The sequence below is a fragment of the Gymnogyps californianus genome, chromosome 2, assembly GCF_018139145.2.
Source record: "Gymnogyps californianus isolate 813 chromosome 2, ASM1813914v2, whole genome shotgun sequence".
In the NCBI taxonomy this organism is placed as follows: domain Eukaryota; kingdom Metazoa; phylum Chordata; class Aves; order Accipitriformes; family Cathartidae; genus Gymnogyps; species Gymnogyps californianus.
The window spans coordinates 66171800-66243185 of NC_059472.1; the positions used below are offsets into that span (position 1 = coordinate 66171800).

The 71386-nt window shown below is 42.3% G+C and overlaps 3 protein-coding genes across 3 annotated transcripts; 1 reads left to right on the forward strand and 2 right to left on the reverse strand.

Moving 5' to 3' along the window:
- Positions 1–2162: 2162 nt before the first annotated feature.
- On the reverse strand, positions 2163–6254 carry LOC127013705 (interferon alpha-inducible protein 27-like protein 2B). The gene is made up of 3 exons (XM_050892692.1): positions 6107–6254; positions 3208–3354; positions 2163–2316 (listed from the first exon to the last, which is right to left on the reverse strand). Exons 1-3 carry the CDS (start codon positions 6252–6254, stop codon positions 2288–2290), a joined length of 324 nt encoding a protein of 107 aa, XP_050748649.1. The 3' UTR covers positions 2163–2287.
- Positions 6255–31343: 25089 nt separating this feature from the next.
- Positions 31344–33350, reverse strand: ALG2 (ALG2 alpha-1,3/1,6-mannosyltransferase). The gene is made up of 2 exons (XM_050891988.1): positions 33042–33350; positions 31344–32595 (listed from the first exon to the last, which is right to left on the reverse strand). Exons 1-2 carry the CDS (start codon positions 33108–33110, stop codon positions 31693–31695), a joined length of 972 nt encoding a protein of 323 aa, XP_050747945.1. The 5' UTR covers positions 33111–33350; the 3' UTR covers positions 31344–31692.
- A 404-nt stretch (positions 33351–33754) lies between these two features.
- Positions 33755–39133, forward strand: SEC61B (SEC61 translocon subunit beta). The gene is made up of 4 exons (XM_050891703.1): positions 33755–33817; positions 33918–34015; positions 34385–34486; positions 38557–39133. Exons 1-4 carry the CDS (start codon positions 33815–33817, stop codon positions 38642–38644), a joined length of 291 nt encoding a protein of 96 aa, XP_050747660.1. The 5' UTR covers positions 33755–33814; the 3' UTR covers positions 38645–39133.
- Positions 39134–71386: the final 32253 nt, after the last annotated feature.

The window sequence follows — 71386 nt, forward strand, 5'->3', positions numbered from 1 at the left end:
TCACCTAGACATGGTGTTCTTCATTCCTTGTCTTTATTTGTTACAGAATACAACAGCAATATTACAATTAGATATTTATGACAGTGGCAACAATTTAGCAGTAGATAGCCAGCATGCAGGCAATGAGCAGGGAAGCTTTCACATGCATGCGAGCCTGTAAACTACCATTCAAGTCAAATTAAAATGTGTCTGACCTTAAAAAACCACAAACGTGTGATTATGTTGCTGCATTTCCTTTGCAGTGAACAAAACAGTTCAGGATCCTTAACTACGAAAGCTAACATATAAATATAAGCTACTACTATTGTGCAAAGAAATCTCTAAATCTGTAATTGTACAGAAAGCATGAGGAGACAGAAAACATCCATTCCTGTTGACGTGACAGTGCATGATTTGCAAATGTCATGTCTGTTCTCAGCAGTGGCACTGGGACGCACTGAGCTCTGCAAAGGACGTTTCTAGTCCCATCTTCACCACTTTCATGCCTAGGTGCCAGTTCAGGAAAGCATATTTATTGGTGAACGTCTAAAGTGGAAAACTCTAAAATACATCGTTATTAAGTGTGTACTTAATGATCCATTGGAGTAAGCGCGACTTTGCAACAAAGGAAATTCTGTTTCAACATACGGAAAAAAATCTCAACTGTGAGAGTGGTAAAACTTTTGAACAGGTTGCCTAGAGAAGCTGTGACATCTGCCTCCTTGAAGGTTTTCAAAACCTGACTGGACACAGCCCTGAGCAAACAAGTCTAACATTAAAGTTAACCCTGCTTCAAGCAGAAGGTTGGACTAGAGAACTGCCCCCATTCTCCTCACACCAAGGTCTTTGAAACTAAATATTTCTGTGATTTTATGACTTCAACTCCTGGTTACATTTAAGCATTTGCCCAAGACAGTGCCTTGCTAGGAGAGCAGCTCCATCCCATGAAATGGAGACTTTGTTTTTCAATTGCCTTTTAATAGTTTGCGTAGCACAGCAAGTAGATACCTTTCTTCCCCTCTTCATCAGCCTCTCCTCCATGCTAGCACTCCTCCCCTCATCAAATAATTCAATTTAACTTTGCTGCAACTGGAGGCAAATGCTGACTTCTTACGTCCATTCAGGAAGGTGCCTAGCCAGGAGGGAGAAGACCGTATCTGAGAGCATGAGGTGCACGGGTACAAACATGTCTCCCAGCCATGAAGAGATGCAGCCGAGATGGGAATGCTCAAGCTGAGTGACAGAAGCCATTGGAGAAAATCACTGACTGCAGCACCACAAACCCAGCGCCTCTTAACTTCTGGCCTAAAGGTGTGAGGTTCCCTCCCTCTGTCTTGGGGTGGGGAAAGGGAAGGAGGAGCCGCACTGTATGGTTTTGTTAGAAATACAGAGGGAGGGAGGTGATAGGGGAGGGAAGATGATGAGCCAGAAAGACAGGAGGAAGATGGAAGCGTGGGGGAGTATGTATGTGGGAATTTGTATAGCGAATGGACAATGTTACATGTATTTGGGGAAACGTCATCGTATGAGTACATATGAAGGAAAGGAGTCAGGCGTGTGGGGAACAGCAAGAGGCCCCAATAGTGAGACCTATACCAGAGAAGATGGGCTCTTCCTTATCTGCTCTCAGGTATCATAAGAGGTTTACAGGAGTAGTTTTGGTCCAATTGTGACAAAGCTGACACCTCTCAATAAACAAACAGGGACCTGAAATTAATGTGAAAGGGACCTTAGAAACAGTAGAGGGATACAAATATCAGCTGCGCCTCTGAGGTATGAAATTTCTTGGGACCTGTTCTCATTTGCTTATGTGTATTTTTAATTAAGTAGAATTTAATTTAATAGCCCATTAGAAGTACATCCAAAGGGAACTGCTGGATGCCCCTTATCAAGTGTTTCTATGCTTCTCTCTCACAACAGGGTGACTTTTGCACTGTGATCACTTTTTGTAAAATAAACAAAGCAAGCTACCTGTAATTGGAGAGCCTAGTGTTGCTAAATCCAGGATTTTTGTACGACACCCTTGCAGTCCAAAGTACCTTAGCTTCTATTTATCAGCTTGCGTTCGTATGTGCCTCTGCTTCAGAGAATCTTTAATCAAGGAAGAAACTGTCCCTTATCCCCGTCCCCACTAATTTAATGCAAGAATCCATCACTTCTTTAACAGAAACTTTATTTGGCTATGTGAAAAAGGCTTTGCCTTTCATGTCAGTGACAGGGAGAGTAAAGAAGCAGAGTTGTAACATAACTGTTGGTAAAGGATGAACTGCTTGCAGAGCTTACTTCTGGACTGATGTTTTTCTTCTATTCAGCGTCTTCCTCCTTTGCCACCCATTGCTAAGCAAAGATACAAAAAGAAACGTGTGAGAACAACTTCAAGCAAAGTTGCAGTACAGGGAAACATACAGAATATCTGAGCATTGGTTACAAACGTTCCCAGGTCAGACACCAAAGGTCTGTGTTAGACTTTGAAAGACACTTTTTGAAATTAAGAACTTCAATCCTGTCTCCAATTCTCTTCCAAACCCTGTAGGATCCCACTGCCATAATTAGCATCCTTACTGATGCATTCAGGTATAGACTAGGCTTCCTCATACCTTGGTTTGATTTATCTAGGTGTGGGCTGCATTAACTTGGCAGGCTGATGAGGAAAACTTGTGTTGTTCTCTGCTTTGAGCTGGTAAGCGCAGGTAGATCCCTCTGCTTTTGACCCACTGAATTTCCTTTAAAGGAAAGAAAGCTAAGCTGTTCTAAAAGGCCACAAGAAGTGGACTAATGATTCCTGTCTGTCAGTCTGATAACTCCATTCTCGTGTTTCACTGTTTCCTCCCACTTAATCTGTTTTGTATGTTCAAATGTGAAGCTCTTGGTTTGGTCCCGAATTTGTGTTTGAAAAAAAATTAATGAACTTCCACTGTGGTGCGGATGAAAGCATAACCTAAACTTCCATTGGCCTTTTTTCTGTCACTATGTGTTTCAGATTTCTGTCTCTGCTATCCACCCATGTCTTTGCAACTTTGTGGCATAGTTATTTCCACTAATTCCCTAGTTTCAGCTTCCCACCAAGTATAAAGCAACAAACAGGAGAAACGTTGCTTCAAGTACAATGCAGCCACTTCTCTTATTTACAACCCTCATCTAGTAAATGTACGCTTGAGCTGAAATAATACTGCTGACTTCTCAGAAGTCATCTGTTAATTCATCTTTATCAGGAGGACTCTCACTTACAGATGGACTGGACAGTGGAAGTGGTACCGCCCCTGGGAGTTCCACCTCCGTGAGATCTGGCCTCCTGGGACATCATCTGGGAGGCCTGGGATCCTCTGGATATCCCGCTGCTGGTAAAACCTGTTGAATGGGTTGAGCCTCTGGCACCTAGAACAGTTACAAAGGAGGTGTTACTGACCAGAAGGAACTTTACGGGACAATTATAAACAACTACTGTGTTTTAAAAAATTGAAGGCTAGCAAATGTATCAAAAGACAAGGAGACTGGTGATTACTTGACTTGTTCCATCAGTATACTGCTTTTTAGCTGCCACCTTGGGGAAAGGACATTTGCAGTGTTCTGTGGATGTTCCCAGAACACAAAGAAAAATCTACGACTCTTGCACAGACTGTTTTTGATAAATTTGGATCTCCAAAACAGTTTCAGCACAGTTGGTGTCTGCTGAAATCGCAATTTTCTGAGGAGCTGCCTGAGGACCATGGAACGAATTCCTACAGGAACTAAGGATTGTTGCAGACCTCACCACTTACTGTTCCAGGTGACAGATATGTTCCTTTCACTACACTTTCCGTAGCATGAACCTATACATAATAGATACCTGTAAAATTCAAACACAGCAAGCTGTGGTAGCCAGTGGCCAATTTATATGTATACCTCCATCTCAGTATAAATAAGCCCCAAGCAAAGTATTCCATTGCAAACTCTTCTCCTGGGAAAGGAGTAAAGCATTAGTGATGACAAATGTTAGTGATAATGCTTAAAGCATTCCTGGAGGATGCTCAAATATTTTGGTGATGAGCTTGTTATAACATCTTCTGTAAAGTGATACTGAACAATACTCATGCCCTGCTGCAGAATCAGCCACTCCTTCAAGCGTGTTTGTTCTGGGGGGAGGAAGGGTTACAGTCTGAATGAAAAGGTTAAGAAGATGTGTTTGAAGAGCGAGAGATTTCAGTGAGCACCTGCGGAAATGAAATCAGGCCCTTTTAGCTCTCAATCAGGCAAAGAATGTGTGGCAAGCTCTCCTGCTGCAGGGAGCCAAAGCTCACACCTGTCTTGGCAACGTTACAGAGCTAGCATTTTTCACATGGATAAAAGCTCTTTTGGACTATCTCCTGTAGGCATGGCTAAGGTTTCCTTGAGTCATGCAGATTTTTCTTCACCAAAATAGTGGTTTTCATAAAAGTCCATAGTTGATACAGACATTGCAAGAATCAAACTAGGCGTTGTTAAATGCTTACTTTGCTCCTCTCTCTTCTAAAGATTCTCAGCACATGGAGGGATACAAGTCTTTTAGTTTAGAAACTGCAACTTCATGCTCTCTATAGGGCATCACCACTGAAGAGTTTGCCACTGGTTATGGGTGTGGTGAGTACTGCTGTACCACCCTTATCTGTAACAGAAGGCAAGCTTGTGCAGCTGACTCTGCTCCAGTGTACAATTAGATTAAGCAACTAACTGGCATCTCCTGTGTGCCAGAATTTCTGCTGCTAATGCAGTGTGGTGCCTGAGAGCAGCTCTTCCTGCTCTTCACTCTCTCAGGCCTTCTCCTCTCCTGACTCATTTTCTGTCCCTCTGCTGCTACCATCCCTTAAGCTCTTTGCTATTGAATATTCAATAAACTCTGTATTCAGTAACCTAAACTTACTGATCAAATCATACAGAGTAAAAATTAAAAAATGCCTCACAGGAGTCACATGCAGTATCTGTCTGAATGACCCTTATGTCGCTTATTCCCTCACTGTCTAGAGAGCCTCACACTGCATAATATTGGCAGCAATGTAAATCATATCTTAAAAAAATAACTTACTTCCTCTCAATCAAGCTTATTGCATTTTTTACTATTAAAAGATGCCCCAAATCTGGACCCTGGCCAGCTCACCTGGCCAACCACCCATTTTATGGCTGGAAGAGTCAGGTTCAGCTCCATCCTTCAGTAGACTTCTAGCTGCTTACTACAAAAGGAGTAGACCAGCGGTTGACCAATATGGCAGAGATCCCCACCTATGACCAGCCTGCTGGTTAGCATACTCCTGACACGTGGCAGATGTGGGTCCAAGACCCCTAAGGCAGAAAGGGTTTTGAAGCCTTTTTCCGAGGTCAGCGAGCTAACTACTGTGCTGCTGGGTAAAGCAGAATTATATGGGGCACTCTCTACCGTGGAGTTATGCCTGCTTAGAGGATACCTGCTGAATCAGGTCACACAGGCAGGACTGGCAGGGAGAATGCCTTGTGCATGAATCCCACAGGATCTGGGATTAAACAAGTGCCAAGCTGCTTAGAGTCGTCAGGTCAGAGATTGCTCTGTGCATGCAACAGAAAAGCAAGCCCCTGCAGGGTTAGCTCATGTGAAAGCCAGCTATGCCTAACGTTAGTACTTAGGTACATGCTGTCAAGGATGTGTATATATTCCCTTTGTGAATTCAGCTCTTGGTCTGCAGCTAATTTCCCTCTGCTATAGCGTCTGCATAAGGTTTTATGGGTTCTCCCTGTATGGTTGTGTGTGAGTAAAGAGCAAGGGAAATCTGATAATTTATATGAAATGTAGGTACACAGATCATGTTCTTGCATAAGTGTATTGTTGCTTATTGCTACCATGACTTTCCATATTATTGATGATTCCTAGCAGAATGGAGAGAGAGCACAAACTTCAAATAAACACTGTCCTGAATCTCATGAATACCACATATGTATGTGTACATTCATGCATATGTACATACACAGAAAACACTCTTAATAGCATCCCACTCATAACATGCAGTTAAATATAGGAACCTTTTGTCTTCAGTGCAATACAGGAATGTAGGAGAGAAAAGATTACTTGGCAAGCTTATTTTCAAGGAAAAAAAAATTGATTTGCCCTATGCACTAAACCACACACACACAAAATTGCTCATACCCATTTCTTGGAGAGTAGAAGTAGGGCCTCCAGAATGCACGCCTCCCCCAGACGCTCTTGCTTCCCGGGACATCATCCACGAAGCAAGTGATCCTCCTGCGATCCCGGAGGAAGTGAAGCCAGCATTGCGGACATTCTGGTCGGACATTTCTCTTTCTGATGGTGGGGAATCCACTGAAGCATTGCGAGGCTCAGCCAATCTTTTTATATACTGCCTATCTAACAGCAAAGAAATGAAACTGCTACCATGATCAGAGAGAAAAGAAACCAAAACTTATTCTCATCCAGAAAATGAAACTGAACTTTATGAACATGCCTTTTTATTGCTGTTATCAGGGTGAAGTTTAGCCAAACCAACTAATTTCCTCTTATGATACTAAAACACATTAGTAGTGTATGAATCATTGATTGGCAACTGACCTGGCTGAGAACTTTGCTTCTTCATTCTTTTGCATTGCACTCTACTGTACTGAATTGCAACTGTAGAAGATAGCCCCTTATTTTAAGAATTAATACAGCTCTGAGTAAAGACGATAGACAAAAAGGCAGCAAAGTGGTAGTCATGCGGAAACTGCAACTTGAGTTGGTTATAGCACCCAGAGTTCAGCTGTGGTACAGCTACCCCCGAAGAACTGGTTTACAGAGAGCTGGAAATTAGAACTCAATTAACAGCGGATGGTTGAAATTAATTTCTTTATGGAAGGAACTGTTAGGGGACCTTGCGTCATACAAGCAGATTGACACAGATGTTTTGTTCTTCCTCATGCAAATCCTGCTAAAGCAGAGCCTCCATCTTTAATGAACAGGCCTTTGCAAATGGCACACACTCCCTTATCACAGTTTTTCTTAGCCAGTAGTTTAAATAAGGCTGTTTAAAAATCCATGGGCCTCCTCCCTCAGGTAAAGAGGAATATCTGATTAGGTCATAATACCACAGGGACGGCTCTCAAAGTGGAAATATACAGAATAAAAATACAGCATTTTCACGGTTGTATATCTATGTCTTGTACACAGTGGGTTATAGAACAAAGGATACAAAGTCCATTCCTGTCTTCTTATATGTGCTACGTATCTGAGCAGTGGGATATCTGGCCCATGTAACCCTGAGCAGCACTGCTCTTTTAACTCTTTTTTTCATTCAATTTTTCTTTAATTCATATACGTTAGTTTTCTTTAATTCTAATGTTTGTTATTTTTATTTTCTACTCTACTTGCATTAGGGCTTCTGTAATTATGATGCATCTTTATCCCCATAATTTCTCAGGTCTCTCATTTATCATTTTTAATTACTTAACGTTATAAAATATCTAAAGTTGCAGCTTAAACGCAAGTAAAATTCCATGTAAGAATAGGACAATTAATCCTATACGCCCTCTTCAAAGTGACAATAAAACCAAAAATGTCACTTTCTTTGTACATATTGCTACAGATCCTTCCTTCAAGACTGCTAAAATCTTTTGGTGCTTTGTTAATATGATTTATTTAATATCCCAAACAACCCATCAGGAAATTATGATAAAGTTTGGCAAAGCCATGGGGAATGAAGGCTTCACAAAGTTACAGAGACTCTGTATGTAATGTCCTTTTACTCAATCCTAAAACACAATTCATAATGGATACACACAAAGTTGTTTAACTAAAAATAGTTAAAATTAGATAAAATAAAAGTTTTATTGCAAGCGAAGTGCCTCAAGGCAATTTGTGATTGGCAAAGACATCAGTGAATAAGCAGGGAAAGGAGAAATTAATAGTAGTCTCATAAAAACAAGGCAAAGAAACTCAATGTAATAAGGAGAGGGAAGCCACCAAAGGGATTCAAGGGAAGCCTCTGTTTACAAGTGTGCCATGGACCTAGTCAGCAAGGAGGTGACTCTAAAATCTGCTATGTGGTTGCGGTGAGTTGGATGAGGAACATGTCAGTAGGCACTGGTGACTGACCCTGGCTACCAGACCTGAACCTGATTTGTTGACTCATGTTTCTGGCTTGACCTTGGACTTGCCTCATCACTACAACCTTGCCTGATGATTTGGACTCTTGGTTCAACCTCCCTATCATCTCTGGGTCTGCTGAGCTCACCTTGCTTGGGGTGGTGTGACAGGGCCTCGCTGTGCCCTGGCAACATGTGACATGACTTAACATCACAGCCTCCAGTTCAAAAAGACCCAGTGTCACTGCTGAAGTGGGACTGGGAACAAGAACTCACTCCATGAGCCCACAGCTTCCAGAGGTTGTCTCCCTCCACTGATTCATCCAGACAGACATGCTTCTCCTCTCACTTGCTGGCTTTGTGTGAGACGTTTTCCTCAATGGTCCCCTATCTTTTTTTGCTTTGTTTTACTGGTATTTCTGGTTAGAAAGTGTAACTTCCAAGATGTAGTTGATGTCCAACTGAGTTTGCAGGGAGCCTGGCACAGAAGCACTAAGGCAGTTGTAAGTCTTTGTGGACTGTTCGCCAAAAATCCAAGCAGTGATAACAAGAGCCAAACTGATGCAACTTCTAGTTAAAGTATGGAAGGAAAGAGAAAATAAATCATTTGTATCACCGAGCCTGACATTATAACAGCAAATTGGATCTATCTGAGTAATTTCCCCGCTCCAGAAGCTAAAAATCTGAGGAGAAGAGATGGGTGGTGTGAGCTGACCTGAAAAGCACCTAGTGGCACTTCTAAGCCTCAGAGAACAGAGTCAAAGCCATGAATACCAAGAGTACGACTGCCTTTATTCTCAGTGTCACTACAATTTCAGTAGCCTTCGGTGCTGAAGCATTTATACATGTAGCTAAGATAGTTTGATGTTTAACTCTCTGAGTTTCAGGTTCAAATGAAATCCTTAAGTGTCAAAAGTCATGCGCTGTCTAGACTGTGTGCTCTTTGAAAATAATTGGAAAACCAGAGGCTTGATTGGAAGTACTCTGAAAATTTGAGCCATGGGCATCCTTCCCTTCTTCAGTTTAAAAAAAAAAAAAAAAAGGAAAAAAAGTATGCTAAGCTGAAAACACCAAACAAATCAACACAACCAGATGTGCATGCAACTCTTCTATATTTTGCTTGGGAATGACCTTACTCACTTGTGTCTGTGGATACAAACTGCTGTGTCTCTTCGATATGTTTTCCTTGAAGTCCTCACTGTTGTGCCACTTAGAGGTATTTTCCTCACAGTGAAGCTGGGCAACTGATCATAGATGTTAATCTCTGCATAGCCTGCTTTCGGTAGTCACCTTTTTCATTCCAATAACATGTTCATTGAAGTCACTTTTTCATAAACATTTTCCCATAAACCTCTGTTTCAAAAGAGATTATTCAAACAGCTTTTAAACAATTACTCTTTTGAAGGGTCTAATTGAAGGAAATAAACCTGTAGAGAATCTGACTGAACCAAAGATCTTCAGCATCCAAGATTATCTATCTGTCACCCTGTGACCTATTTCCTTCACACTACTTTTTAATTTTTGTAGCAATTATAGTGTATATGGATAATACCTATTAGCATATTTATGGTCATTGCTTCATATTTATTGTCTGCACAACTCATTAATCTTCATCTAGTGTGTGAGCCTGACAGCTCAATCTATTTTGCAATCTCTGGGCAGCAGCCATATCCAAAAAGCTTTTGTTTCCCTGTAAATAAACTGTGTTCAGGACCAGAGGACAATGGTACATCATGCAGTGATTGACACAAGCCATGGCTGCTAATCAAAAGTAGATTTTATTACCAGCTGAGTCAAGTGCATTATGGGGCCATTGTTCTAGTGCTGTCAGGGCAAGAGCATACGTAGTCAGTCACCTTCTCAAGATGGGTTGATTGTTCTCCAAGATTAGACAGAGTTGCCTTATTATCCACCCCAGACAACAAGGCATCTCACCCAAACAGACGCCTTTACAGAAACTGCCTGTACATTGAATTGATTTGAATTGCTAATGCATAATCTGTCCAGCACAGATGTGCAATGAATATTTGGATGTTGTTTTGCATGTCAGTTGAGAAGGCTGAATGATGAGGTGATGATCGTTCAGTGATGGGTACTGGACATTTGCCAACAATTGAGTTTGAGCACTTTCCCTGACAGTAATCAGATCAGCTTCCAAAACGTCTTTTCTTCAATTCACTGACAATTTATGTTAGAAGATAATGCAACTCTCTCACAGTTAACACAGTTGGCAGCAATTTGCATTTTTTTCATATAATTAAATTTTTCATTTCACCCAAGAAGAAATACATACAAGCCGCATATAACTGATACACATATTCCAAGACGCTTCCAAAGTAACTCCACTTGAATAAGAGGCCATCTAGATAAGTCAAAAATGTTGAAACTCTCCATAATACAGGTGGCACTAGTTTTATTAGTTATAAACCTACATTTGCCATGAAAAATTGTCATCAAGCTGTATTAGGTAAGCTCTCCAAAAAAAGCAATTAACGTAATAAGCATTTAACATATGACCATGGTCATGCTTAAAGTAGGTCAGCAAACACAATGTTCTGATTTAAAAATTTTCAGTCTCTGTCAGAATTGACATAGTATAAAATAGGAACAGAAATGAACCCCACAAGACTGATATTATGACATCAAGGGACTGATATGAGCTTACACAGTGACATCACATGATTCATGTGAATGTGAAAGAGATCTTTATGTAGTCATAATCGTAGAATCATGCAAAAATTTAGGTTGGAAGGAAGCTCTGGAGATCATCTGGTCCAGCCAGGGACTTACCCTGTTACTTGCTCAGAGACACACTTGGTTGAGTTCTAAGTATCTCCGAGGATGGAGATTCCACATCCTCTTTGAGCAACTTGCTCCAGTATTTGACCACCCTTATAGTGATTTTTTTCCCCTGTATATCTGGTCAGCATTCTGCAACTTATGTCTGTTGTCTGTTGTCCTTTCTCTGTGCACCTCTGAGGAGATTCTCCATCTTCTTTATATCCCTCATTATTTCAGCTCTAAAAAGCACAGTTAAAACCCTACCTTTAGGACATAAGTAGCTAAAGAGCTACTGATAGCTTAGAAAATCAGGGGCTCATGGGGACGTTTCTGATACCTAAAAAATTTTACCTTCTAACTTTATTTAGGTATGTGTCTAGTGTATCTCTAATCATATAGCAAAACACTTTCCCTCAGAAATAAATAATAATGCTTCTCAAGAACCTCTAGAACTCTTTTTAGAATATACATTAATTAATGCAGGTTTGTTATCTGTCTTTCTATGGTAAAGATGAGTACTCATGAGTGTGTGCTAGAGGGAAGAATCACTTCCTTTAACTTGCTGGTCTTCCTACTAGTGAAATTAACTATAGCTAGGAAAAGAGTGGGAAGTGATTGAGCCAGAAGTTTTACAACCAAGGCCAGAAAGGAGTTTACAGGTAAGTCTGATTTTTCCATATGTCAGCCTTGTTCAGCGTTAGGCTAAGTGGGTCTCATTTGGACTTTTATTATCATTTTCATCTGTCAAAAGCAAGACATCATTATCCCTGCATTACAGATGAAACAAATCACAGACTTGCACTGGTGGCTTTTTGGGGGAAGAAAATTCCAATTTTGGATGCTTTGTGTGCTATTAAAAAGAGAACTATAGACATGTGTAACATCTGTATGCACTGCATACTCATCAGCTGAAATTCCATGGATTTTCCAGCTAGAAATCCAGAAACAAAGCCTTTGAATAAGTGGCCTGAGAAGACTAAGTTTAGACCTCGAGTGGAGTTAGATGGCAAAATCTTACCAGTTGTCCACTTCACACATCTGAATTCCCGCCTGTACTCCTCAGAGCTCCCCCCGGCTGGATCCCACTCCACACTGGCACCTCTGCTTTTGACCTTAATATTATGTTGGTGAGCATAGTCAGTCTTGATGTTGTAGTTTATGCCAGGACTTTGCTCCATAATCCAAACATATCAGATCAGGCCCTGCTCAAAACAGACTCTGCAAAAGAGGGAGCAGTCTTGCCTTGAATGCTCAAGCTCAGTGGATTCACCCAGATCAGGACTCAGCCCTTTGAGAGTGGCACCATAGGAACGGGGAGTAGAAGCACCACTCAGCTGTGGAGTCATGTTCCTATTTGTTCTCTGTCGCCAAGGAAGTCTTCATTATTTCTTTGGGCTTCCCGCTGATCCTTTAATTTCCCATCCTGAGCTATCACATGCTTTTGAGACACTGAAATGGAATCCTGGGCATCATTCTCAAGGCTGTTAAGTTTCTGCTGCAAGGAGAGTGGTACTTGAAAGTTGTCATGGAATAGCCAGTGCTTAATGGTCTTAGTGAAGTAATTTTTTATCCCAAAGACATTTAACACAAGTCATTATTCCTGCACTGAAGGATCCTTTCCTTAGGGCTAAAAGTCTTATTTTCCAAAGCATGGAAAGTTACTTCAGCTGACAAATAAATGTCAGCAGTGTGGTCTTTTATTTTTTGAGCCTGAAAATAGACGTAAAGACAAATTGTTCCCTATATATTATTCTGTAAAAGAAACAAATAGATAAGTGGTAAAACTGTGTCATCTGCTGAGTAAAAGTTCCATTTGATCTTGAGGTTGCAGTCTTCCCATGTACGGTTCTATTAAGAAAACCTCAGAATACAAGAATACAGACTATTCTAGACTGTAGGAAGGGAAAGAGTATTAATCAGTTCATGCAGTCTTCAAGATGTATAGACGTGAGGGAAAACTGTAAGTCTTTCTGGAACCTAGGAAGCAGATTCATGAAGGCAATAGACCAAGTATATAAGCCACTAATTGGTTGTACCTCTCCTTTAAGAGAATATAAGATGCTTTTTTTCTGGAAGAAATGTGGTCAAAACAAAAACAGAATGTGAAGAAATAGAATTAATGGTCAAAGTGCTATTTTTAACAACACTGAGCTCCCACTGCTATTCAAATGTAATCACAATTGCTGGCTTAATAAAGCCATTTCAAAATACACCATCTACAAATATTAAGTAAACATATATACGCATAGGAACCTTTTCTAGTTCATGGGCGCCACATGGATAAGCCCATGGCACAGTGTGTGCTCCAGGGTAAGTGCTGAGCAGTTCAGAACGGCTCAGGTCCCTCAGGGCAGCTGCTCCCTCAGCCAGGGAACCCGATCCAGCAGATGCTCCTAGGGGAGGCCTGGTGGGTCCAGTTCTGCATAGAAGCAGCTGGCAGAAAAGGAGGCTGTCATGCCTACCATCTATAGTCCGAGACAGAGGACATCATGAGTTCAGTGGCAGTCTCTGCTGTGTGGGTTGTCAGCTCTCTTCCTCATCTGCCATACTGCAGCTTCTGAATCCAAGGAATGGACTCTAATCATGTGGGTCTGCGGTCAGCATTGCAGGGTCTAAGGGACTGAAACGAAGTCCTGTTTTCACAAGTGAGGGCAAGTCTTGTCTGAAGACAAAAGCTGAGCACAGAGAGCTTAAAACATATGGACCTCTCCTTGCCTATAAGTTGAAGGTAATATTATTTTCCTATTTCCAGGAGATTTCTGAGGCCACATATATTATGCTACTCAGGCATTATGGTAATAAGCATAGTATAAACATTCAATGTAGATAAAGAGGTTCCAAATGCTAATACAAGTGAGTATCTATGAAGGCATAAGTGTTGGAAGTGCTTTTATGGGTGCTTTGAAAAGCAATTAATGACAAAGTGGCCAATCCGTTACATGGGCAATGGGTCTGAAGACCACATGTCCTGACTTACTTCTCAGCTCCAGCTGCAAGATATGTGGATAGGTTTCAGGCCGTGCTTACAAAGGACTGAGAGGTTTCCTTGGAAGACCAGTAAGAGTGGCTGGTTCTTTTAGACTCTTCTAGGCCCTAACAGCCTGTTTCAAAGAGAAGAAACCTCTTATTTTATGTTTCTTGGTAAGTTTGTGGATCTGAAGGATGTTTGGATTTGGCGTTAGTCTTTTCTGTTTCGAGAACGCAGGCTACATGTTTATATGACTTACACTGTTATGCTGGAGGCTGAGTGCCGTCCGATTGAATCCGGTGAGTCTGCCTACTATCATTGTTACAAATCAATGTAATACAGCATCTGAGATATTGTAAAGGGTAGACAATTACAGCAGCACGAGTAAGGATGAAGTACAGTGAGAAAAGCACACGGTGAAAGCCCTCCCTGGAAAGATCATGGAGCATGTCCTCTTGGCATCCATACTTAAGCACGTGAAGGACGAGAAAGCAATCAGCAATACTCAACACGCATTTGCCAAGGGCATATTGCCTGTGGCCAATCTGACTGCCTTCTGTGTCAAAATGCCTGGTATCCCAAGTGCTGTGGAAGCTTTCGTAACAGCAAGAAAATAAAATTTCTCAAAAAGAGCTGTTTGTAAAGAAGTTTGCAACTGTAAACAAAAGAAACAACTTCATCATCTCTACAGTATTTAGGGAAACATGTCTGCCCATGAAGGCTGGACATGGATAGATGCCTTGAAGCAATAGTGCCTTCAGTAATTAGGTAACCTCCCTTGTAACAGAGGTGCCTGTAAGCTTCTGAACATCACCCATTTATGACAACATAATGCAAGCCTTACAAAAAGGTTCATCAAGCAGATCTGAATCCTTGTGGCTAGTTCTTAAATGGGAAAGAAAGTGTTTCCCTATTTATAATGCTAAAGCTGATGAGCAAGGCACAGTGGAAGACTTAAATTAAATGTCAAATCATGAGGTACTAACAATAAATAATGAAGAGATTTCTGTTGCCTTTGGTGGCTGCAGATAAACCACTGGATAAACTATTTACTGCAGGTAGGCTGAGCAGTCCTAGATGGATCATTCTGTCCTAGACGGATCATCTATGTGTTTTGTTACTTGCATGAGTGAGCAGACTGGTGTGAGCCTGTGCTGCCCACATCTCAGGGTGTTTATGGTCCCAGGCCCTGTCTGTACTGTAAAGTAGCTGGGAACATACCAAAGCTTCAAGAGCAATCCTCTCTCATCTCTTCTCCTTATGCAACATAGACCTGTCTAGTGTACTAGCCTTCCCTGCTTGCCTGCATCATGTGCAAGCTGTGGTGGTGGCAGCATGCTCTGCAGATGGACGTGCTCCTTGCAGGATGTCTAGTAGGAAGGGATGCTGATCCATCATCCAGCAGGGCATTAACAGACAGAGAGGGGATATGAGATGACTTAGAGACAGTGATGTGATCCATTCACAGTGCCCATGATGTCTTCCTGCAGGAACTAACCGCTGTTCTGTCCCTTGGGGCACACTGACACTTTCAATATTTGTCTACCATTCTGCATCATGGCACTGAGGCTGCCTGACCCCCTGGGATGTGTAGCCACAGTCAGATGGTGTTCAGGGGTCTCAGTGAGGCCCTGAACTCCTGCCTGGCAGAACCTAAGACTTATCTTCAGCCCGTTGACTGCAAGGCCAAGCTAAATGCCAACAAGCCTTGCCGCATCCTTACATGTGCGATCTGTTGTGCCCTCTAGTTTCTGCAAAGCCTTGGGGAAACTCCTTCATCAGATATGAAGATAACATGACTATCATTTTTCAGGGTGCTGCACACGTGAAAATGGCACCAGTGTGTGAAAAACGTTAATCTGGGGTTTATAGAGCTGTGGATTCCTTTATCAGGTCTCTCAAATGTTTTCCCTCCTTTGCCACCATGCCTTATTGATTCAGAACTCATTTACTTCAGCCTTATGATATTCTCTCTTTCCTCCACCATTTCTCCTCCTCTCCAAAAGTCCCCAGACATGTGTGAGGCAGTCATAGGCTGGAGAACTTTTTTTTCCCCTCAGTCAGACCTGCTCTGTAGAACACTTCATCACTCCTACAAGCAAATTTTTCCCCTCAGGAAGATATTTGCTGTGTGTTGCACAGTCCTCCCTTGCCAGGGAGGCTTCCTTTGTACTGTTCCCTGCTCACTGCATATTGCACATCTTTCTGCACAGTGGACCTTGTCTTGACTCCTCAAGGGAGTGCTTGCTCTATCGAGTAGCTGGAGGGTGAAGAGGAATTACCAGGAAAAAGGACTGCAGCACAAACAATGGAAGCAGAAGGGGACAATCATCTTACTTTTGCTGTGTAAGGGACCTAGTACTAATGGCCCCTTGATCTTAGTTTATAGCCTACTTTGAGGAGAAACCGGGAACGCATTAGCATCCACTCCAAGGGTGCGTGTGAATTTTGAGACCAGCTGTGAACTGTCCACTCTGTTGAGCAGATAATGTAGTACAGATCCAGAAGAGGAAGAGCATGTTATTCTACCATGGTAAGTGTGGGTTATCCACCCCCCCCCCACCCCCCCCCAAACCTGGAACTAGCAGCAGAGGCTGCTGTGGGTACAGCTCACCCACATGTACAATTCCAAGGGGTCATACATCTGGAAGGAAGGAAGTGAGAGAGTTCCAGGAGCAAATCCATGCAGGAGCAAAGGGAGGTTCATTAGCAAAAGAGTTCCCGAACTTACTGTCCAGTTTGCCATTTGTGCACAACTCCTGAGCCTACTCTGACAGAGCAAATGGACAGGCTCGCCCCATCTCATTCTGTTGTCCTGAGACGCTCCACTTCTTGCTAAGTCTGAGAATCTGTGCTGGAGCCTGTTCTGAGGAAGGCTGTGCCTGGTTTGGGGTAGCTGTCAGAGCATGGTTAGACATGTGGAGAAACCTTTCTTGGAAAAGAGTGACTGAGCAGAAGGCAACTTTCACCTTCACACGAGGAGCAGGGCATGGACAGAGGAAAAGGCACAATGTGGACACTTGTGTAACACTTGTTACTTCCAAGAAATAATAACTGCAGTCCTTCCAGGTCATGGTGGTTCTGTTTTCTGAGACTGTCTCCCCTACTCCCTCAGCCACACTAAGTTTGCAGACCTAGTGCCTGTCATAGCACCTGGTCTGACTGGGCAGGATGAGAGCTGCCAGGAGACACTACCCACGGCCGCAGCTGCAGGCACAGAAAGTGGCTACAAGGAAGCCACTGGTGTGGTTTGTCTCCATGCAGCAGCATCAGGTAGACACTATTCTGGAAAAAAATAGGCTGTAGGACCTGATTAGTTGCAAGAGGTGACAATATCCCCTGGTGTATGCTTATTATGTGGCTGCAAGGGGGAAGAAGCTGCTGGAAATTTCCCCCTGTTTGCACCTGGACACCATGATCTAGTGATACCTAAATCTATCTGTTTCTTACCACTTTCTGTCCTTTGTGCCCAGGTCCACGCTTGCTGGTCTGTTCCATTAAGACACTGGTGTGTGATAAGAGCACTGGAAAAAGGGAATGAGAGACATTCTGGCCTGTGATGAAAATCATTCCTTGGTCTCCTGGTCAACAGAAGGGGTTGCTTCTAGGGCTCAAGAATATGCACAGAAACCCCAGTCCTGATGGCAGAGCATCCAGTAACTCTTTATTCCCCACAGCAGAGTGATATTTAGAAAGGTGTTCCAATGGGAAAGCCATGAAAAGTTCAGTTTAAATATCAGCAGCTATTCTAAGTGAAAGTGTGAATTGGACATGCTTATGGAGTGCCAATGAAGCTGCTGAGAGGAGTCAGAGCCATGGGAAAAAGCAGGATAAATGTATAATATTTGCTGGCTCTTCTTTGGTACAGAGGGATAGGACTTGAAATCTTATTTGTTCAGCAAGATTTTGACACTTGTCAGTTCCTGCCATGGTTATGTCACAACTCATGTGAAAGTGAGTTTCATCAGCTTAAATGAGATGTTGTCTGAAAGTCTATGGATAACTTTCTGGCTGTAGGCCCACCTCCATCCATTTCCCCTGCTCTTTCCCTCTGTAGGGGTTGGAATATTCTTTGCAATTAGCAAAGGGAGTCTGTTACTGGGGGAATGCAAACAACATTGCAAAGGGGAAAAACTATTTTTATCCTTCCTGTCCCTGTCCACCAAGACCAGCACCAAGCACAGTCTAATGGGCAATTTGAATACTTTGCGGAGGTGAAGGTTTCAAATCTGAACTTATTTACTTTGCTCAGCTTGGCGTGAGCGTGGCGTGCGTTGCCTGTCATTTTGCAAGCACCTTAGGAATCAATTGCTTGGCCTTTTGTGCATTAATTCTTAGCAGCACAGTTCTAGGGTGAACTTCGAGCCTAGAATCACTATGGTGGAAGAAATATGTAGAGTCCTATGCAAAGGAAACACTTGTCTTGAAACCCACTGTGGGAGTCTGTCAGACTCAGATCCTGCCCGAGTTTCATCTGTTTAATGCTGTTAAAGTTTTTTTAACTCACTGAAACTACAGCCTTTGTTGTTTGTTCTAATCAGCTTTCTATTGCCATTGTAAATGACCTTGCTCTTTGCCTGGGTGAGAGAATCTGATATAAAAGGTTCTAAAGAAGGAAGGTGAAAACTAGATGAATCCTGCAGGCAAGAGAGAGGAGATTTGAATTAAGTTGTAAAAGGAGTTGATCTTCCTGCCTGTTTATCATCTGCTTATTATCCAGAGGAGTTTCCATCCAAGCAGCTGCAATATTGTAGTGACTGTGTACTGGTAGCTGGGCACCAGGGATCTTTTTTTCCACATTCATACCATGGTCATTCGAAGAAGTCTCACAGATCCCAGTGTGTTGTAGATTTAATCTTTCTTTCACTCTTCTGGATGGCTTTCACATGCTCGCAAGAGAATAGCATCTCGGTGCCACATACAATTACATGAAGCATTAATCACAATAGGCAGCAACTTCTGCTCCTTTCTTCTTGCACATGGTGACCATGCAGGCCATTCTAGCATGAAACTGAGATGAGGAGAACAGCTTCCTGAGTATTTTGTAATAAGAAGGTGCCTCTTGTATCACAATAATAAAGAGAGAAAGAGATAGAGGAAATGAAACCTGATAAAAGCAAACAGCAAGTGTATTGCACGGAGGGAGAGAGAAAGTGAGAGAGAGCAACCACAAGGTATCGACGCCAATATAACCACTACTTATCACAGTGTGACTCTGGCCTTGAGGTGTGGCTGCTCACAGCACGACACAGCGTGGTTTTAGCGTGTTTCTTTCTCTCTTCTGAACCACTCTTCAGCAAGCACAAAGCACTACAATGTTGCTCACACATAACAATGATTTCATGGTTGGCAACCCAAAGTGATGTTATATCAGGTTCTAGATGAAGACATGAAGGATATTACTGTATCCAGCTGAGTTCATAAGAAGATCTTCTATTAAACATTTTCTTAAATCAAAATATATTTATCTACTTGGAATTTAGGTGAAGAAGCTGTGCCTTCCTCCAGTTCATTAAAATAAATCAAATATATGTACACACGTATATAAATTCTGATTCCTATTACTGTGAAGAAAATTACGTGTAATTTCTTATATATCTGTACTCACTGCTGTTACTCCAAGTTAGTTCTTTAAGAAATGAATGTGGTTAGGGCCTATTTTACGTCTGATTGAGAAAAATGCCTTTTAGGAGACTGGTTCAAGTAGGAAGCCACCTACTCTGGAGAAAAGCACATTTCTTGCTGAAAATCCTGCCTTTGTTATGATTGCCTGTGGAAGTCTTGGCTTCTCCTGAGTCTCAGTTTGAAGAAGATCCTGGCATGCAGTGTTTTATTTCAGGCCTTCGCATATCTTTCTAATCCTTTTTATTAGCCATTTATTTTAATGCTTCTTGTGATTGCTTTGTGCTCAGTAGATCTGCTTCTTCAAAATGGATCTTTCTTCTTCAAAACTTGCTGCTCTTCTGTGTACAGTGGTCTCAGGATTCACTTTCTCTTGACCTTTTATAAGGAGTGCCAGAACAATGAATCATTTCTTGGTAACTGCGAGATCTGGAGCATACAAAGCAGTTTTCTTTGCTCAACTACAGAATTTTGCTTTAAGTTACTTTTGGGGACAATATTCATGCTTGGAACCAAATCAAAATGAAGGAGTCTTCTACAAATGTAGGTACCGGCTTCTTTGCACTTTAAAGGAAGGAATGTTAATGCTTAATCATTCCTACCAGACTGATGCATGTTGTCTAATCCTTCTGGACTGCCATCTATTAATTTTTTAAAAATCTGCCTCTACAGTCCTTGTTGAGGTATTTTGTTTGAGATGACCACAGTTGATACTTTTTCAAATTATATTTTAGAGAACCTATTCACCTGCATGAGTCAGAGTTTGTTTTGCCTAATTTTAGTTAAATGGGTACATAATCAAAATCGCTTTCCCTTGTCAAATATAGAAGTTTCTGAGAGCTGCAGGGTTAGACTACCATGTTAGATTAACGGCAAGTGCCCTTACTCACTGCAGAGAACATTTTAAATATAATTCTAATATCTGCTTCTATAGATTTATATCTAATATCTGCTTCAGCATCTAGAAATGTAGTCTCACTAATAAGACCACAACCTCCAAGTTCTAGGAACTGACTTCCCTTTAAGAATATATAGGCAGAAAGTAAACTTACGTGAGCATTTTTATCACTGTGGGGGACAGCCTGGACTGGGCGTCTCTCGCTCAAAAGGTCAGCTCTCCACAGTGGGTTTGTATATATACAAAGTATTTTGAGACTTGAGCATCCCAGATTATTTATGAAATATAGCAGGAACACAAGCTGGGGAATTTTACCCTGTTACCTATCATGAACTTTCACATAGCTTTCGTGATCAAAAATTCATAGATGATGTTTTGCAATACTATTCACTTTATTCACAGTAAATCACAGATTGGTAGCTTAATTTAAAAGTGCCAATTTCTTATCTTGAATTCACGCTGAAGTGTTAGAAGAATACTTCTATGCAGAAAATTAAATGCTGCTGGAATAGGTGACAAAGCATCCTCTCCTTTAAGTATTATTAAAGCAGACACTAGCACTGGATGAATTAAACATCCCCTCTCAGCAGAATTCTCTTGGTGTATTACTGTTTATGACGATACATAGATTCTTCCTGGGACAGGAACAGTTTCAGGAAGGGAGTTGTCTATTTTCATGTCCTTTAAGCACTGTGTGTGCTCTTTGGGTGCCTTATTCATCCATTTTTCCCTGGTTTGGGATACTTAGGGATAGAGAGGTTCTGCCTAAGAACAGAAGAGGTCTGAATACGGATCAAAGATGAGATTGGATTTATATTCTGTTTTCAGCAGTGCCTGAAAGCAGATGCTTATGTCTAGTATTATTTGTGTGTTATCTAATATAGTTTCCAGCTCCTAATCACCAGTTATTGATGGACTTTCTAAGCAATGACTGTATTTGGACCAACACTTTTTGAATCGACCTATGTGCCTAACCCTTTTTTGAATCTATTTTTGGCTTTTAGTGTTATTTTAGCACTTAGGAAAAGAGTTCCCACAATGTAGCTGTGCTGTGAGGAAAAAGACTTTATGTTTTTGTTTTTACCCTGCAGTAAGCCTGCAGAACCTGCAGTCTAGTGCTAATGTTAAACCAGTGTCATCATGCAGAGGAGAAAGCAGCATAATCAACAGAACCAGAAAAAATATTTTGTATTTTCCTATTTAGTGTTTCCTTTTTTTGCTGCTAGGTATCTGCACAAGCACAAGTTTACCACAGAAGCGTGACGCTGGGTTTGCTACATCTAAAGGTAAGGAACAGATGGAAACCTGGGAAGCAGTAGCAAATAATTTCCATTCATACAGTGACATCCAGTGGGTCCCTCCAGAGGCTTTCTTCACATTTTGTTCCCATCCTTCGAGCAGGAATAAATAGTCCTGTTAGTATCACTTTCAGATCACCATTTCAGACCACTGGGACTTCTCACAGTGTCAGAATATAGCCCTCATAAATAAATGGAATTAACTGATTGCTCAATAGCTGTGGACAGTGCACACAGAACTGGCTATTTAGGGTTTTTTTTAAATTCACTAGACAGCTCCTCCCAAGGCAGTCAGACCCTAGCCTGTACTGCTGCTTGGGATTATTCTGTCCCGAGTGTGGGGCTTTACATTTATCTTTGCTATCTTCAGTTCTTGTTGGCTCAATCTTCCAGACTGTCCAGACTTCTGTGTATGATGGCTCTACTTCCCAGCATATATATCTCTCCTCCCAGCCTGATGTCACATGCAAACTTGGTGATGGCTCTTTCAATACCATCATCCAGATTGTTCACAAAGATGTTGAATACTATTGGACCCAATAGTGACTTATGAGGTAGTCCACTCATACTCTCTGGCCAGAGCCCAACCTCCTGCTCAAAACAGGGTCAGCTACAAGATCAGACCAGGCTGCTCAAGACTTTATTGAGTCAGGTCATGAAAACCTCCAAAGATGGAGACTGTGCTACCTGTCTGGGCAGCCGGTTTCATGGCTTGTCTGTTCTCACGGTGACCAGAAGTTTTTCCTTATATCCAATTGGAACCCTCCTTGATTTGATATATGCCCTTTGTCTCTTGTCATCCTACTAGACACCAAGGTGAATAGCCTTGCTCCTTCTTTCCAGTAACCCCTTGCAAGAACTGGAAGGCTGCTATTAACAAGCCCACTTCCCTCAGCCTCTCCTCACAGGGCACATGCTACTCTCTGACCAGGTTCTTTTACATATTCCATGCATGAAGGATTTAATGTTTAACACCAAGCCCATTGGTTTTTTAAGTTATTTTTTGTTACATGGGATTTTGATCTATCAGAGTGATACAGCAATGTACTTAAATCACAATACAGGTACAAATCATACTTAGGAGAGTATCGCAACTGTAATAAGCAGTTGAGTCACAACACAAATGTGATTTCCATTACTAATCTCTATAATATATTCACCATCATGATGCTGGGTGTTCCCAGCCTCCGGGAAAGAATATGTGGGTTGAAAGCCACTCAAGCCCACAGCTCTCTTCAGAGTTCTTCCTGTTTGTTTTTTGTATTTTATACTCTACATTGGGCTGAGCCGTGCTGGTATATTTGCATTCTTTTTATTAACTCGGGGACCAACAGCTACACAGCCAGTTCATTCACCCAGCTGATACAGCCATTTGCCGAGAGCAAAGGCTACCTTCTGGTTCCCTTTCTGTTGAGGTAAGTTCCCAGCTGTGCAACAGCTATGCTCGGTAATTCACACATCCTGCCGTCTCCAGGCCTGCCCTGCTCACTTTGCCTGGATACTGTGGGATGCCCACCTCATTGCTCCTGGCTCCCTGCCCCTTAGTGACCAAATGGCCCTTGTTGCTCCCTGGCAGTCTAACTCTATCCTGATAGACTGGATCCAGACAGGTGGTGAGAGGTAAGAGAAAGGATTGACTGGAGGGAAACTGAGATAGCTGGGGGATTGAGCTGGTCCCAGATTTCTTCCTGGCCTGTTTGAGTGCTGTTTCCTTCGTTAGCACCAAAGATGGCTTCATTCTCCCTGATCACTGATGAGCCCGCACTAGAACATCAGGCATCTTCATTCAGCTGCTGCATGACCTGTGCTGCTCCTGTAGGAGCTCTGCTTGGACCTCTCTCCCCTTGGTGGAGGGTCAAATGCCCTGCTGAGCTCCACTCACTAGGACCCTCTGAGCAGTCCTTTGCCATGCTAGTCTTCTTGGGTTTCACTTTGTTAAGAAAAGTTTTTTTAAAAGGGGGATGAAGGAGGCAAATGGTCTGTCTCATGTGCCAGGTGCTAGAAGAGGGGTGCCAATGCAAGATACATTCCTACTAGGTTTTATGCTTCCGTAGTTCTCTGTCCTCTTGCCCTGTGTTCCTAGAGGAGGTGACGGTCAGGATCTCCTTCTGCAATCAATCATTACAAGGTTTGTTTGTTACTACACATAGCACCTTGTTCAGCTGTAGGTTTGTTTACAGTGCTAATCCTAGGCCAGGATCAAGATTAAAAAAGAGTAAATCAGACAAGGTGTGATGCTGCTGTGATTTGTTTTACACACTTGTAAATACTTAGAGACACAACCAAGAATTATGCTTTTTTTTTTTTTTTTTTTTTTTTTTTACTTTTGCCTGGGAATAACTGAAGAGGGCTTCTCAATTTTTTGTCTTTTACAAACCTTGCTATACAGTGCAGGAGTTCTGTGTATAATTGTGAGGGGAAAAGTTCATTAAATTAAAATATGGTAGGCGCCTATAGTTGTAGTGTAGGTTGTTTGAAGGCTAATCTCCCAGTGATTGATTATCTTATGTAAGGGTTTTAAAACTTAGCAACTCTTGTTCCCTTTCTCCATGTAAAACAACTCCAAATGATTTCTATATTCATTTTCTCAATCGTTATATTTTTCTTCTCTTTCAGTGCACAGGAATTGGAGTCATAAAGATACCATAATGTTAATAGATTTGTCTCAGGGTTCATGAGGTCAAACTTGTTGGTTTTCCCATACCACTAAGAGTGCAAAAATCTGGAATCAGCTCGGTTGATCTTGGGCGTAAAATAACTGGCACTGAAGAACTGCACATCCATAAATCAACAGAGACTAACCTCTGATTTATTTCTTTTTGGGTCACAAGTTCTACTTTCACCATAAAAGCAGATAAAGGTAACTATAATTAAAATGTCTATTTCCTTCTCTACTATTTGTGTTAACATTCATGCTATTGAATATACTCCTTTCATAATACTATATTTTTTCAGTATTCTACAGTTATTGTTTCATTAAAAATACCCCTGTGATATTAACTGTATAATAAATTACAATTCAAAATAAAATATCAGCCATTTCATCCATGAGAGAGAATAATAAAGCCATAATAAAAAAGAATAAAGTTTAGCAATATGATAATGTAGCATGAGGTTTTTATAGGCTCCATGTAAATGTTAAAATCTATAAATTTTTTGTATTGTGTAAAACTGTAAAAAATAGTAATGAAGGGGGTGGGGAGAGGAAAAAAAGCAGCATTAGCAGGCTGGTTTAATCCTGAAATTGCTGGTTTTCCGATTTCTTTTTATAATCTGAAAAGGAGTGTATAAAAATTATGCGTATGAAATTATTTGTTTGTGGCTTGTCTTATTTACTGCAGGTATTAAAGGTAAACTGAAGAAGGAAAACTGTGGGTTTCCACTTTCCAGCCCACAATATTGGTAAGTGAAGAAACTCTAAAGCCTAATCACCTCTCTCCTTGCCTTCCTTTGTTCACACGTAGTATCCCTGTACGCAGTCTGACCGTATTTTTCCAACTGTGCTTTAAACAACTTCTTTATTTGGCTTCTTTTTATATATTTGAGTTGTAACTGAAGGTAGAATGATGTGCAAATATGGGAAGGAGAGGATAGGACATGAATTTCCTCCTTGCAACCATTTTCTTCTTGTTGCATCATCCTTCACATCACACTGGTGGGATATGAATTTAAAATCTTCATTTTCTTGTAGGCTAATGATAATTTATTTAATTGTACTAATCCAATACTTAATATTTCTTCTGACAGCAGATTGCACAAGGCATTTCCAATTTGATTTAAACAAAACTCTCTTAAATAAATTTTTATTTAAATAAAGGAGAAAGGAGGAAAGATATACACACAAAGAGTATGGATTTCTAAAACAGGTTCAAAACAGGTACAAATAATTATTGCTTTAAAAACCTGGCATTTTGGAAACTCAACACTGGTCAGCCTTGTTTTCTTGTATTGTGTTGGTCTGGAGACAGCAAAACAAAATGTACTCGATATCCCGTAGAACATGCTGATTTGTAAAATACGGGGGCACTTACTGTCGTCTCATGATGGAGCTGCTTCTATTTAATTGACAAGTGGCTCATCACTGACAAGGACATCATGCATTCTACTTGCATAATCAAGATTCTTGTTGGATTTCCAAAAAGGAGGAGAGGAAGTAGAGAGGAAACAAAGCTACACTGGCATAAAATAAGGAACTGACTGAGCACTTGCACTTCTGAAACAGAAAGTTTCTTTCTTCTGTAAACCTCAAACTTCGTTTTCATGTGTGGGTCTTTAAAACAGCAGTAGTGAAAGGATAGTATGGGACTAGATGAAGAGATGCTTAAGAGTACATATCAATATGAGTCACTGCATAATCTGAAAACATTTAAGGACAACCACAGCTTTAATCTCAAAGGTTACAGCTCTGAGACACTATGTAGTATTAGAACATAGTTAGCTTTCCTCACACACAGCAGTCGCACTCAACAGTTTCAGACAGAAAGTTAAGATAAATAGTGGACACAGCAAAAAATCCTGAGGCAATTTATACAGATGTAATGTTATTCATCAAGCTGCAATCCACCCAGGATTACTGAGGATTACTGAACCTAAACCACAAAGAGCCAAAGAGGAGTTGATTTGTGCCTCCCTTGTCAAGAGGTAACCTAGGGCAGATTAATTAAACAAGAAAAAAACCCATCGTCTTTATATCTCCTGCTTTATCCCATGCCAAGGAGGTGGGCTCTGGGGGAGGCAGTATAGAGTTCCTCTCCAGCAGGAGAAAGTGAGAAGGGATAGCACAAAGGGAGGCCTTTGCAACTATACCGCAGTTATAAATGGTGTGGAGAAGATGGATGGGGTTTAGTTGTCCGCTGTCTCTGCTAAACGAAAAATTAAGAGGCTTAAAGAGAAGCAAGCAGGAGGTAGATTCAAAACAGTCTGAAGAAGGTGGTCTTCATGCAATGGGGAGTTAAACTGTGGAAGACCTTGTAAGTGGGCGTTATGAATGTAAACATTTCCATGAATTTCAAAGGGAAAATGGAAAAAGTGATGGAGGAGAAATCCATTTGAATAACGCAGGGAAACCACAACTGGCTCAAGAAGTCCCTCAGCTGTCAGGGAGACGCAAGAGTGAGGGTGCTCCACAAGGGCACATAAGTCAGGAGCCGAGGGTTATCCCAGCACACAGGGCAGTGACCTCACCAGCCGGGGCACAACTCCGCTGTACCCAAGCAGCTTGGTGGCAGTGACAGGGTCTTTGAACAGTCCAGCAATCATTAAACCAACAGGCCTTACTGGCCCTGACCAGCCCCACCTGGGGCCTCCACACACACCCACTGCTCATGGGTGCAGGGGCTCCATTTACGCTCAGGCCAGGGCCTTCAGTTTCTGCGTGAGCTGTGTTGTAGGTGTACCTCTTTCTAGGCCTGTCCTTGAGCTGTTTGGCTTTCCCGGTTTCAACCTGGACCTGACATGTTACCTTGTTTCTGCCTGATGATCACTGAACTGTGATAGGACCTTATTTTAACACCACCCCTTCTCTAGTTGCCCAGGTCAAGAGCTGTGGGTCTGCACCTTCTCAGCGAGATCACTGCCCAGCCTTCGTTGTGGCCATCCTTGGCTCCCGGCTTGTTCTCTGTTGTGGAAGAGTCTTGCTCTTGCTGCTCCCTGGCAGTTAGCTCAGGCCTTCTCAGGCCCTGAGCTGAGTACCATGGAGCCTGGCGCTCAGACTAAGCCAGGGCTTGCCCCCACAGCCTCCTTGCAGCTATGTGTCATAAGACTTGGCCCCATGGCCACCCTGCAGTTTCTGTTTCAACGCCAAACCCTGCAGGGAGCTGTGATCAGTATGCAGAGGTAGATCTGCAGGCTTCTCTAACCTCCTCTGCACCCAGAGTGACACCCCCTGCCCACCAACTCCTTTGGTGCCTTTTGGGAGCATCTAGGCTTTGTTATGCTCCAAATCAGCAGCCCTCAAGGAGCATCTCAAGGACAATATCTGGTACATGGGTTGATCTGCCCCTCTACCTCCACTGCCAGTGCTCCGTATTTTTTGTCAAAAAGAAGTATGGGGGTTTCTAGCCCTTTACAGGAGCCTGCCAGCTTAAGGTGGCTTCAACCTACCTGGGATCCATATGCCAGCAGTTGGGGTCCACCAGGTACCCCAGGAACTCCACCCTGTGCTGTTCAAAAGAGCAAATCTCTGGCATTTGACATGGAGTCACCACTGCTGCAAGTGACTTTTAGGACTTCCCCGGCATAGTCTGTGTGCCTGTTGAGTACTGGAGAACATGAAGATGCCAAGAATACCACTACATAGTTATCAAGCAGGCTGTGCAGCACATCATTTACAAAACGATGGAAGGTGGTCAGAGCATAGAAGAGACCAAATGGTATCACAAGATCCTCATAGCGTCTGTGTCTGGTTCAGAAAGCAGTTTCCCACTCATTCCTTTCTAGCATGCAGGGAGTGCAGAGTTCCTTAGAATTTGGCAACTTCTTTTGATAACAAAATAACAGGGTTCATATAACAGGGTTTTCCAGTATCGTGGCTCCTATAACAGCACCCACTTGGAAGGGCCTCACTTTCTATGGGCATAAGAAGCACGTGCAGCTTCTGAGGAACTGAAAAAGGCATTCACCACAGCCTGCCTCATAGTCCCACCCAGGCCTTGGCTGGCATTTCATTGTGGAAGCAGATGCCTCTGGGCCAGAGGGGCCATACTCTCCCAGAACCTGGCCTAAAGCAGGAGCCATGACCCTGTGTCTTTTTCTCTAGGCAGCTCACTCCCACTGAGAGGAATTATGACATCTGGGACAAGCAGCACCTGAAAATCAAAGCTGCCTCTGAGGAGTGGTAGCACATTCTTGAGGTAGCAGAAGAACGAACAGTGGTGCTGACGTACCACCAGAACCTGGAATACAACTGAGGGATGAGTTGCTTCTCTCCCCACCTTGTCTGCCAGACTTCCCTCTCTCCATACCTTGTTAACTGTCCATTCATCACTAACTTTGGTTTTCAACCCGAAAGTCTGCCAGCCACACCAGCTGCCTCACATGTACCTGCGCCAAATGACGGTCAGAGCAGGCGTTTTTTTGGTGCAACTGACAACACAGTTGCCATTGCTACCACAATAAAGCAATCCCTTTTTCTCCGTGTTCTCATTCTTGGGATGAGGAGTGAGGTGGAGGGTGCCTATGTCCATGGGCTCCTCCTCTGGGGATAGTAAGGAAGGTGGAGCAAAACACAGTGGTGCTCCTCCAGAGGTCTTCATACGCTCTTCCCAGCAGAGTCAGGTGCTTCTCCAGTGATAGGCCAGTCTGACAGGCTGCCCCAGGCTCTGGGGTAGGCCAGTCCTAGCCATCTCGAGGGCCACAGACAGCCCTAGACTTTAGAGGGCCATAATGGCTTGCACCGTTTCCGGAGTCAACTCCAGGAACTGAACTGCGTAGTTAGTGGCCAACTGCTTCCCCTGATGGAGCTCCAGCAAGACAGCCTTGGCCACTGCACAGTTGTTGTCCCTCAAAAACTGCTCCAAATCAGTAAGTCATCAGGTTTTGGAGCACAGGGACATTGTCTTCCACATGGTCACAATCCACTCTCAGGTTACCCTGAGAGCTGGGAGATGATTACTGCTGAGCATCCAATGTCCATTGGGATATACAGCCCCTGGATAAACTGTAAAGATTAGCCACATCTAAAATCCCGATACCATTGCCCAGTCCCCACTGAATGGTTCTGGAAGATCATAGAACCATAGAATGGTTTGGGTTGGAAGGGACCTTTAAAGATCATCTAGTCCAACCCTCCTGCCATAGGCAGGGACATTTTTCACTAGTTCAGGTTGGTCAAGATGGGGAACAAGAGATCTTGGAGCAGCCTGAAGTGCTGTGCCACGCCTCTATATGCTGACCATAGCTTCCTGCAGGAATTTGAAGTTAACCTGCAGCTGATGGGGAGCCTGAAGGTCAGGCTCCATGATAGTCAGCTCAGGGCTTGAGATGGCCCAAGCTACCTGTGAGGAAGCAGCAAGACTGGGGCTGCTCTGCAAGGGATGACAGTCAAAAGCTGAAGGAGATCACATCACAGGACAGTGATGTCACTGACCAGGGCACAGTACCCAAGCAGGGTAGCCTGGTGACAGTAACGGATTCTGTTGACAGTCCCAGTGATCACCAGGTAAATGTGAGATGGCAGGTCAAGCCCAAGTGCAATCCATGAAATCCAGTCAACAGAAGCTGCAGGGCACAGGGCTAGGCCCACGTCTGCCAGCAACACAGCTCAGGAAAGGGCTGGAGGCCAAGGTTTGAGCATAAATGGAGCTACCCCTGCAGCTATGCTGGCAAGTGTGCACTGGCATGTACCTTAGGCTCTCCAGGTTTACTCCAGTGCAATCTGGAGAGGAGAATGTAACATAAACTAAGCAACCACAGGAATTGGCTCCAACCATCTTGCACCTTCTAACTGGAGCTTAAAACCCAGGCCAAACACGTCTTGCAGGTGTTAACGTCAATGACCACAGATTATTTTCACACTCTCTCTCCAGGCCCTTCAGTCACTCATTGCTACGCCCATCCTGAAAAAGCTGCACAAAGATTTAGGAAAACTTTTAAGGGGTGAGGAAGGAACACAAATGCAGGAACAGGCAAGAGAGATGATAGATTCAGGCTTTCCAGTTCTTCTGACATGAACAGAAATGTTGGAAATAGGGCCTGTCAGACCACCTGCTCCCAATCTGTAATGAATAAGCACTATAGCATCCCAACTTCCTGATTAAAGACAAGGACAGACTTTGTTCGTGGATTTTTGTTTGTTTTACTTTAAATAAAAGCCTTATACTGAGAGCTGGGCTGCAGTCCTAAGCAACAGAAAGACTGGTCCCTCTGTTGTGAAGTACTAGATGTGAAAATGCCTGACACTATCTTAAATACAAATTGCAGAATTCAGACTACAAAACTGTATTTTATAGATAAAAATAGATTTCAGACAATGAGGAAATTGTATAGTTACTCAATCCATTTTCAGACTTAAAATTCAACTGTATGGATTGTATAAGCGTGTTATTGGAAACCAAACAGAACAACCAACTAATAAAGATGCACTAAAAAGAGAGGTAGATAAAAAAAATCAGATCTCCCTTGCCCAAAACCAGGTATTACACTTGAAAAAAAAAAGTCAAATTACTGTCACATGTGCAGTCACTGCATTAGGAGAAAAGTATCCTCCAGCTAAAATATTCAGAAAAGTTGTACCAAAAAGTTACCTCTAAACCAGGGAAAATAAAATGTCTTTATTGCCTGCTCCAGATTTAACACCTTTTTTAAAAGTGTGCTGTCATTTAGAATGAAACATTAAAAAAGGGGATACCATTTAAGTCTCTACAAACCAGAAACTCTCAAAGTAAAATTACATCCTTAAGCACTGCAGATATCTGCACAGACATAGAATTTCAGCACTAACGTTTTTGCCTGAGGTAGTCTGATGTCCTTGGTTTTATTCTAGTCTCAGCTTCCTCCTGCTCACACACCTGTACGCTTGTTTATGACACCCAGCGTGACTACATGATGCAATTTAAGAAGAGAAGCACAGTAAAAGGTCAATCATTTTAAAACTATACCATTCGTATCCTTAATGGTGTTGGTTTTTTTAAACATGCAGTTGGTTGGACTGTGCAATTCTCTCCATACTTCAGCTGAGATAGCTTTTACTTAAAAATTACTGATGAACATTTTAAATACATAAAAATAAAGCTGCACTTATCTGTACAAATCCACATTTTATATATTCAATCAGTCATCCAGTACAGTATTAAAGAAAACGTGCAATAATTTCCTTGTAAGTTACTGCCATTTAACTATGCGTTTTTCCAAGGCACAATACACAAAAGAACTCCTACGATGGCAGATCAGCCTACCACATGAAAATTTTAACCTTCTAATGAGACAGTGGGACTTGTTTTGCTCATTCTTTGTATCAAGTGACATAAGACAGCACAAGAAGCATAACAAGGAAATTCAGATGTCCCAGGTTCTTCATCATAGTCACAATGAATACTGGTCCCCTATACAAAGGAGAGATACAAAGCTGCAAAATATAATATGGGAATATAATTTTATTGTGTTAATCTGCATATGTATTGGTACAGCTGTTCTGTGAACGCTTCTGAAGAAAATTTTTCCATAACTCTGGCTCTCCCAGCTGCTCCCATTGTGTCCTTTAAGAGAGGATCTCTCACAATTTTTTCCATGGCCTCAGAGAATTGCGTTGGCAGAGGATCACACAAAAATCCTGTAACATTATGCAAGATTGATTCTAAAGGACCACCTGAATTAACCGCTATAACTGGACATCTCATATACATTGCCTCCAGAGGAACAATGCCAAAATGTTCATTGCTTGGTGTATAAAGCACACATACAGAGTTGCTAAAAAGAGAGATTTTTTGTTCATCTGAGAATGATCTCAGAAAAGTGACATGGTCCTTAACACTAAGCTTGGCTGCAAGTCTCCTCAGCTCTTCATAGTGCTCCACGTTTTCCAGAACTCGTTTATCATAACCACCTGCCATAACCAGGTGAACTTCATCCCACTCATGAGAATCAAGTCTTCCTCGAAGCTCATGCAAAGCTTCAAGAGCCAATGCTAGATTCTTTTTTCTCTCATACCTATTAATGGAAAGAAACAAGAACTTTTTCTTTGTCGGTATCAGGTCAGCTAGGTCCACAGGAACTACTGTTTCAAAGCTACGGATGTTGAGCGATGGGTAGAGGACATCTGGGTTTATGTGAGATAAGGACTTAAACGTGTCCTTGAACACACCGGCGGTGAACCTGCTGTTCACAACAATACAGTCTGCCATGCCAGTCGTGTACTCTTCCAGCCAGTCAAGCGGTAATCTGTAGATACGCTTTAGGAGAGATTCTCTCTTGGTCAGAAGCTGATCAGGAAAGTGACAGTAAAACAAGACCTTCTTACGGGTTCTGGCCAGTCTAAGTACAGGAATGCAAGCAGACACCTAGTGCAACCAGGAGAGAGAGAACAAGAGGAGACATTCATTATTTGTGTCAGTGCCACAGGCGCATACATGCGATTTCAAAGCCATGCCCTGAGAGCCAGTCCTTTGCCAGCCAAGTGCCTTCTCCCTCTCCGCTCCACGAGTGCGTCAAGCTGCAGCCCCTCGTCCAGGACCTCTTGCTGCGGCTCTAGATTTCCTCCCTCACCTCGGCCTGTGAGGCCGCCGAGACCCCCTCCCCACCCAGGCCCCATCAAGCCCTGGGACCTCCCCACGCGCCTCCTCCCGCCAAAACCCACCACCAGGAGAGAGCCGGCAGGGCAGCCCAAGCGGCAGCGGCCTGGCCTACCCTCCCCTCCAGCTGCCCCGCAGCACCGCCAGCATCCCCGGCTCTCCTCGGGCCTCCCCGCCGCCGCCGCGGCGGCGAACGGCCCCGACCCGCCCCGCACCTGGTCGCAGACGAAGGCGTCCGCCCGCTCGCCGCTGAGCAGCAGGACGTACAGCGCCACGAAGGCCATGCGCAGGGCGGCGCACAGCGCGTGCCCGCGGCCCCACAGGCTGCGCGGCAGCCACCCGCCGGCCCGCCGCACCGACAGCCCCCGCGTCTCCGCGAAGCAGCGCGCCGCGTCGTAGTGCGCCGTCCAGATCTGCACCCGGCAGCCCCGCGCCTGCAGCGCCAGCGCCGCGTCCACCACCAGCCGCTCCGCCCCGCCTAGGCCCAGGTCCGGGTGCAGGAACAGCACGGACGGGCCCTCCCCGGCCGCCTCCGCCGCCATGGCTGCTGCGGGCGGACCGGGGGCACGCCCGCCGGTCGGCCACGTATCGGGCGGCAGCGCGCATGCGCAGCCCACCGGCCGCCGCAGGACACGTCAGCCTTCCTCCCGGGCCTTCCCTTCCGCCCCACCCGCCGGGCGGCCCGGGCGCTTGCCTGGCGCCTCGTCCCGCGCGTCCCGTGTTCGGCCGCCCCGGCCCGGCCGCTGGGGAGGGAGCGGGCGCGACCGAGGGGTCGCGCAGAGTCAGCTCGCTCGGAAAGCGGCCGCTGCGGGAGGGGCGGGAGGGAAAAGGGGCCGGTGCTGCTCAGGCATCATCCCGGGCAGCCGCGAGGCCCCGGGAGGCGCGGCGCGGGGGCGGGGCCTGCTGCGGGCAGGGACGTGGCCGGAGCGGCCGTACGGGAGCGTGTGTGAAGCCGTGCCCGACCCCCTGAGCCAGCGCCGCCGTCGCCATGGTGAGGTTCTGCCCGGGGCAGGGGGTGGCTGAGGCGCCCCCTCTCCCTTGGCTGTGTCCGCCGCCTCTCACCCCCTCCCGGTTCTCGCCTCTCTCCGCAGCCCGGGCCCAACCCCAGCGCCACGAGCGTCGGCTCCTCCGGCCGCTCCCCTAGCAAGGCCGTGGCTCCCCGCGCGGCGGGCTCCACTGTCCGGCAGAGGTAGGTGCCCGCGGCGTCCTCGTATTGGAGGCAACTCTTCCCCCCCTCTTGTTCTCTGTACTAGGTGGCTGGGGGGCAGAGGGACGGTGCAAATGGGCTGAGCTGTGTGCTTCCGTGGGGTGTGCGGGCAGGGCTCCTATGGGTCTAACTCCCATCCTCGGTGCGCCTGGCTGTAGCCCCAGGCGGTGCTGTGCCAGCCATCGTGCCCTCTGCTTGCCTGGCTGCATAGGTTGATTCCCTCTGCTTGCCTGGCTCTACAGGCTGATGCAAGTGTCTTGCTTCTGCAGAGTCTTTTGGGGTGCTTAGTGCTAGAAGCTGGCAGACTGCTAACGTGTTTTGGTCTTTGTTTCTTTCTGTTATGCCCTAAAGGAAGAATGCCAGCTGTGGGACAAGAAGTGCAGGCCGTGCCACTTCCACAGGTACTGGTGGGATGTGGCGGTTCTACACTGAGGACTCTCCAGGGCTCAAAGTGTAAGTTGAATATATAGGTGGTGGCAGGCATGGGGGCTATATATTTCACCTGCTTATGTGATCTTTCAGTCTTTGAATTGAGAGATCAATGTTCTGGTCTGCATGGGGAAACATGCTGAATTGATGGCTGCTTCGATAGATTTGGGATGAAAGATTTTATTTAATTTAATCTTTAAACCTGGAGAGGTAGTTTTTAAAGTTATAGTGGCTTTAAAAAGGTAGGTACAAGTTATGTTTTGTAATTGCCTAGACTTACCTTAAGTGGTCTTTGAAGACTGCAAGCAATCCCTTTGAGGTTGGGAAGGATTACTTGTCATGGTGAATTTAGGCATCTGTGTGCATGTTTTTGTTCTCTTTTAATTAAAACTTTTGTTTTTTTCTTTACTAATAGATATGTTGTGATCCTGCGCCGCCCCTTGAAAACATAGTATAACTGATATGCCACATGCTTGCAGAATCTCAGGTGTTTTTATTAAAAAGGTGAAGATAAATTATTTTAGCTAAGCTTGCAAAGCGAATAGCATTCCAATACCTTGTATATCTCTGTTTTTACAAGGTGAATATTCCAAGGTTGTAGTCAAATATCTGGTGGTAGTGTCCCTTAAGCTGTAAAGAGAGCCTAAGTTTTTACTTTTTGGCCAGTTTGAGTCATTCAGATCAGTTGCCCAAAGAAGCTTTGTAGCCTAATACTTGGGTAACAAAGGTGGAAGGTGTATTTCAGCTGATGGGTACGTGCTAAGTCATACCCTGAGTGGGAGTTTGTGCTTCTTGTAGAGTTATACTTCATGGCCTCTTGTTCTTACTGGGTTGAAGAGACTCAAGACACTCAGGGATGTCCCTATTGCTTCTTTTTTCTAGAATCCATTAGTATTTTATTTTGGAGCCCTTTAAGAGGGCTGCTGCTGGCTGCATGAACAGAACATTTGGGGAAGGGCTGGTGATAGTCTAGTTAGTGATTGTTCCATGAGTAATCCTTCCTCTGAAGTTGTCGTACATGTTTTCATTTTCATATGTGCTTGACACTTTTAAAAACAAAAACTATACAGCAAACCATCAAAGTAGTGGTGTTCTGCTACTGCAGGTCTTGCTTTCTCCGTTCTGAATCCAGAGAGGACACAAGGCAAAAAAAAGAAGACGACCGTGAGCAACAATAGTGTTCTAGAGCAAATCTATGCAGATAGGCAAGGCAACTATTTTCTGTGTTGTTTGGTGTACTAAAGCTCAATTTAAAAAAATGAGTAAAACCAAACTGAGAAAAAACAGAGGTGTTCTACCATTAGGTAGATATTTTTTCAATAGACTTGTGATACAAGCTGTCAAAGCAGCTTTACCAATTTCAGTAAATATCCTTGTGAATCCTTTGGTTTCACTTTTGATGTTGAATGGCCACTCGATTGTTCTAATCTGCAATACAAGCAGGTCAGTAGATAGATTTTCCCTTGTATTTATGTTGTAACACAGTGGTTCCCAATGTTAAGGTTTTGAAACACTGGGAGTGTTTTTTTTGCAAGCTACCACGGGTAGCTGTATGATCAGGCTTTTAATGGAAGAAACAAATCTGTAAAAGTGTGTTGGTTTTACGAATCACCTGCACACTAGATGTAACATTTTCTGAACCGTGGCTTGGGAGCAGCTTTCTTGCTTACAGCTTTCCATGTATTTTTCTGTGTATGTTTTTTCCATAGCAATCAATTGTTATGATCTCTGTCCTATTCAGTAGGCTTAAAGATGAAAATGGGTTATAGAGGGCTTGTGGTTGCCTCAGTAAAGTGCTTCAGCCAAAGTTGTTTTCAAAAATGGTTGTGATCACTACTGCATAAAGCAGTGTGAAAGCTTAGCCTGGTGGCGAGGGTTTTTTTGTGTTTTCTCATGTTGTTTAAAATATGAGCTCTTAAAATTACTGTAAAAAAAAACATAAAAACACCTGAGAACAGGTTATTTCATGCTAGTTATGATCAGGAGAATTCCGCTCTAGATCAAAAGTTTTATGTTTTATATTGTGCATAAATATACCTCTGATGCTTCAGGTATTTAGCGTCTGTACTCAACAACAGAAATAATAAATATGTTTAATAAGCAAGTTTGGTTCACCTCAGGAAAGTCCATTTATCTGTAGTACACGATGCTACAAAATATATATGTCTTTAAAAACAGTATTAGCAAAAGGGAGCAATGGCGGATCTTGTTGAGAGCGGGATGTGATATTTTTTTCTCTAAAAACTCAGGTCGAGCATCACATACTTTGAAAAGAAGGCTAAACCCACACTTGTTGCTCTTTCTGTGGCACTTGGTACCTGTGGTTCCCTTATCTTGTCTTGAGCTTTCTTGGTTAAAGAGCTACAGGCACCTCTGGAGCCATGATAGAGAATCAAATTGGGCTTGTGATATAATATGCAGCCTTATGAAAGGCATTCTGAGAATGCACAGTACTAAATCTTTAGAGGTGCCTGAATCGGGTTATTTATTTATTTAAACTGCGTGGTGGGCTGAGAAGGTTCAGATGTACAGGGGAGAATTGCAGGGTTTCAGCAGGTTGTCTTTGGGACTGGAGGAAATGAGATACACATGTCAGTATTGGAAAGCTGATTATTCTGTAGGGGGATCAATGTCATCTGCATGTTTAAAAAAAACACCAAACACACAAACAATCTCCCCTGTTTATTTCCACGTTGGTCTGTTCTGCTTAGTGGTGCTCCTCTATTCCTGCGCGCCTTCGGCAAAGAGTAGATTACGTATTACTACTACTAAAGGCTCAAATGAATTAAATAGTAATTCAGATACGGTTTAAGGACTTTGTGCACCTGATATCATTATGATTTATATTATGTAGGACATAAACTTCAAATATGTATAAAACACTGGGGATTGAGAAGTACATTCTGTTGCTTAGTGAAAGATATCCCTTGACGGGGCTTGCTTATGTAGTCACTGTGTGTGCGGACTTCTTTATTGTGCATGTTTTGTCATTGGTTTATTTGCTAAATGCTTTATGTCTGTGTTCAGGGTTCTCCATACCCAAGTAAGGCTAAGTATGATAGATAATAATTGAGTTTTAAAACTCAGTGTAAGATTACAGTTGTGAACATTTGAAGTACATGGACCATGATCTCATAGAAAAATATGTTAGTAAATTGTTTCAATCCATTTTCAGTTTCTTTTTTACTTTGTATTCAAGTAACATTTACCTGCTTATAAAAAGTACCCTGGAGGGTAATCCCGGCTGGATGACAGAATTCATGGTGTTTCTCCCACTAGCAGGTTGAAAATCAGAAATGAGATTGTATGAAGTGAGTGGTATGAAGCAGTGTTGAGTACGTGTAATTGTGTGTGTAATAGTGCGAGTAATTGTTGTGTCTCAGAACAGCGTGAAACAGCTGATTTAGTCTCTCAACACGCACCCTAAGATTAAATTGGTTTTTAAAAACATCACTGTACAGTTTCTAAACAATGTATAAAAGTGGGAAGGAAAAAAGTTAAGAAATTTGTTAATTTATACATTTTAGGTAATGATTTAATGATGGAGTTAACTTTGACATTCTGTGTATCTTTTTCAAGAAAACAGAAGTCCTCATCTCTCACCCACTGTTGCCATTGTTTCCAAATGAAATAAAACCTCTGAAAAAACAGCTAATGCGAATTTTATGCCAAAATTTTACTAGCCGCTAGAGGACTCTGTTGGTTTTTGTATCTGACTGCATCTCTGCTCAGGTGGCTATCTGAGTAGTAAATACAGATGATACTTTTCCGGAGATTGTTTTCACAGCGATGAGTAATAATGAACCATTAATTACTTTTTAAATAAGTGGGGGTTTTTTGTTATTATATTGTGCTTTATAGTTACATAACATTTAGGGTGTGTAAAACTGTATATTTAAAAACATAGGGGCAGCAGCAGTTTTTGATAGAGATGGCTATCTCATTTCTGTGTACTTTAAGGTATTTCTATGGGAATGGAATAAGAGTTTTACAATTGCTTATGAGTTGATGAGTCCACTTGGCTGATAATGACCAGCCTTTGGACAAAGCAGACTTTTTTTTTATGTTAATGCTTTTTTTTTCTTTATTTTTAGTGGGCCTGTTCCAGTTTTGGTCATGAGTCTTCTTTTTATTGCTTCTGTGTTTATGCTGCACATCTGGGGTAAATACACTCGTTCATAGACTCAGCTGCCAACTTAAAGCATACATCTTGGACCAAAAATATGGTGGATCCTGGTTGTTCTTGGAAAGAGACTGGGGAAGCTTCCTATCACCTGTTGAAGTCCTGTCAACTTTGGCTCTAATACTGAATGAATTTCTTAGTTCGCTATTTGGGCAGGTTTAAAGTCTGTCATGGGTCATTTTATATTTGTATCTCTACACTTAGAATACAGGTATTGCAATAAAAGTTGTATATGGAAATAGAAACAGTCTTAACTGTATTTTTTCCTCCTATTCCAAAGTGCCACAACTAAAACATCATACTTGTGGTTTTCATATGTAACCATATTTCTGAGCAAATGCCGTTTGACAGTTCCAACCAGATTCTTCTATACTGTATATTGCTGTATAATTTTATGCCAGAAGATCTTTTTTTGTGAATGGGAGAGGCAAAATCAGGTGCACAAACATGCAAAGGTAACAAACGTGTTTGTTGAAATAAAGCTGAGGTACACTAGCTGAGCTGGTCATGTTCTTCTGTTAATTCCAGAAAAATAGCTGGATTTATTTCATTTATTTGCTAAATGCAAGTTAAACTTTACTTAGTGCTCATTATACATAAAAGTATATAAGTATGCTTGTTTTTCAAACTGCGCTTGAGGAACAACATGAGTTGGTACCTAACTTATTTTAAAAAGAATAATTGCATGGCTGTCAAAGACATGTTTCTTCTGCAGGTCCAGACTTTCAAGGAGACTTAGGGAGGAAAATGGAATGGGAGGACTGGAAAAGCAATGGCTGCATTTTAACAGGACATGCAAACAGGCTGAGATACAGCTAAGTGGTTCTTCAGATAATTACTCCGGTTTGCTTCTGGGTGGTGTTCTTTATTTTCCTTTTGAACAGTCAGACAGCTTTTCCTTCCCTTTTTAAAGGTACATACATATTGGTGCATTAGCGTTTCAGTTGTTCAGTTCAACCAAATCAGGCCTTTCCATACAGTTGGATAGAATTATTTTAGCCTGTTCTTCATGTTATGATTCCTGTTTGAATATTGGCTGGTAATGGGAAAACAATATTCTTGGTTATGAGCCGTGATACAAGTGTTGACTGCTGACATGTTGTAGAAGCTTCTCTTACCCCTCACCTTCCTCTAAAGCAATTCTTAAAGTATCATTACTTCCGAAAAGAAACCGTTCAGAACAAAAACAAGAATAAGGAATGTGGTCTCAGGGCTGTAAGGATAATTGCTTTGAGCTGTGCTTATGCCATAATACCTAGTGTAAATGTAGAGGGAAAGATAGAAGACTTGGAGCAGAAACTGAAAATTGTCTTACAAAATGTAAAGGTAGGAGGGTTATGTTTTCAGAGGATTGAAAGTTGAGGAACAGGGAATTCCGGTGACTCAAAGGCAGTGGGGTAGCAGAATACACTAAAGCAGTGGAAACTGAGCCAAATAAATCATGTGTCAAAGGGAAAAGGATCTACAAGTCACTGCTCTGCATATGGCAGGGAAGTAAAAACACAAGGGAAAATGAAACAAATAGGGGGATTAGCTCACCACTTCAAAAGGCAGAGGTAAGGATCTCTTATTTAAATGCTTTGCCTAGCAAGAAAATGAAATCTGTACAGTCAGTGATTTCATTTTAAGGAAAGAAAGAAAATGCTAATAAAAGACCAAATGCAAGTCAGTTGTTCTACTGACCATGTGGACGGACTGTGCTGCGACTTAATTGGTGGTACTCAAAGGGAAAGGAATAATGTACTCTAAAATCGTGTAAGGGAAAGGAATAATGGGTAACAGTAATATCTGAGTAGGTAACCTCTTCTTTACACTTGATGATACGGTTTTCTAACACAGCAGGAAACCATTTTCTTTGAAACACTTCTGGTCCCTAAAAGCTGTTTTGCCACATCAAATAATTCCATTTAAAGCCTTCCATATTTTTGCTTGTCTGGTATCTTGCTGCTTCTAGAGACCGAAATCAGCTACGAACTCAGAAAAAGAAAAGGGGCGGGAGGAAGGCTTACTGGTGTACAGCCTCCATTTAATTCAACTGAGTATAAAAACGTCAACTATTTTGACAGTGCTGTCCTTGATTAAATATTTTGTTTTCTAGAATGGCCTGTGTCATAGATTTTTGCATACACTGTCAAAGAGTCTAATGTCTGGTTTTGCACAAATCACTTCCCACTCCTTCTTGGCTTTGTATTTTGGAAGCATGAGCTTTCCTATGGTTTAAAAAACCTTGCTGATTTAATTCATGAAAGAAGTGATCCTTTAGTTGGATGCAGCTAGCTGAAACATCCATAGCTTGCTTTGACGTTCCTTGTACATGATAAAAAGACAGATTCCTCTATTGTATGTTTCCAATTTGCGATCATTTTAATGATTAGAATAAAAGTGTTAGATATTCATGCTCATATTTTTAGTATTTTGTGTACGTGAGCTCTAGTGGATTCTTGCAATTGATGTTTATCAAAACTTCAGCTCTGCAGAAGTACAGATAAAGAAATGCAGGTTGCGAAGACTTACCAGAAGTTTGGCTAATAATGAATGTGAAATTCTGTTTGGCTTGGGTGAATAAATTGTGGCCATACTGATAAAGAGTAGCTAATCTATAATACAGAAAACTAGTGTCCGTCAGTAATAGGTGGAAAAGAAGAAAGGATGGTCATTTGCAAAGCTTCATATCGGACAACTAGGAATTAGTAAGACACTGGATTTTTATGCCTACTTGTATGTGATTGAAATAAAAGCTTGGCTGAGCTGACTGTTAGAAATTGTAAATATCTTTATAGTCTACTTAAGTGCTACAGAAGGCTATAGGTCCACAAAGATCTTTACTTTGTCTCCCTAACAATAAAGGTTCAGGAAATCTGGAAGCACTTACGTTTCCATGGAAGATATGATAAAGTACTAGTATCTTTTATTCTTGACTTAAAAAAAAAAAAATTGCAACCTCATGCTCCATTATTCCTCAAGTGAAGAAGGGGTTTTATAAGGAAATGATCCTGTTGTACATGAGTGTATCTGGGTCACTTAAGCTTTCCCTCCCTTCCCAGCAATAGATCTGAGTATGTGAGCCAACTTCAGTCCGATTTAACAGAGGAGTAGAAGCTGAAAGACACTGTTCTTGAGGATTGGATGGAATAGGTAGCTGGTGGAAGAAGGAGACTGTAGAAGTTCCCTCTGAGCAAAAGACTCTCACTTTTAACTTGTTACCTAGGGAGAATAGGGGGAGAGCTAAACTTCTTAAATGCCTTTATTATAAGAAAAGCTTTAATCTTTGCCCTTGCACCGTTTTGCACACTGAAGTCAATCACCCACAAGCTGTGGATCTGTAGGGATGGAGGTTTCATTAATTCTGATGTTTCAGAACTACCTTCTACTTTTGCTGTCTGTCCAGGTCTACTACACAAAACCAATCTTTTTTTTTTTTTTTTTTTTTTTTTCCCTCTAGGCTTCACTATTTGCTGGTATCCAGTTGGTTACATCCAGGCCAACCTTTCTTGTAGTGTACATATAGCATGTGAACTCCTCCCATCTTTTCCCATCATGTCACGATAAGTACTGTGCCTCTGATAATCACTCACAATGTTTCTCATTCTTGAAGGGACCAAGGAGAAGGGCAGTTGTTTGAGTGCATAGTTCATGACTGGCCCATACATACGCAACTCTTGCAGCAGAAGGATTTTTTTTCTTTTACCGCATCAGACTCTGAATTTACCCTCCAAGAAGAAACTGTCAGCTCCTCCCAATGTCTCATCTATCTCCAGCTGTTTCTTAAGCTCTCTGAGCCTATCAGACATAACATAAACTAGTATAAGCTCTCTTCAGTACTGTTCACAATAAGTTATAATGCCTTTACTACAGGCATATATATATCTGTAAAGATACATGCATGCATATATGTATGGTCGCTTTATCAGTTTAGAAATGCAAAAGGATATGTCTCTGAAAATGTACGATGGTACACCCTTATTAGACTGCACCGTGACAGCAGTGCAAAGAAGCAAACAGAACAGCTTGTGTTCTCTTCCTCAGCTGTGTTAGCTAGAGATGAGTGGATGCTATACTGAGATCATCTGGTGAGGGCTAAATGATTTTATAAATATATTAATGGATCCTGTGAGGGGCTTGGTAGAAAAAATTGTCTTTTTTTTTTGGTCTAGAAAAAGAGATGCCTCTTCTTCAAAGGCTAACTTGTTATATACTTCCAGCTTTGATAATAAGGCTGCATTGACATCCTCATATTAGCTGTTCATATAAATGTGTTTCATAGAAGGCTATGTTTTGTGGACTTGGCATTGTTAGTAATATATTAAGAGTATTAATGATTCTTAACTTGGGATAAGCTATAAGAGGGGACTGTCTGCCTTTTGGGTTTTTTTTATTGAGGCGAAAATTGTATAGCATTTGTGATTTCTGCTTTGATTTCAGAAGTTAGTGAAAAGAAAGGCAGGCAAAGCAAGAGCAGGTGTGAAGTTACTGAGTACACCTCATCCCTGACATGTATTGTGACCTTCTCTTCTTCCTTCTATATTCTAGTTGTCTCTTTTTCTCTGGAGGCTGCCGATTATACTGAATTGTGCCATGTAGTAGGATAATGCTCTGATAGAGAGATGTGGCAGGTGGTAACAATAGTGAACAGAACAGACTCATTTTACTTATGACAAAATCCAAGTTCAGATGTGGATCACCACAGATTTGACACCTTTATCTCACATTTGGCTGCAGGTTGCAAATAGTTATCCTTGTTTCTTATTTTGAAGGATTTTTCACACAGCTGCCTTCCAGAATAGTGTGTGCGATTTTTTGACCAACCAGAAATGGAGGAATTCTTTGAAGTTAGACTATCATTTTGTAAAACAGAACTAAGCAAAACTTTTCATGCACTGCCTCCTCCAAAGAGCTGTTTGTCTTAATATTAACGAAGTGAAATTCTAGCTAGTTTAGTGTGATTTTTTTTTTTAGTTCAAGCATTTATCACTGAGCAAATATACTGACCTGTTTTCCTCCTCTGATACTACAGAGAGATATCAAATAGAATTACAAATGCTGCGGAGGTAAGACATTATCTCAGTGAAAAGCTTCCAAAATAAAATCAGAACTAAATTTACAGTCAGTATGCTCCAGTTTCAGAGGGGCTGCATCCCCAACATCTATTAATTATCAAACACCATTCCGTAAGACCTTCTTCCAAGTTTATTAGGTACTGTTCTCATTGTTCTTCTGGTAAGGTAATATGAACAGAACCTAAAGCAATGTTGCCTTACATTCCCAAGATTGACTGGTAAGTAATGATGTTACTCCTTTCTCACATAAAAGTACCATGCAGTTAGAGTACGGTATATGTTGTAATCAGTGGAGGACAGCATATGTGTTCCTCACCTCAGGAAGACATCTGTGAGGGAAAAAAACATAACAGCATGATACAAACTGCTGAGAAGTTTGCAAAGGACCAAAGTATTGTAATTGAGTGTGAATCTGAACCTGATGCAGTTGTGGGGCTTGGTAGACCTAGCTTTCTAATTTTGTTTCATTGTTGTTTCCATGCTCCTTGCTGAAAAGCTTTTTTTTATCGCCTTTTATGGTGTCTGGGCATGATTAAAAAACCAAACATAAAAACTTTACAGAAGGTTGAAAACTCATGCATGGAGGAACTCACAGTGGTGCATACTAGAATTAGAGCCTTTCTTTCCTCTGTTCCAGGTGGAATTAAATAATACTAATCCCCCTGCTGTCTGCATGCAAAATTACCTAATGACAGAATTACCTTCACTGAATGAAAGAGTTTGTGGAGGTAGAGTATCTCCCTGTTTCTGAATGGAGAAAGAACCTCACACCACCTGTGGGAAGAAGAAAAATGTTTTTGCTAGTTCTGCTTCCAAGAACATTTTCTACCTCCAAGCTGAAATTATTTCTAACCACGTTCTGCCTCATGGCAAACTCAAGAACAGAAGAGCATCAGATAGGGCCTCTTGTCTTGGACCATTGCATGAAGATTGACCACTTTGAGGGGAAAATTTTTCAGTAAAATGACTTCTTGCAGCAAACCTTGTATCAGAGTTGTTCAGGCTGTTGTGGCTATGGCAGTGTAGCTTCTCTGAAAAAGCATCTATGTTCTGCAGAAAGCACAGAGGTCTTTTATTTGTCCTGGTGTCCAAGCACAGTAGTTCATCTGCAGCTGTTCCTTCCTCATATTTAAGGAACACCACTACTTCATCCAGTGATAGCCCTTTCTCCCCACTTTTTCCTGACATTTCTTGAGGATGGGTAACTTGATAAACTCCGTTTCTCTGTGTGAACGACACAGAAATCTCGCCTCTCTAAAGGGAGATTTAACTTTAGATTAGTTAACTTTAGATTTCTGCAGTGTAGCTGCTAATAGTTGTGCGCCTTTTGTAGTCGCTGGTGACAAACCTGCATTTCTAGGGTTTAGTTCTGCTAACCTGTTTTAGTGTCAGCTGAGAAGGTGCTGTGTAGGTGCCTGTTGCTCCAGGCAGTTGAAGAACTGTGGATGGCAACTCGGAGTAGTTGGAGCATTTGTCAACATTGTAGGTGCCAGATTGTTTTAGGTTAAATCCAACCCTGCATCCCAGCTGCTGCTGACAGAGCTACTGATCTTTAACTTCATTTTGGTGATGAAATAATCTGAGAGTGTACAGTGGTGATGAAACCCAAACACCTCATGAAGTCATGCTTGGGAGGTCACAGTCATCAACAAAGACTTTCCAAAGAGCAAAAATTTTAGCAGCACTGTGATCCTTGAAGAAAAAATAATTGGCAATTCAGGAAAGCACTTAAAAAAGACAGTAAGTCAGTAGATGCTGCTGGAGCATGTTTTTTCCATGTGGGTATCACTGAACCATTTCATTTTAACTTGCTTCGTGTTCGTTGTGCCAATACAGAGTTAGAGTCTATCTGCTAGTGCCTTGCCATCGCTAGGCAGCGTTTTATGCTACGTACGGCAACTGAGTCACCCCTATGCAGTGGAAAAAAAACCAAATTGAATGGATATAAATTTTAACTAGTTTTAGTCTTGTATCAAAATAATTGGGTAACCAATGAGGAATGAAAAGAGAACCTCTTAGAGAAATGTTAGCAAACATTTTGTGTGTGTGTGATGGGCTTGACTGTCTCATAGTGAAGCTAATGGGAAAGCTGCTAAGCACCTGTGTGAGGAGGATGAGGCAGTTGTGGGTTTGTGTCAAAAAGAAAAGTTAATGCTTTTACTGTCCACTTTCTAAGCTTTCTCTTTACTGTAAACCTGAAATGAATACCCAGGAGCTATACTGATTATTAAATTCAATTTGATTAGAAAAATAGATCCTCCTTGTACTTAAGGTAAGGAATGAGCTGTAAAACAATGTGCTTCCTCCAAAAGATTGCCTTTTTTATTTTTTTTTTTTATTTTTTTATATTTGGAGCATTACAGAGACCAGGAACAAGAATGTATTTCGTTGAAGTTGCAGGCACTGGGCAGATTGTGACAGAGTTTATGGTGTGTGGTCTTAATGCTATAACGCTGTCAAAGCTGGGTCCCTGACAAAATTGTGATTCTACACTTTTGAAATATGCCACAAGTGACTGATAGAAAGGTTCGCTTCAGAAGTTAGATGATACTTGTACCTGATGACATCAGAAAATTTTTAGAAATGTGAGTGTGTTGGGAGCTTAAGACACAACCTTGACATTCAGAAATACTGGAGTATTTTTTAACCTCTCATGGCCTTTATTAGCATGTCATGTGATGTTTTCAGTCTTTTTCTTCACAGATCATTAAGACAAGTACCATACCATAATGTTGGGGAATATATCTGTAGCTTGCCTGTGGGGTGAACTTCTGCCCAAATACCAGAGGTAGGTGGGTAGAGCACAGGTCGCTAAGGGTGCCCATGCATGGAAAGGGTAGGCAGTGCAGCTTTGGGTATGTGTACTGGCAACCCTGTGGGATGGAAGGAGGAGGAAGTCAAATGACAGAAACAGAAATCACTGCTCCACCTCCTCCATACTCCATTGATAGCAGAGATGCTGTTTGTATGCTTTTGTTGTCAGCAGACTTCAGCAAACTTATCCAGTACACCCCAAGGACAAATCCCAGTAGTTCCGTTCCAGAAGCCCAGCAATGGTTTCTTCTGACCAAATGTACTAGCATTTTGACTTCTTAGTTAGCTGAGTTAAAATATATGTATGTGTATTTGTCTGTATGGCATTAGACTATTTGAGGAACTAGTCAATTCTGTAACGAGGAAATTCTTCTTCTCACCTCCAGATACCAGCAGGAGGAGGAAATTGTGAATGCTGCCGATTTGTTCCTGCGCAGCAGGTCAAAACCTGCCCTGTTAAGTCAGCTTAAGTACTATCTTCAGTGAAGCTGATGTTTCAGCACTATGACCTCTTCTTTAGCTTGGTCCCTTGCAGCCCTTCTTTTGCAGCTGTTCCCTCAGGCTGTGGAAGAACTGGGTTCCAGCATAGTTTTATGCTTTGGAACAATGGATCTTGAGACTCAAATAGAGCAACGGCCATAAGCTGTGGTGCATCACACCAGATCCGGCTGCAGTGCAGTATGGCTCCCCCTTGACCCCCAGGGTCTGCCAGCAAGGCAACAGAATAAGCTCTGCAGACCTCAAGAACACTTTTGGTGAAACCAGGCAGCCTTCAGAAGTGACTTGGCAGGAAAAGAAAGATGGCGGTAGATGTCCCTTTCTGCTTTCTGAGGGTGTAAATAAAGACTGAAAATTTTTTTTTTTTTTTAACCTCCCCCTACCCCTTTCAACCTCTGGAATCTGCTCTTCTTCTGCATTAGAAATTAAGGCCTCTTTAGCTAGGCCTTTTCATTAGAGAAGTAGAGAAATTACGAAATCACAGAGTGTTAAGGGAAAATGGAGCAGTTCTGTCCAAAAGGATGACTAGAAGATGTTTTCTTCCTTGAAAAAAGCTATTTAAATCAACAGCTAATTAACATCTTGATGAAGGATGTTTTCATGTTCAATAGCTTCAGCTTTTCCTGTCTCTACTACATTCTCAATAAATAGCCATGAAAAGATAGAAGGTAGTTTGCCACAACTTACAGTATAGGGTAGATTGAAATAAAATAAGCCACATCTTCCCCTAGAGCGTGTTCACATACAAGAAAATAAAAGTCTTCCTCCTAAACAACAAAGTTAGCATTTATGAGGATCTGATGCTATTATAAATTCATGATCTTTTCAAAAAGTAATCTATGAATAAAAATCATTAAATTTAATATTAAAAATATATTTTTAAATCAACTTATCAATGTTTAACTTTTTATAATCTCAAAACAATTGTTTTTTAAAAATTCTTAAAATTTTTTGTTTTGGTCAAAATTTAAATGAAAAATAATTGCCAAATGTCAACATTTTCCATGAACAGGAAATTCAAGTTGGAACCAGCACTTAACACTAGGTAGCCATGACAATGTGAAATAATATTGGAAATATGGGTATAGGTCATAACAAAATGTACTTTGAAAGGGACTCCTGGACGTCTGTGGTCCAGCCCCCTGCTCACAGCAGGGCAAGCATCAAAGCTCAGTCAGGTTGCTGGGGGCCTTGTCAAATTGCATTTTGAAAATCTCCAAGGAGGGAGATTTCAGAGTTTCTCTGGGTACCTGCCCCTGTGCTTAACCACTCTCTGGTGAGGACTTTTTTCTTATATCCAATTAGAAGTTCCCTTGTTTGACCTTGCAGTGATTGCCTCTCATCGTTTGCTGTGCATCGCTGAGAGGACTCTGGCTCCATCTACTCTCTAACCTTAGACAGGTGAGGACAGCAGCTAGTGTTTCCCCCTTAGCCCTCTTGAGCTAAACAAACCTGGTTGCCTCTGTCCCTGTATGTCATGTGCTCCAGCCCCCAACCATCTAAGTGGCCCTCTCCTAGATTCTCCAGTTTGTTTCTTTTGTACTGGGGGCACAAAACTAGACACAGTATTCCAAATGAGTGTCAAATAAAGGAGTATCTTTAGGATTAATTCCCTTGATGTGCTCTTTGTGCATCTTGCTATATGGTTAGCTTTCATCGCTGCAAGGGCATGCTACTGGTTCATGTTCCACTTGTCCACTGGGACACCCAGGTCCTTTTCTGCAGAGTTGCTCTCTGGTGAGTCAGGCTGTGTCTTGTTGCATGGTGTTGCTCCATCCAAGATCCAGGACTTAACATTTGTTCTTCTTGAAGTTCAAGAGGTTTTTGGTGGCTCATTTCTCCATACTGCTAAGGTCCCTCAGATTGCAGTGCTATTCTTCAGCCTAGCTACCACTTTCTGAAATTTGATGTCCTCACAAACTTGCTGAAGATGCAGATAATGAGACCAATTGCCTTCCTGCCAGGAGCACGAGAATGAGTCTGCATCACTGCAGGTTTACTCTAAGCTCCTGTCCCTGTTTTTGACCATCCTCACAAAATCCTGGTATGTCTGGGCTTGTGTGCAAGGCTGGAATTGAGATACTGGTTTTCACATAAGAGCAGGCTCTAGCCCCATGCTCTACTTTGCATGGAGGATGCAAGTGAAAGCTGAGACGTGCTTGAGAGTGCCTTCCCAAAATTCACTAGGCACTGTTCCCAGGCCGCCTGCTTGTTCATTTTTCACTCACCACCTGTGCATTCTGCTGGCTCATAAACGGATTTATATGAAGTTCTTACTTCTCAGTAGCCTACACCATTTCTGATATGTGTAGGTCTCACACAGACCATCCTAGAAGATGCCTACAACATGTACTAGGTGGCCAGAATGACACATAAAAGTTAATTTCTGGTATGATTTCGGTAAAGAAGTGTGCTTTTCTGAATTTCCTCTCAGCATTCCCAGTGATCCCAGTAGAAGGAAGAAAACTGCTAAATATATACTTACCCTTTATTCTTTCTTCCCTTGGACTAATTCTCTGAAAGGAAAAGGGACTCTAGGAATACCACTGTAACCATCCTGCCAGGCACTTCTTTGCCAATAAAAAAGGGTTCAGTCTCTAGGATATCTCCCTAAAATGAGTTAAAGCCGCTACAAGCTGATATCTGCGTGTCCAAGTTCTCTGGTGGACAGCTCCTCTTCCCTTTGTCTGCACAGACGCAGATTTTTAGATAACTTTACCAGTGGCCCTGTCCCCCATCCCACTTGCCTGCTCTCTGGCTTAAGAGCCTCTGGCAGGCTCATTGTTGGGATGAAAATCCTGGTTCTTTCTCTTGGGAGCATTTGTCCATCCAGAGTCTCAGGGCTGCATGATCTTCTCAAGTAGACAAGATGCTAAGAGCTTTGAGGAAGAACCCTATTCATGTAATCCCAGGTAATTGCCAGTGCTGACCAGCCAGGTCCCACATAGTGGCTGAAGTATGGATGTTTTCCAGGGAGTTTGGCTACAGATGTCTGGATGTTTACACCTGGCTCATCTTTGCCATATAGACATCAAAGCCTAGAGGGAGAAAATAACACCGATGCCACAAAGTTCACTTTCCCTGCTCTTGCAGGCAATGCAACATAAAAGCATTTTATAAACTGATCAAACTCCGTAATTTAAGATATATCAACTTCCTATGTCTTGTCTGAGAAGTTACACTGGGATAAGTGCAGCAGTTAGCTATCTCCCTATGTAAAAAGACACCTTTTAGCAGTGAGGTTGTAGGCGTAGTCATGCCAGGCTTTGTAAAATCTGTAGCTGATTCACAGGCTATGTAAATATGCCTGTACTTTAGGAAGATGGTATTGATGTAAGGAAGTGTATTGCCTTGCCCCTACAATGCATGAGCATCAAGTAATGAAAAGCTGATATCTTAAAAAGCCATCTAATCACCACGTTTAGTAGAAAAGTGCTGTGAGACAATTGTATTAATGCTCCAGAACCTGTTCCCCCACCATCTACTATACAACAGTGGCTTTCAGATAATGCTAAAGTTGGGAACAATACTGCTGTTGATAATTTATGGATCAGATGACAAGGAACCTTGTCATAAAAACTGGCATACATTCCCAACATGGCATCCTATCTTACCGTAAGTGTCTTTGTGAAGTACCTGGCTGTGAAAAAGCTGCAAAGGCAGATTAAAGTGGTAGAGTGATGGCACCGCAGGCTCTGGCATTCCAGGTGTAACTCAATTATTGTAAACGGGCAAATATATAGAGTCAAAGCAATACTTTCACATACAGAATCTCATTTTTTCACTGTGCATTTAACACCATCAGATCCCAGACTTGAAAACGTTAATGCCTAATTAGCATGCCCATGCTAAACATTTCCAGCACCTGCCGTGACAGAAGAGCTTTCGTGCAGTGCTTCCCTTCTTACTTTTCACTTCTCACCCTCACTTGATGCTGCCGGGTAAAAAACCCGTAGCACAGTCTCCCTAGAAGACCATTAAGGTGCATCAGAAGACAACAGTCTCTCATTCAGAACTGGAAATAAACTTAAAATAAAAGCAGACCTACATTTTGCCTTGAAATATCATAGTAAAGAAAACATAATACTCTGAGATATTATTAATTCCTAAGAACCACTAATACTGACTAGCTATCAGTAACAAGCACTACCACCATCATTTCTTTATTCTCTCGGTTTGCTGCCTTCAAGTTTTGGCCAGACTAATCCCTGAACTTCTTTTCTGCTTTACACAATCGTATGGCTTCTGCTCACCCCCTGCTCTGATATGCTGGCTAGTTGCAGTTGCTACTTTGTAGGAGATACATCATTCATATGTAGCTCAAGTTCATATATGGGATATAGTTCACTGAAGAACTGACTTGGTCTTGGTCTTGGTCTTGGTCTTGGTTGTGGTCGGTCTTGCACAGGCACTGTCTCCTTTTGCTTGCTGAGAAGGGCAGTAATCACAGGTCTTGTTCTTTGTTGCTGTGTGTGGGATAAAGCCATTTACATCTGAGCAAAGCCAGTGCTTTGCCCACGCTTTCATTTCTGCACTGCGTCAATGCCACTCCCGATTTCTTTGTGTATGTGCCCACCTTTGTTCGTTGCCAGAAAGCACTGCTTGGGTTTCTGCTGAGGGGATCTAACGTCATCCTGCCTTTTCGAGGAAAAATACGGCTTGAGATGAAAGCGTTGAGTAGGTCCCACCCTATCACACCTGCTTCTGCAACTGATCCCAAGGCATTAGGGGATGTGTTCTTTTGTCACGTTAATGAAGAAAGAATAGTGTTTGTCTCAAGTCAGACTTGCTGAGTTGTGCTGAACTTTGTATATATGTTTCTTGTGAAATGTATGCTGTCCTTGCATGGAAGCAGTGTGGAAACTGAAGAATTTAATCCTCTCCTCACAGCAATTCAGTGACACGGGCCGGGCTAGCATTCAGGATTTCCGGGGTCCTTAAGTTACAATTATTCCTCTACATAATGCTGTGCACTTGACGTAAAAGTATAAAGTCCATCTAATAGGAGTTGCCCATGCGTGAGCTGTCAATACTAGGAAATACAGGACAGTGGCAGCACAGCTCATCAGTTTACAGCAGAGATTGGCCGTGTCCAGTTTTGAGCACCCTCAGTATAGGAAAGAGGGATAAACTAGAGCAAATCCAGCAGAGGTGGTCAGGGGCCGGAGCACTTGCTCTGTAAGGGGAGGCTGAGGGAACTGGACCTGTGTAGCCTGGGCAAGGGGAGGCTTAATAGCAGCCTTCCTATACCTACACAGAGGTCATGAAGAAGTTGAAGGCAGGCTTTTCGCAGCAGTACATGGCAGGAGGATAAGAAACAATGGGCATAAGTTGAAATGAGAGAGGTTGGATATAAGGAGAAACTTTTTCACCATGAGGACAGTCAAACATTGGAGCAGGTTGCCCAGAGTGATTGTGCAGTCTCCTCCCTTGGATGTTTTCAAGACTCGATGGATTAAGCCCTCGGAAGCCTGGTCTGATCTCATAGGTGACCTGCCTCTGAGTTGTAGGTAACAGAGGGTTGCACTAGATGACCTTTCAAGGTCTCTTCCAACCTGAATTATCCTATGACCATATGATTCTTGTGGAGCCTTTCTGACACTGACTTGAATGTCTGCGTCCTCTGAAACTTGGGGTATTTCTGCTGGACAGAAGTTGAGGTAAAGAGCTGAGGGTGAGCAGAACCTCAATAAAAGCCTACTTCAGATTATCAAAGGTCTTGGAGAGTTGTGGAGAGAAAGAGGATTCTTAGTTTTATCTGTGTTTTTAATCAGTCTTTGGAGCTTGAATTTTTGATTTACTGAACCGGGTAGAGATAGTTCCATGATATTAGCTAAGAATACAGTATGCACTCCAAATAAAAAAGTCACATGTCTGCAGGAATCATCAAAACTGTACATGCTACTCCATCTGGTGGGGAAATCAATAACAACTTCCAGTGTTTAAAAGGTGGAGACATTCTTCAATCACAAAGGCAGGGTTTTTCCAATCTGTTTTGTATCTGTAAGCAAGTGTCCTTGCTTTTGCAGTACTTACACTGCACAGGACAGACAGGAAATCTTGTTTGGGGAATTTTGGTTTTTAAAAAAAATCTACAGGTATAATTACTATTTTCTGTCCTATTCCTTTTCTTTCAAGATGAGTAGCCCAAATCAATGTGGTTGATGGGTTGCAAAGACACAGTCCTGAAAAATGTGGCCTCCTCTTTTCTACACATTGTAGACTCAGAACATGAGAATGTTTGCTAAAATATCCAGAGCAGATCTCAGAGGTCAGTCTTTGTGGTCCAGGATTGCATTCTGTCTGTTTGTAGAGGGCTTAGCTCAGTGGTCCTTGATTAACGCCTCTCTATACAATGTCATCAGCTGGAAGTTTCTTCACCAAATTCTGGAATGACTCTGCATAGAGGTAAATGAGAATAATGGTGTTGACGGTGCCTGGAAATAATATGAAGCATGTTAGGATGGAATTAATATCTCGTATATTTTTGGAAGATAATAGGAGTAAAGGTCACATTGCCTCTTCCATGAGTTATGAGATTCCATGTCTGCTAGTAGTAATTTCTCTCTTGAAATAAGAGAATCTCACAAGAAAAACACATGAAAGAGTAAAGGCTAAGCTAAGAATTATATGGATTTCATAGGTGTCTTTTTATTATCATTACATAATCAGTAGCAACCTTTTTTTTTCAAAGTAACACATTGAAATGGAGCGAGAGGTCAGAGACAGTGAGCCTCAGTCTAAATCTGCATTTGTGTTTGGATATGCAGGCAGAGACTGAGGATTATGTTGACTGTCCTGGAGACTCACATACACTGTTTGTTCCTATATTTTGAGCTAGAGAGGGAGCAGTGAGCACCTTTCAGGAGTACAGTCGCTTCATTTTGATGAGAAGTAAGCTTTCATTTGGACCAAAGAGGGTGTTACAGTGTTCTTCACAGCCATGAAATCTTCAGTTTTGCTCTTCTTTTGCAATGAATAAAAATGCCTGTTTATTTCCTGTAGGATGGCAAATTTGTAATTCAGACATTTGTCGTAGAGACTGACTGATGCGTAATGAAATCTAGTCCCTTCTAATCTAGTCTGAATTGAATATCTGATCTTGAAGAGAAAAGGTTTGCATCACAGTCCCACCACTTGCCAGAGGTCCACTTCTGATCTGAAGACATACATTCTTGAGAGGTTTTTTCAAACTCAGAATTGGACTAGAGACTTTTCTGCTGTAGACTTTCAGATCTCGATCCTAAGGCCAGTGTTCAAGGAAAAGCTGTAGCCTTGTAGCCCAGTAGATACGGTGTTGCCATTTATTGTAAGAGGCCACAGGCTTTGTCTGAAGTTAACAACGCAGGTCTCTGGACCTGTCGGGCTTTGTATGGACTTGTCTTGGCCTGCCTGCAGATTTCTTTTAGCTTGTTTACCTGTAATAGTGATTGTCTAATGACCAGGTAACTATTACTTACTTTGTTTGAGCTTTTGATCAGCTCTGTAAAACTGTGTGGTGTAACACCTATTCTTACATATATTTTGTAACTAGAAGATATTAATAACAAGTACTTATTCTCTGTAGAATGAGCTGTGTATGACTGATCCTAGAATAAAACACCTTGAGAGTACAGCGACAGGATGATACCATAGGCCCCAGGGCTATGAACAGCTCACAGAGGTCATTTACTAGTGATTGAAGGAAGGCAACCTTTAGAGCTGGGTAAAACCAGTTAGGGCTAACAAAGAGAACAAATATTAAGTATCCAGCATATGTAATACACACCATATGTAATAAGTACATGTGTAACATAGAGTTGGAGATGAGTGAAGAAAGACCAAGGTGCAGAGTGTGTTAGAAAACATGTAAAAAGGACTCCAAGCAGATCCTAAGTTGAGGAGGAAGAAACCGTCAACATCATACTGGCAAAAGACTTGAATACTGGTAGCTCACTGTTCCCCTCCCCCTGCACTGAAACTGTCATTAAGACCCAGAGGGGCAGTGGAAAGGAAAGCACACTGCCAAAAAAATGGGTAGATATTAAAATGTTTGTGTAGATACAATTTTAACTGAATATAATTTGAACTGTGAAGTGTTAGCGTCATTGTAACTGGATGGGTAATTCTTTCATGAGACTGTTAAGACTTCAGCTGGACTCACAGTAAGTTCATGTCATATATGGTGTGTTCCTTTTGCCCTTAACATTTCAAGTGTACCAGACTGATGGGAATTCAAGCAGTCTGTAATGTAACCTGAATGCAATGACTTGGTAGTAAAGATTAGGAAACAGTCATGAACAGTTGCGTATCCCTGACTGATACAGCAAAAGTGTCTTGGGATGACCTGTCATGAAGGGGTACATACCCACCTTTTGTCATGCTTGGCTGGAGCAGATGAATCTGTTTCCAGAGATTTTTTTCGTAAGAGAGTAAAGGGGAAAGCTCTGTTCAAGAAGGTATGTGATTATGTCATGAGTTGCTCTCATCTTAGAGAGGCAAGATGTATGACTTCTTTGAGTCTTTAGGAAAAGACAGCTTGCACGCTGCTTAAGATGACACTACTGGATTTGGCCTTCATGCACTTGACCCAAATATAGTGAATATGTGGTTTACTTTATGAGTTGTTATTTGGGGATGATTCAAGCAGTCATCATCTTCTGATACCAGGATCTGCCATCTCTCAAGAAAACTTTTAAATGCTTCTAGAGTCAATCTAGTTAGATCTTGTGAGACCTTGTGCTGTTGAGACTTCTCAGGAAGCAGGAGGAAAACCACCATGTTTAGAGCTTATTTACTTTGTCTAGTACCGGGTACAGTGATTTGGGTAGAATAGTCATTACATTTCAGAAGTTGTACCGAGAGAGCTTAGCTTGGGAGCAGGTCTGTGAAGGAGAAGGATCTGTGATGGTGTTTAAAGGAGAGCATCAAAGACAGAGGAAATGAAGCTGCTACTGTGTCATTTTAAAAGACTGGAGAACAAACCACACTGATATTAAAAGGAAATACTGTAAGCCATAGGCTGTTTCCTGTGAGGCCAAAATGCAATCCCTACAATTCAAATTGCTCTTCATATGTGTGAAGGACAGATTTAGACCCACGAGGGAAAGAAAAGCTGTGAAGAAGAGGAGGAAGGCTAACAGCTTACTTCTTGGCTGTTAACATTGAATAATTAAACACTAACAGCCAAAAGGAAAGCTGTTGTTTTCCTAGTCCAAATACCCAGCCAGGAATAAAACATTAAGCAGCGATACAAATGATGTCTTTCATTTTCTTTTCATAAAACAAACCACTAAGTTAAACAACATATACTTTGGATACATGGAATATAAGTGCATTTCATATAGCCAGAAATGTAATTTCTGGAATTTGTGCTTTGCATGTCACTGGTAAACTTAGCATGCTGAGTTTTTTCCCTTAAAATTCATTGTGCATCTGTGGAAATTAAGGCTAATATCTGGAATGCTAAAGCTTTAAACCATGACTGCCTTATGGTAAAGAACCCTCTAAAGGGCTTGTGTGTCCAAAATCTTACCTGGGTTTTTTTTCCAGCTATGTTATTTGGTCCAAAAATTTTATTATTTACTAACCCTGTCCTGCTTCTGGAAAGCGAGTCATTAGTCTGTGCTTTTACTGGTGGGGGGTCTTAAGGTGTTGTGGCATTAGACTCTGGCCCCTGCTCCTTTTGTAGGCTTTTCACAAAGGCTGAACTTCCAAGAAGTTCTCAACTTGCAGCTTAAGCTTACCAGAGAGGAGAATAAAACAAGTTGTTTTACTGGTAGTTTTTATTGTGTGTAAAGCAAGGATTGTAAAAATTAGAGTGAAACAGAGACACCGCATTCATGATTTCAGACTACAACCCATACCCATTCACATGTTTTATACTGTAAGAAAACTCAGAGGAAAAAAAAAAAAACAAACCTAAGAGAAAAAAAAGACATATGAAATGAAGGAGAGATGGCACTTAGAATCCAGTATGTCTGACAAGAAATACCCCCCAGAGCCAGAAAATTGTCATCAGGTAGCAATGATACCAGTCTAGAGTTCCTTCCAGCTTTGGATCACAAGGCCCATCAGCAGAGCTCCCCGTACACAGCACCCCTTCACAGTCACTCGTCAATCAAACAACTCTGAAAATAAAGACCACATGTCATCAAATTTGTGGAATTCTTCCCTTCCTGTTTATGCAAGAACTGCCAGATCACTTATGTTGCTGCACCAGCTTTCTGTCCTCAGAGAGGTGGGTGATTTTCTTTTCCTAGTGTCAGAGCAGATAAGTCCTTTCACTTCTGATGTGAAACTTAAATGTTGTTGTTGCAAGACAATTTCACACTGCACAGGACACTAGGGACCTTTGTAGGAATGCAAAGGTAATAGCTTTGAAAGGCTATTTATTCACCTCTCTGAAGATCCTCTGCCACCTTGGATGGGGAGGGATAGAAGGATGGATCCAAAATACCATGTTTGCCTATGCAAAAGCCTTCATACTTGTTTGTATTGGTTGGATTCAAGTGCTGGATCTGGCAAATTGCTCCATGGAGGGCAGTGTGTGATTGTGTGAAGGCCATAGGAGCAAAGTATAGAGGCACATACAAATAGATGGAGTCAGGACTCAAAGACTGTATCTGCATTGCTAAATGAAGTGAGCTAGGGACTGCTCTGTGATCCTGGGTCCAAAAGGCATGGCTGAGGTCATGTTTGTACAGCTCAACTCTCTTAACCCATCCTCCCCATCAGAGAGGCTGAGGGCGTCCGGCATGGCTGCTGACCTGCATTAGCTCTTGAAGCGTTACTAGAGATCAGCAATGTCATTTGGCCTGGGCCAAAGCTGGATAGGTGCAGTCAGAGGTTCCCATGCCCATGTCATGCTGGAATACCAGGTACGGGACAAAACAGTCCTATTTCAGTGAATTGTCACCTGTATGTAGCTCACTCCTACTCAACCTACATCTTCAGAGGCGCCATAAGAAGTAGCGATTACTCCTTGTAGTAACCGGCATTCTTTTCTCTAATAGAGCTGCATAGATAAGGAAAAGGTTGAAATTTATATTAAAAACATTCAAAAAATAGCAGTACTACTGCTGGCAGTTTTCCCAGCACACCATATGTTGACCTTTTCTGGTCAATGTAAAAACCACAATCAAAAGTTACAGGATTAGTGTTTCACCTCAGATGTATCACCCCACGCTTTGCTTTCTCACTGATGCCACCCTGCCACCCTTTCCAAGTGGCTTCAGACTCCCTTCATGTGACCTTTTGCTCGAGGCTGTTTCCAATGTGTGTTCCCAGAGAAGCCATCATGGGCTCACAAAGTATAGCCTGCACATTCCCCAAAGCCAGGATTTCATTTGTTCCTAGGCCTGGGCCTGGGCCCTGTTTCTCCAGTGTTGCTTGTCCAACCTTAAAATGTTCTTTGCAAAGCTTTTTTTGTTGACTTCCAGGTTTCTTTCTTTGATTATCAGAGGAATATCCCCTTCCTCTTCCACACCTGTCTGTGTTTTCATTCTCTTTTACCCACAAGATGAATTTCTGAGGGTTCTCCACCCTCCTGGCCCATGAGGACAACCTGATGCCTGTTCTTTGCTGGTCTTTGTTCCATATGCTGAAGATGAAGTCTTTGTATATTTTTAACTGTCTCCCATAGCATTAATTCTTTATATCCAATATGAATTATTGGCAGATTAACAGCAATCTGGAAAAGCAGATGGTGCTTTCCAGACCTCCCTCCTCCTTCCCTGTCATGGTTGAAAGGAAACTAACATTAATGCAGCCCCAACCTTCAGTGAGAGCACAGGCCTACTCAGCATGTCAGGCTGCCAGATCTTTACGTACAGCTTTATCTCATGTATGTATTTCCTGTTTCTTCTGGATATAGAAAGAAACCTCCAATATATATCAGTATTTTTATACTGTGCCAAAATTTTATCTATAGTTACAGATGCAAATATAAAACCACCATATAACTACATCCATGTATAATCACATAAATATATATTGGTGGCTCTGCGTTTGTACTCCTAAATATATGGATGTGTGTTCAGAGGAATACATATGTATATATGTGCATACACGATACATCAGGTATTTATGTGTACTTCTTAAATCCATTGGGCATCAATATTGACATGTTTCTCTGTGGAAACTCTGAAATTTAGGTCTGATTGAAAGTTGTTAGCATGGCTTGGAATGGCAAATGTCCACCAACTACTGATTAGAGACATCTCCCCTGGCTAGAAACAGACCCTTGTATCACTTTCTCTGCCCCATTGCACTATGTCCTGCCTTTATGCTTGCATCATGTTTGGCACCTTTTCAGTCTCTCTCTGCTGGACAACTTTCTTCAAAGATTTCATGTCAAGAAAATTCATCATGCTAGTTGTACGTGTGCCTTTTCCCTGTACCAGCAGTATCATTTGTCACCAATTATACTCTTCACAATGGATAAGAACTAGTTTGGATGTGCACCAATATACCTCAAGCTCTTTCTTCAAGCTTCTTCCAGGAAAACATTCATTTTTTAACAATTCTTTCACTTCATAGGAGATAAGATTAGTATGAAATTCACTGAAAACAGCAGAAACTGGTAGCAAATAATATATGCACATGTATATACACACCAACACACAGAGGTTTTACTCTGAGACATACAACCTCTCTCTGGCAGATGCTTTCCCTTTGTCTTCAGTAGTCTATTTTTCACCGTCTTTCCTCCCAGCCTACAATTAATAAAGTCAGTCACCAGAGGCAGTGAAATTGTTTCTTTATTCTTTATCCTTTTATATACTAATAGCCTGTGCTGTTCCTTATTGTGTTACCTGTAAGAAGGGTTTTGATGGAAACCTTTTCAAGACAGAAAGGATCCCACAGCACTGGGCGTTAATGAAGCCCGTGCTGCCCTCTTAAATTCTACACTTCTGCACCACTTACAATATTTATTTTTTCAGGTTTTTTTGAAGGATAGTGTTTAGTTGCTTGGTCACAGCTTCCCTACATCAAATGGCAAAAGGCCACCTTGCCAATGAATGTAGCATCAATAAGTATGGCATCTTTGGTGGTAAGCACTGCAGGGAGAGAACATCGACAGGGATGTGATGGAATTTTGTGAGGTTTTGTTGTGTTTTACTTTGGTTTCATTTCTCTGTTTGTTTCGTTTGTGACATTTTGGGTGTTTGGGAAGTAACAAGTGTACTCCAGGCAAATCTTGAAAAATAACTGTGTTTTCCCCCATCCATGCCCAAGTGCCATCTCATTTAAGATCAAGCAGATTAGTGTAAAGTTTACCAAGAGAATTTGGAGCCCCATGATGGAAAGCAAAATTTATTTATTACTACTGGCTTCTGGTGTCGTTTCAGACTGTTTCATGCTCATCATATAAACATCCCCTTGCATTTACTCAGCTATATACTTATACTCCAAAAGGAGTAGCATATGGTGTGAAAACCAGATGCCCCTGCCCACATAAAAGTTCTATACGTTTGTTTGAGTGTAGTCAGGAAACAGTCACGATCTTCTTCCCACTCTCAGAGGAGTCAGCTGAATGCAGCCAAGCCCCTGTTTAGCTCTCAGTGACTGCTGGTGTTGCCTAGGCTCTCCTGGGAGGGGACTGGGACGGACTGTTTCATCTCATGGGAATGCTTCACCATGCTCCTCTGAACTTCCCATGCTTTGTGTGTTAAATTCTCTCTACTGACATAGTCTTCCTCTTCCCCTCAAAGGCTGTCTGGGTTCCTCCACAGAAACTTTCTACTTCATTCCTCTCCAGCATCTGGCTCTGTATCTCATTCTTTACAGTTACACATCATCAGGAGCAGTTACACAGCATCATCAGCATCGTCAGCAGTTACACATCATCAGGGACCTCCTTCCCAATTGCACACTATACGCAGTTTTGGCCTCTGCTTCCAGAAGCCAAGTTTGCATTCTGTCTAAAAACTGCCTTTAATTCCTCATCTTTTTAAATCATTACTCCCAATGAGAACCCATCACAAAGCCTGTAATAAGTCACAACTTTCACTTCTGTTGCATCTTCACTTCTGATCATTCTTTGTTCGGAGGTCGATATTTATGTCAGCCATTAATTTTTTATAGACTCCCTTCAGCTGCCTTGCTCCTGCAATTTTCTGACATGCAATTGTAACAGAATACGATGCTCTGAACACCAACACAGGCGCCTTCCACGTGGCATAAAATCTTTGGCGTGCTTTGCAACGAGATGATGGGTTTGTCTGCATGAAGCAGAGGTCTGGTTCCATGCTCTGCTAGTGACCTGCCATGCGGGGGCAGAACAGCTCCACCCAGGAACATGAAACGAGTTCTCCCAAGGAGAGCCAGTGGCTCTGCAGCTCATCTCTCCACAGGAGCAGATATTCCACTGAGGAAACCTGCAGGATAAACTGAGTTCCCGAGAAGCCCCTTAGGTTCAGGAGAGTCTCATCAGTCTTGCGTTGTCCTTCTGCATATTTGCAATAGCTGATTCGGCTGCTCTTAGTATAGTCCCAAGGCATAGGAAGCCCACAACCGTGAGAAATTTCATGCCTTCTGCTGCACCTGAGTTGTCAAACAAGCCAAATTCAGCTCCGAATATTTAGCGAAGATCAGAACGAGCCAACACTACACATGACTGCTGTGTGCTGGAAGCATCATCGTGTAGCCTGGGTCAAGTGTACCACCAGTGGGAATAGTATACGCAGAGGAACTGCATGGCATGCAGAAGGGGTCTCCAGTGTATGGACCTCTGCATCTCCTGTGTATGCTCCAGTTCTAAGATGTGCAGACACGTGGCCTTCTGGTAGGACCTATATTATTTTAATATTCTACTTTTTTCAAGAATTCTGGGCATGGACAGTAAATCTTTAAAGGCATTGGGATATTTTTAGTGATGCTATTCTGAAAGTCTTCCCTGCAGAAATTGCAAATACTATTTTAAAAAGTCTCTACACCTCTAAGTCATATGAGTCACAAAAAGGGTTTATATCTTCCCTTTTAGATTTAAAAAGAGTTTCTTTCTCTAGTAGATTCTTACTTTGCCCTCCCAGCAAAACTGACGGGTTTGTTCTTTCAGCCAGGCTAAAAGGTGTTGTTGAAGGCCCTTTGATGTTTTTTTTCTCATGTACATCAGATGATGCAGGTAATGAATGGACAGCACTGTTACTGATGTTTGACTTCAAAATACCATTTAATGCTGAGCTTGGATGGTCATTTCTGTCCTGTTGGCAAAGCTGCACTTATTTCATGCTACTTGGTTCTTCTTTGTTGCATGGGACATGCCATTAAAGGCCAAAATTCAAACAAAGAATCTTTATATTTTTGATCTTTTATAAAAAATGAACATATAAGCAAAAAGGCTTATATGGGGGTGGAGGCAAGGACCCCTGCTCTCCCCTTCCACTTCCACCTATAAAGGAGCTTCCCTTCTGAACTGAGTAACAGTATATTTCTGGTAACACCTGAATTTCAGTCCTCTGTATCCTGGTCTGGAAAAACGTCCCACTGAAATTGGTGAAGACTGCTAAAAAATTATTTTTTCCAAAACCTGCAAGAAATAGTGCAAAGCCTTTAAAAAAAATCTGAGTTAAATCCAATTCCTTAAATCCCTGATGGAAGAAATCTTATTACCTTCAACACTATTATATACAGGACAAAGCCTGTAAGGCTTTGCCGAGTGATTGAAAAAGGCAAATTAATGACAGCACTCGAAATTACCTGTAATTATCAGTGACACCAGGTCAGCATCATTGCAATGACAGTCTCACAGAGTGGTGACTCTGACTGGTTCGGAATTTATACAAAACTGCAAAACAAAATGTGACCTCCACAATCAGTATTAAGGTATCTCTGGAGCATTTAAGCATCTGAATTCACAATCTACTGTGTAGCTGCTTTCATCTTTTGAAGAGCAGTTAAATTCTGAAGCAAAGGGTCCCAAGCGTTTTCCTGGTCAAAATCACCTCTCGTTTCCCATTCATATTTACTCAGGCCTCTCTCTTCACTGTTACCATCACACAATGTCTCTGCAGCAGCTATAACAACTGCTTATATGGAAAAGTAATAATAGGAAGGCTTTTAATGAATTTTAAGCTGACTTTAATGTAATTTAGCAGCTGGAAACAAGGAGAAGAGCCAGCACAGTGTGACCTGCCAGCTCTCTATGGATTGTCAGTGGTCAATGTAGCACATATTTCAGCATTGCTCTCCAGGGTATGCTGGCGATGTTTCTTTTCTCCAGCTACATTCCTGATTTCAATTAAATCAGAGTCTGAAGTACTCTTTCTGATATAGTTAATACCTTCCGATAAATGCTCTTGGCTTTGTTTCTCCCCAGACACTGTCCTTCCTCACGCTTTGCTCAGTGAGTGAAGCAGACATCACCTGAAAAGCAAAGATGTTCTTTTTAGAGAGACTAGAACTGAAGTTTTGTCTTGAGAAAGCAAGGAAGAAAAAATAGTCCTTTGGTTACATAGCGATAATTCCTCCATTCGGGAACCTCTCCAAATCTTTCTTTTGTTCCTTCACTGTTACTATTTCAATATTAGGTCTGCAATGTTGTTGGTTTTTTTACTCTTTCTATAACTATAAAGGAATTTCCAACATAAAGCCACTCATGAAACTATACAGCTGAAGTTTTTGGTTTGTGGGGAACAAGCATACCTTGAAGTTCTTTTCTCTTTATTTTCCACTAAGTATATGAACCAAATTGTTAACACATTGACCCAATGCCTTTGAGGCATTATAAAGCTTTTTATGACAGCGTACAATTAGTATTATATAGTTTCTTTTGAAGGAGGCTTGCAACAGGTGTCTTAGCTTTCTGCTCCTTGCTTCCATCCCCTCCAGTTCAATGAAAAATATGCAGTTTAACACCATTTATTAAGATCACCCTTGTTTCCAGTTCAGATGTGTCTGTGCTAGGACATGGGAGGAAACTACATTTATATACTAAGCTGGGCAAAGAACTGCATTTGCCTTCATTTTTTAAAAACTTCATTTTGATATGAATTCATTTTTGCAGTTTTCAGCTGTTTTGACCTTTAAAAAAAGCACAAAACCAACCAACCACAAAACCCCTCTGTCACACTATTGCGATGAGTTCCACAAGCAGCTCTTTGTGGTGGTCCCACTACTGAGATCCAGAACACCACAGAGAGTTGTGCTGGTGGTATCTGGAGCCATTCGGCTGCTTCGAGCTTTGCAGAAACCATCCCAAAGAAGATGGTGGCCTTGTGACAGTTTCCTTTGCTTGCTGTGGAAGGGTTGTGTAGATCACTTCAGGTTCATTTGGCCGGATACCAGTATAATCCTTCATTGCTCTTTGACGTTGTCATTTTGCCTGTTTGGGTTGATGACCAACCATGATAACCTGTGGCCGCTGAACCACAATAACCAGTATGTCCATGGCTGCGTGCAGCACATAGCCATAGTTCTAGGGACCTGACTGCTGATGACTACCATATCTCCAAAGGCATTCAAGCAACTGCGGATTGTACTAGCTGAACATTTAAGCTGGGGTGAGGATGCCCGTACCTCCTGGCCTTTGCAGATTTGTGCATTGTATGAATCACAAGTGCCGGCAGCTGTTCTGATCACAGCTGTGCAGTTGGGCTACTCACAGCCATATGGCAAAGGTTGCTCAGGGCTTCTTAGCACTGTAAACAAAACTCAGTGCTGCTACCTCCAAAGTGAGATGCTGGGGTAGGACCCGTGCTGTGGGAGAGGAGAAGGGAAGAAAAGGAGCTAGCTCAGAGAGAGAGGGGAGAGCCTGGGGAATGCAACTTGTTGCTGCTGTTAAATGGGATGAGTGAGAGTGAAGACCTCAGTTGAAACCTCTGTCTCCATCCCCTCATTGGTGTCAGCAGCTGCATTGACATGGCTCTCTGCAGCTCTGGTGTATTCAGAGGAGACATCAGGGCTGTGGTCGTTCATCAACCTGCTGCCCAAGGCAGCTGCATCGTCTGTGCTTAGGATTGGCCTTGCTGTGCATGAAGGTGGAAGGCAAGTGGGCAGAGGTGCCCCAGTCCCCAAAGACAAGATATGTAAAGGCCATTGAGCACTGACCTCTCACTTCTATCCCTTCACGGTGCTTTCGTGGATAATTTCACAAGCTGTAAAGTCTCATGCTGCAGATAAACAGCATTTAAGTTGGGACCACTGCTGAATATCCCTCCCCAGTTACACATTCCTGTCACTTCTCTTGTGGTGTCTCTGGCACCCCTACACAGTGAGCAGATCAGAAAACCGACCATGTAACAGAAGTGAACCCTTTTGGATCACCAGTAAAGCAGAGGAACGTGAGAGCTAATGCCAGGGAGGAGACTGGGATGTACAGCTGGCGTGAGACCAGGCGGGACTGTGGTGCAGAACAGCAGGCTCAGATCAGCAAGAGTATTTGGTTTACTAACTTCTGTTCAGGCAGCTCTTTTTGGGGTCTGGACCTAGCTTTGCTTGGGAGATTTTGGGCACAACATGGATTATTTCTGGTAGAGAATTTCTTGTTTCCAAATCAGACCACTTTCATCATAGAGCAAATGCATTTGTAGTTATTGTCACTGAAACAAAAAGGATTATTTGTGATGAAAAGCAATGGTATGACACTTGTCTGAAAAAAAAAAACCCAAAACAACCAAAAAAACAAAACCCCAAACCATAACATTTCCATTCCCTTTGCCCTTTTCAAATTGACCCTGTCTCTCCTGACATTTCCCTTAAGCATCATCTTTAGAGATCATTCCGGTTTTCAAAAAAAACCACCCAGGCATGTTGACAAATTCAGTGATCTGTATAATTAGTACCTATAGCTGGAAAAGAGCTTGATGCATACAAAAATCCTTGTGATTCTGATAAATATACATGCACATACAAGTTCCCTGAGACACTGAAATCCCCACATGCAAATTTTGAGAACAATTGATTTCAAAGTCTGTAAACACATATGTACTTACACTGTCTCGTACTATTACCACAGTTTTGAAATATTCAGTTAATAGATGGGTTCTTAACTATATACTAAATTGTGAGCATCGTGTTCTAAAAGTAGTTCTTATTAACATGAAATAAGAAAAAAGAGAACGTTTGACTAAGCCAAGGGTTCCTGAGGAATGGTGTCTGTAATTGGCAGGGCTAGAAGAGCCTAAAAACATCGCTCAGAGCCCAGAGCTGAGGTGTGAAACACATCACTAAGTGCATAGTTACTTGCAGACTGCAATGTGAGTGGGCAGGCTTGTGAGCCTTTCTGAAGGGAGGCATGATGCTTTGATGTGCCCAGTAATTACATTATGAGTTCTAATTGATGTAAGCAGTAAAGAGAGAGTGCCTCATGGCATGGAAAAAAAGACTGGCAGATACCTCTAGTCGTTTGCTGTGCTTTGGTAAGAGATTGTCCAAGTGAACATCTCTCCATTCAATCACATTTTCCACTGGAAATTCCTCTTTCCTTCGCGTATCTTTTAACATTCGAGACTCTCTGTGGGCTCATTTGAATAGGTTGCCACACAGGTACATCAGATGAAACCACAGGCTGTAGCCTCAAAAGGAGCGGAAATACTATTTTAAAGATCTTGTCTCTCTCTGAGAGTCAGGCTGGCACTGTCTGTTGCTTTCCTGCTTTTACATGTACTTGCCAAAAAGAAGCTCTTTAAGGACTTAAAAAAACCAACTAAATAAATAAAAATTGCTCTCAAGGCCTGAAAATGTTTCGAACTAAAACGTGCCATGGTTGTGCTGCACCTTCAGCAAATCCAAGGTAGTTTCATGAAATCCTGCGTGTAAGGAGGCTGGAGCAATATTTAAACCCTGAGGTGTGTCATAGGTCTAATTATTGTATCTGTCGCTGCATAACGGTGCTAGCTCTGTGTGAGTAATTGGGGCAGGAGGTGGTGTCTAAAATCCCCTTTCAGACCCCTGTTTAGCAGCATCACACAGGTGAGGAATCAATGACAGCGTGGGAAACATGACTCACATCGGTAGTGATCGTTGAGATTAGACTAGAGAACAAACCTTCTTCTAGCTAGAGTGCTGAATGGTGACAGCAGGATCTATATGGCATTTGGCTCTGTTGTTTGCCAGCTCAGTAAATCACCTTTTGGGGCCTGTGATTCCCCACCTGTAAAATGCTGGGCAGGAAAGAGTGGGACAGCACTGTTCCTCTTGGCAAAAGCAATGAAGAGCTCTGCACAGAAGCCACCTACTACCAGAATTGTGTCCTTGATTATTATTCCTCATGATGAAGACTAAGGTGAAAAACTGAGGTGAAAAGATGCTTCTTTTAGGCAACATAGGGAGGAAAGAGAGCTTAAGAGACAGACAGATGAGAGTCAACCATGGGTGTGACAGTGAGTTCATTCACTAGGTTTGCTTTAATGTTGCTCCTTGAAGAACCACGTTTTAATAGACATTTTACAGTGGGGATACCAGTTGCAACTTGACATAAAATCTGAACTGTGCCATATTTACAGTGGAAGCTTGTAAAAAGTGAATTAAAATCTCAGTATTGTTTTACTGGTTATTGGGTCTGAGAAATGCCCTTCATAAAAATAATGACCCAGGATGTGGTGGTTCAGCTAGATGGGGATGATTCCTTCCTCACCACCTGAATCCAGCACAGCAGCCAGCTGGACAAGTAGATGTGGCTGCTGGCATAAGCAGGCACCAGTATATGTGAGTAGAGCAGCTGGAGAACACATGTTCAGTCAGGAGTCGCATACACCATCCTGTAATTCAGGCACTTTGTCATGACAGGCTATTTCTGGGCATGGCAGGTCATTACTGGCTTAAAAAGAGCTTCCTCTGAAGCTGGCAAGTGCCCTCTCCTGTCCCTGATTCAAGCGCTATTGGCAGGGAGAAAGACTTGGAGTAGAAGGTGAAGGTGAGCATGGGAAGATGAGTTCAAGAAAAGCCATCACTTTGTGAGCCCTGCAAGCGTTCTGGAGGGCTCTGTGGCCTCCTAAATCTTGAAAAGCACACCTTGCATGTGGCACAGGATACGGACAAGGCAGTATGCAGCATCTGCTTTCACCCTCTGGAGAGCACAGAGTTGTTAACTCATAGAATCATAGAATGGTTTGGGTTGGAAGGGACCTTAAAGATCATCTAGTTCCAACCCCCCTGCCATGGGCAGGGACACCTTCCACTAGACCAGGTTGCTCAAAGCCCCATCCAACCTGGCCTTGAACACTTGCAGGGAGGGGGCATCCACAATCTCTCTGGGCAACCTGTTCCAGTGTCTCACCACCCTCACAGTAAAGAATTTCTTCCTTACATCTGATCTAAATCTACCCTCTTTCAGTTTAAAGCCATTACCCCTCGTCCTATCACTACATGCCCTTGTAAAAAGTCCCTTTCCAGCTTTCTTGTAGGCCCCCTTTAGGTACTGGAAGGCTGCTATTAGGTCTCCCTGGAGCCTTCTCTTCTCCAGGCTGAACAACCCCAACTCTCTCAGCATGTGTTCGTAGGAGAGGTGCTCCAGCCCTCTGATCATCTTCGTGGCCCTCCTCTGGACTTGCTCCAACAGGTCCATGTCCTCCTTATGTTGGGGGCCCCAGAGTTGAATGCAGTACTCCAGGTGGGGTCTCACGAGAGCGGAGTGGAGGGGGAGAATCACCTCCCTCAACCTGCTGCCCACGCTTCTTTTAATGCAGCCCAGGATATGGTTGGCTTTCTGGGCTGCAAGCACACATTGCCGTATCATGTTGAGCTTCTCATCAACCAACACCCCTAAGTCCTTCTCCGCAGGAGAAGGTCACTGATCCACTGATCAATCCACTCTCAATCCACTGATCGCCCAGCCTGTATTTGTGCTTGGGATTGCCCTGACCCATGTGCAGGACCTTTGAATATTCCTTTGAATATTCTTTAGCGGGCATTAATTGCTATTCATCAGTAACTACTAGGGTATTCTGTTGGAAGATTAACGCAGAAACTTTGGTGTCTTCATCCGGTTTTGTCCTCTTAGGTCTCATAGGCAGGATTGTAGAATGTAATCAGTAAGTAAAGGATATTTTTTAATTCATTTTTGGCTTCAGTATAACAGTGGCATAATTATTGCACATAATTTTGCAATGAATTTTCAAGTAAAAGTAGTATAATTACAGTCTATTCACTCTTCTTGATCACCTACAGGTCTATCTCCCATTCATTTGAATGGATTCAAAATTAACTGTTTTTCCTGTTCCTAATAATGATAAATGGCCATAACTAGATCATACAGTTTTGCTTACAGTTGTAAATGATGCTAAATCGTTTTGAGTGTTTTAAGGTGCGTTCATCTTTTTTGAGTTTGATGAATTGCAAATTATGAGTACTGGGAACCTGTTACTCCTCTTTTCCTGCCCCCCCAGCCTCAACACTCACCCCAGTTATATTATGTTACACTTTTAAAAAGATGATTGTCACATGAATGCTGGTGAGGATAGGAACTCAAGCGTGTGAAATACAAATGTAGAAGGAAAGCTTAGCCCTAAAGAGCTGAAATACTAGTTAATAGGATGATAGGAAGAGGTGATGTAGGAAAGATGGAGAAAAAAGTGAAAACAGAGCAGTAATATTTTGTGTAGCACTGCCTTACACAAAATGCATGATATGAAGACTTCTGGTGGGAGGTCTTCTGAATCATATAAACAATGTGTTAGATCCTGACTGGAGTGCTCTCATGACTGAGCACAGGCTGTTTAGGGAAGATCAGCGGGGTTGCTGTGCTCTGTGTAAAGGTGCTCCTTGACTTTGCAGAGCTCTAGTAGAAATCCAAGGATGTGTGTGTCAAGAGTCAAGGTCTAAGGGCAGAGTGACACTGAAGATGCTGTGGTGGGGTCTGACCAAAACCCCCTGAACAAGATGTAGAGGGTGAGGCTTCCTACAGACAGTTACAGAAGTCTCCTGATTGCAAGCCTTTGTCTTCATGGGAGATTTCAGCTATCCAGATAGGTATTGCTAGCCTTGCACCATGTGAGCAAGGCAGGAAGTCCCTAGACTATGTTGCTGATAGTTTATAATGCAAATGGTAGAGGGGCTGTACTTGACCTGCTGCTTGCAAAGTGGGAAGAACGGGCAGAAAGTATGGCAGAAATGGCAACTTGGGCTGCAGTGACCATGAAATGATTGAGTTCAAGGTACAGAGGAAGGCTGGGAAGAGAAGCGGCAGAATTAGGACCCTGGACTTTATAGAGCAGAGTTTGGCTTAGTTAGGGAATTTGTGTGCAAAATTCCTAGGGAAGCTGCCAAAGGGGAAAGGGGCACAGGAGGGCTGGCTGATTTAAAAAAAAACCAAACAGGCAAAAACAAGCAAAAAGCCCCCAAACTTACTGAGAGGTGAGAAACAATCTGGCCCATTGTGCAGGATGGGCTTTCAGCAGAAGGCTCTCCTGACTAAGCATGGAGTTGCACGGTGAGCCAGTAATGCAACCAAATAGCATGCAAGAATTGAAAAGATGAATGTACAACAAAGGAAGAGTATAAAGATATTGTTTGAGCACTTTTTGACAAAAATGAGTAAGGTTAAGGCCCAGCTGGAGCTGAGATGAGGAGAGGGCATTAAGGGTAACAAGAAGGGGTTCTACAGGAACACGAATTACAAAAGAAGTTCGAAGAGCATGTATGGGGCAGAACGACATAGTGGCAAACATTACAAAACAGGGTCCCCAATGTCTTTTTTGTGTCAGACAGAGCCTATTCCCAGCTTTATACTTACCAGCACTATTTGTTGTGGAGGATAGCCTACAGGGAAGGAGCAATGAGTTAGAGACAACTACGACTGGATGTATTCAGATCCATAGGGCTTGATGAGATTCATCTGACAGTACTGAAAGCTACCTGCTGTCTATCATCTGTGAAAAATCAGGGTGATCTGCAGAGGTCCATGAAGACTGGAAAAAGGCTAAAGGCTAAAAGCCCTGTCTTTCATAAAGGCAAAAAGGAGAATCCAGGGAACAATATGACAGTTATTGTCACCTCAGTCACTGAAAAAGAACATCTTCTTGAAATTCATTTTCAAACATAACAAAGACAAGAAGGCAGTGGCCTGTATGAGGCGGCAGATGGCACCGTTAGCAAATTTGCAGACTGTGTTAAGTGGGGGGGAGTGATTGACACACAGAATGGCAGAGCCTTAGCCCAGAGGAATCTTCAGAAAGTTGAAGATTGGGACAAGAGGAATTTCATGAGATTAAGCAAGAAGAAATGCAAGTTTCTGCATTTAGGGGAGAGTAACTCCAGCATCGGTACAAAGTGGTAACTGGCTAAGCAGCAGCCTGGCTGGAAAGGACCTCAGGGTCATGGTGGACTGGTTGAACCACATATGGTTGAGCCAAAAGTCATTGTAAGGTAAACCACGCACCGGGCTAGAAGGAGCATACCCAGCAGATCAAGCAAAGTTGTTGTTCTCATCCACCTTTACCTGGCACCGATGAG

What these genes read in the sequence shown, in the direction of transcription:
- ALG2 (XM_050891988.1), bottom strand. Translation starts at nt 33,110, where the DNA reads ATGGCCTTCGTGGCGCTGTACGTCCTGCTGCTCAGCGGCGAGCGGGCG. An exon ending in ACGCCTTCGTCTGCGACCAG is followed by an intron (nt 32,596 to 33,041) that starts GTGCGGGGCGGG and finishes TGGTTGCACTAG; the next exon opens with GTGTCTGCTTGCATTCCTGT.
- SEC61B (XM_050891703.1), top strand. An exon ending in GGCTCCACTGTCCGGCAGAG is followed by an intron (nt 34,016 to 34,384) that starts GTAGGTGCCCGC and finishes TATGCCCTAAAG; the next exon opens with GAAGAATGCCAGCTGTGGGA. An exon ending in GACTCTCCAGGGCTCAAAGT is followed by an intron (nt 34,487 to 38,556) that starts GTAAGTTGAATA and finishes CTTTATTTTTAG; the next exon opens with TGGGCCTGTTCCAGTTTTGG.
- LOC127013705 (XM_050892692.1), bottom strand. Translation starts at nt 6,254, where the DNA reads ATGTCCGACCAGAATGTCCGCAATGCTGGCTTCACTTCCTCCGGGATC. An exon ending in TTCTACTCTCCAAGAAATGG is followed by an intron (nt 3,355 to 6,106) that starts GTATGAGCAATT and finishes TAACTGTTCTAG; the next exon opens with GTGCCAGAGGCTCAACCCAT. An exon ending in TTCCACTGTCCAGTCCATCT is followed by an intron (nt 2,317 to 3,207) that starts GTAAGTGAGAGT and finishes ATCTTTGCTTAG; the next exon opens with CAATGGGTGGCAAAGGAGGA.